Source organism: Prunus persica, chromosome G1 (assembly GCF_000346465.2).
Source record: "Prunus persica cultivar Lovell chromosome G1, Prunus_persica_NCBIv2, whole genome shotgun sequence".
NCBI lineage: Eukaryota > Viridiplantae > Streptophyta > Magnoliopsida > Rosales > Rosaceae > Prunus > Prunus persica.
In genome coordinates this window covers 38,727,675-38,798,362 of record NC_034009.1, presented here as the reverse complement: position 1 = coordinate 38,798,362, position 70,688 = coordinate 38,727,675, and the positions used below count along the sequence as shown (strand labels likewise).

At 35.2% G+C, this 70,688-nt stretch overlaps 6 protein-coding genes, 1 long non-coding RNA gene and 1 pseudogene across 19 annotated transcripts in view; 4 read left to right on the top strand and 4 right to left on the bottom strand.

The window, feature by feature from the left end:
* Window positions 1–2,893, top strand: part of LOC18790563 (E3 ubiquitin-protein ligase MIEL1) — a 6,242-nt gene extending 3,349 nt beyond the window's left edge. For 5 of the 7 annotated variants that reach the window (XM_007223242.2, XM_020567422.1, XM_020567406.1 and 2 more), the window contains 10 exons: window positions 1–40; window positions 168–227; window positions 340–372; window positions 641–718; window positions 857–900; window positions 1,167–1,207; window positions 1,298–1,380; window positions 1,484–1,575; window positions 1,669–1,780; window positions 1,868–2,893. The exon at window positions 1–40 is cut by the window's left edge and continues 48 nt beyond it. In XM_007223242.2, the coding sequence (XP_007223304.1) occupies window positions 1–40; window positions 168–227; window positions 340–372; window positions 641–718; window positions 857–900; window positions 1,167–1,207; window positions 1,298–1,380; window positions 1,484–1,575; window positions 1,669–1,780; window positions 1,868–1,978 (694 nt within the window). In that variant the 3' untranslated portion in view covers window positions 1,979–2,893. The remainder of the gene's footprint in view (window positions 41–167; window positions 228–339; window positions 373–640; window positions 719–856; window positions 901–1,166; window positions 1,208–1,297; window positions 1,381–1,483; window positions 1,576–1,668; window positions 1,781–1,867) is intronic. The other 2 variants (XM_020567435.1, XM_020567430.1) reach the window with 2 other exon arrangements.
* Window positions 2,952–5,598, top strand: LOC18794048 (pentatricopeptide repeat-containing protein At3g62890). The gene has a single exon (XM_007224092.2). It carries the CDS (start codon window positions 3,007–3,009, stop codon window positions 5,563–5,565), a length of 2,559 nt encoding a protein of 852 aa, XP_007224154.2. The 5' UTR covers window positions 2,952–3,006; the 3' UTR covers window positions 5,566–5,598.
* On the bottom strand, window positions 5,680–8,366 carry LOC18793291. Its single transcript, XM_007227656.2, has 3 exons — window positions 8,086–8,366; window positions 6,303–7,382; window positions 5,680–6,202 (listed from the first exon to the last, which is right to left on the bottom strand). The coding sequence occupies exons 2-3, from the start codon at window positions 7,337–7,339 to the stop codon at window positions 6,055–6,057; spliced, it is 1,185 nt and encodes a 394-aa protein (XP_007227718.1). The 5' UTR covers window positions 7,340–7,382; window positions 8,086–8,366; the 3' UTR covers window positions 5,680–6,054.
* LOC18788379 lies at window positions 17,113–20,066 on the top strand. 5 transcript variants are annotated; one of them, XM_007226882.2, is made up of 4 exons: window positions 17,113–17,287; window positions 17,422–17,473; window positions 17,582–17,735; window positions 19,725–20,066. In XM_007226882.2, exons 1-3 carry the CDS (start codon window positions 17,203–17,205, stop codon window positions 17,730–17,732), a joined length of 288 nt encoding a protein of 95 aa, XP_007226944.1. In that variant the 5' UTR covers window positions 17,113–17,202; the 3' UTR covers window positions 17,733–17,735; window positions 19,725–20,066. The 5 variants fall into 5 exon arrangements, with proteins under 5 accessions (XP_007226944.1, XP_020410066.1, XP_020410067.1 ...); XM_020554477.1 differs by having other exon boundaries at window positions 17,582–17,739; XM_020554478.1 differs by lacking the exon at window positions 19,725–20,066 and adding an exon at window positions 17,864–17,955 and having other exon boundaries at window positions 17,582–17,744.
* Window positions 17,764–23,777, bottom strand: LOC18792041 (potassium channel KAT3). The gene is made up of 13 exons (XM_007221791.2): window positions 23,299–23,777; window positions 22,976–23,191; window positions 21,721–21,882; window positions 21,568–21,625; window positions 21,000–21,317; window positions 20,571–20,810; window positions 20,390–20,488; window positions 20,219–20,251; window positions 19,129–19,314; window positions 18,822–18,899; window positions 18,558–18,627; window positions 18,343–18,477; window positions 17,764–17,960 (listed from the first exon to the last, which is right to left on the bottom strand). The coding sequence occupies exons 1-13, from the start codon at window positions 23,478–23,480 to the stop codon at window positions 17,857–17,859; spliced, it is 1,881 nt and encodes a 626-aa protein (XP_007221853.1). The 5' UTR covers window positions 23,481–23,777; the 3' UTR covers window positions 17,764–17,856.
* On the bottom strand, window positions 24,573–48,473 carry LOC18793494. Of its 3 annotated transcripts, none has more exons than XM_020555987.1 (36): window positions 47,217–48,473; window positions 46,486–46,630; window positions 45,538–45,804; window positions 45,233–45,400; window positions 44,921–45,136; window positions 43,789–43,883; window positions 43,230–43,404; window positions 42,380–42,801; window positions 41,947–42,070; window positions 41,624–41,722; window positions 41,444–41,515; window positions 40,350–40,487; window positions 39,929–40,082; window positions 39,373–39,740; window positions 38,004–38,467; window positions 37,580–37,921; window positions 36,780–37,004; window positions 36,258–36,348; window positions 36,034–36,111; window positions 35,582–35,872; window positions 35,254–35,451; window positions 34,545–35,033; window positions 34,004–34,165; window positions 33,500–33,829; window positions 33,300–33,382; window positions 32,976–33,080; window positions 31,901–32,129; window positions 30,590–30,955; window positions 29,636–29,737; window positions 28,956–29,099; window positions 28,155–28,243; window positions 27,583–27,665; window positions 27,370–27,485; window positions 26,483–26,568; window positions 25,830–25,929; window positions 24,573–25,474 (listed from the first exon to the last, which is right to left on the bottom strand). In XM_020555987.1, exons 1-36 carry the CDS (start codon window positions 48,155–48,157, stop codon window positions 25,409–25,411), a joined length of 7,623 nt encoding a protein of 2,540 aa, XP_020411576.1. In that variant the 5' UTR covers window positions 48,158–48,473; the 3' UTR covers window positions 24,573–25,408. The 3 variants fall into 3 exon arrangements, with proteins under 3 accessions (XP_020411576.1, XP_020411578.1, XP_020411577.1); XM_020555989.1 differs by having other exon boundaries at window positions 45,505–45,804; window positions 47,217–47,867; XM_020555988.1 differs by lacking the exons at window positions 24,573–25,474; window positions 25,830–25,929; window positions 26,483–26,568; ... (3 more) ...; window positions 28,956–29,099; window positions 29,636–29,737 and having other exon boundaries at window positions 30,823–30,989.
* LOC18790709 lies at window positions 49,914–50,422 on the top strand (annotated as a pseudogene).
* LOC109946835 lies at window positions 54,041–56,625 on the bottom strand. The gene is made up of 3 exons (XR_002269921.1): window positions 55,426–56,625; window positions 55,279–55,352; window positions 54,041–54,332 (listed from the first exon to the last, which is right to left on the bottom strand). It is a non-coding gene; the product is annotated as an uncharacterized LOC109946835 (long non-coding RNA).

The window sequence follows — 70,688 nt, the reverse complement described above, 5'->3', positions numbered from 1 at the left end:
TGAGATTTTTGATTGTCGCCATTGTCATAATGAAGCAAAGGTGAGTATTCACTTTGTACAATTTGAGAGAATATTCCAGTAGGAATAATTCTTCCTTTCTTATGTTTTTATTGATAATTCTTTTTTGAGTTGTGCCAACTTGTATTGAATTTCATATTGGTGTACAGAACAATATCAATGTCGATCAGAAGCATAGGCATGACATACCACGTCATCAAGTCAAACAGGTAATCCATGTATGAGTTGGTGTATATCTTCTCCTGTCGTTGTTTGAATTTTAATAGTTAATTTATATTGTTCTGCTTCGTAAGCTGACAAAATACCTGCATTTTACTTCAGGTGATATGTTCACTTTGTGGCACTGAGCAAGAGGTGAGTTTTGTTTTATTGACAGATTTATTTACTTATTTATTTATTTGGATTTTGTATTAAGTCATTAAACTTGTGAGATAGGGTTGTGTTTGACGTCAGTATTCTAGTAATTAATTTGTTAATAATTAGGATATAGTGGATATTGTTGATGCATTATGCATTAGCTGAACTTAAGATGTTTTCTCGATTCTATAATTAAGACAAATCTTTAATTCTAAGACATGCTTGCAAGTTTCTGTAGTATCATGTTGGTTGCTTTCATTACCAGGTTGGACAAGTTTGTGTTAACTGTGGTGTATGCATGGGGAAATATTTCTGTGGAACTTGCAAGCTATTTGATGATGATGTGAGTGCTCGACTTTCTTTAATTCTGTTCTACGTTATATGTCAGGATTTTTATGTGAGTTTGCCATGGAAGTTCATGATACTTTCTTTCAAGTAATCAGCTTGTGTAACAAGCTAATCCTATTTGCCTTCTTTTCAGACATCTAAGAGACAGTACCACTGCAATGGATGTGGAATTTGCAGGTAAGATTCTCTTGTCCTTGTTAAGGCTGTGTGCAAAGATGTTTTGGTAATCTCCTTTTGGTATTATTTGTTTAGCACTGAACAAGATAGGGGACATCCATCTTTCTATTCACTAGAGAAAATATTCTTCCATGTTTCAGTTTTTTTCTGGCTCAGCTGCACTTTCTGCTTGTCTGCCTTCACTTCTTTCTTTGTTGTGTTGTGTTTATGTCTTGTTGAGCTTTAATTCTTTAGTGTTTGACTCGATAGTGCACTATTTGTGACAGAATTGGAGGGCGTGAGAATTTCTTCCACTGCTACAAGTGTGGTAAGCAATGTGTGCTTGTTTTTCTCCAAAGAAACTAAGCATCCTGTGTATTATATTGTACCATGACTGATGTTATTATCTTCTTGTTAGGCTGCTGCTACTCAATTATGTTAAAAAACAGCCACCCTTGTGTGGAGGGAGCAATGCATCACGACTGCCCTGTTTGCTTTGAGGTAAGACTAGCAGTTACAAATTCTTACAACAAATATTTAGTTTGTTGTTTTGGGGTTATTGATGCCTGCCTTACTGGTGTATAACATACCTGGTGATCTGCAGTTCTTATTTGAATCAACAAATGATGTTACGGTGATGCTGTGTGGACACACTATTCACAAGGATTGCTTAAAAGAGATGAGGGAGCATTATCAGTAAGTGCCTGGCCGCTATGTGATTTTGATTCCTTTTATTTGGCTAGTTGAGTAGAATTATCTAATTCGCCGGTTGATCATACTTTATGACAGATATGCGTGCCCTCTTTGCTCCAAATCAGTTTGTGATATGTCCAAGGTATGGGAGAAATATGACATGGAGATTGCAGCTACACCAATGCCTGAACCATATAAAAACAAATTGGTACTCTCTCTCTCCTCTCTCTACACACTTTCCAAGTGTACAATGTGTGGTTAGAAGTCATTCTTATTTCGTGATTCGCTTCAACAGGTCTGGATCCTCTGCAACGACTGCGGGAAAAGCTCACAAGTGCAGTACCATGTTGTGGCCCAGAAATGCCTGAACTGTAAATCCTACAACACTCGCCAAACGAGAGGCTGAGCTAGTTGGCTATGGTTGCATCAGAATTGATTTTGGCTTTGGCTATTATTGTGCAGCTACGTGTGTCACAAGACTCGCAACAAAGGGCTCCGTACACTCTTGACCACCTGGCTGTATCAGTGACAGAGGGAATTGTGGTCCTGCGATTGTCCTCTGTTGGAAACCTGTGGCCGAATGCACCGTTGCGATTCGCTTTTTGTTTCTGCGTTTCTTTTCCTCATCTATTTATTTATTTACTTCTGTATGTGTGGTTTCACCTTGTAATTAAGCCAAGAGTAGCCATGATGATTTCTCGATTTATCATCTGGTTGGATGATCTCTTGTTTTCCTCTGTAATCCTCTCTTCATTCTCAATTGCGTTTGGTTATTCGAACAGTATCCCCCACTCCGGCAAATGCATTCAAATGGTATCTACTCCTGCAAAGGCACCGCCCCTGAGCTTCGGTTCACCTGTCTCTGTGGATGGAGGAGTGGGTGGGTATTAAGAACGTTGACATGCTTGAGACAAAGTGGAGGGAGTTGATTTGGAAGAGGCACGAGTTCATGGGGAAAAAGACAATCGTACCCCTTTTAAGGCTCAGTTTTATGCATTCAACTCGTACAGCTGGGTCATTGACCATGGTTTTCCTATAAACTAATCTGATTCGTGTAGTGGTTATAGAATTTGGAAATTGATGAGGGCGTTGGCCTGCAGGTTTTCCTCACTATGAAGAAGATGATTGTTATTTGAATTAAAGAAGATGAAAAGACAAGAAAAGAGGTGCCTGACAGTACAGCATTTTCAGAGGAATTCTGATGAACATTTTCTACTGTAAGATTAGGACAAAGCATTTCTGCTGGTGCTTGTCTCACTGCTATTGCTGTCTAGCTCAGTTGCTAACTTGAACAAAATAATTCGAAGTCCTAATTAATAAATATCATCCAAATGAAGAGCTTGAAACGAATTATGGAAAATAAAATCTTATCCATAAAGTTACCAGTTGCTACAAAATGAAATTTGGAGGGAACCAAGTGCCAAATATTCCAAAATGGCCGCAGCCCTTCCTGCCATTCTCTCAAGCCTGTCTCTCTCCACACAAAAACCAACCAAAAATAAAGTCTATAATCGAGTTCCAAGAACAAACTGCATCATCTCCTTGTTGAAATCCTGTTCAAACCTCAGAGAATTTGCACCGATCCATGCCCGTTTGGTCACCACAAACCTCATCCACGACCCCTTCACCGCCAGCCAGGTTCTCTGGTTCTTCATCACCATCAAAGACTTTGATTATGCTCGACTAGTTTTCAGTCAAACCCATCAGCCAGAGACCATTATTTGGAACACCCTTATGGAAAACAGACTCAAAAATGGTTCTTTTGGAGATGTGCTTTCAACTTACTATAACATGGTCACTCAAGGTGTGCCTCTGGATGCATCTACTTTCCACTTCTTGATTCATGCTTGTTCTAGACTTTTGGCCATTCAACAGGGGACTGAGATCCAAGGCCGGATTTTGAAAATTGGGTTGGGGGATAATATGTCTTTGATTAACAATTTGATGGGTTTGTATTCGAAATGTGGGAAATTGGATGAAGTGCGCAAAATGTTTGAGATATTACCTCAGAGAGATGTGATTAGTTGGAACACCATGATATCATGCAATGTCCATAAGGGAATGCTTTACGAGGCTTTGAATCTATTTCTGGAAATGCAGACTAATGAAGAAGTTGAACCAGATGAAATTACCATGCTGAGCTTAGTTTCGGCTTGTACGAAGCTCAGGGATTTGGAAATGGGGGAGAAGTTGCACCAGTATATTGAGGAAAATGAATTGGAGATTGGTGGGAATCTGTTGAATTGTGTGGTGGATATGTATGTTAAGTGTGGGAAAATGGATAAGGCACTTGAGCTTGTGGGTAGATGCAAGCCTGATATTGATGTTGTTTTGGGGACTATTATGGTTGGTGGGTATGTAAAATCTAATGAGATACATGCCGCTAGGTGCCTGTTTGACCAGATGACAGAGAGGAACTTGATTTCATGGATGACGATGATTTCAGGTTATGTTCAAGGAGGTTACTGTTATGAAAGTCTGGAGTTATTCAGGCAAATGAGAAAAACATATTTGAGCCTTGATGAGGTTCTTTTGGTTACGGTACTTTCAGCATGTGCTCATGTGGGAGATTGCAAGTTAGGCAAATCCGTTCACAGTCTGATTTTCAAATATGGAATGAATGTTGAAGGGTTTCTTGGGAATGCTCTGATAGACTTGTATGCCAAATGTGAAAAACTGGCTGAGGCTTGCTTAGTTTTTGAGCAGTTGCCTTGCAAGAGTGTTGTGTCTTGGAATTCGATGTTGGATGGGTTCTGCAGAAGTGGAGATATTAAGAAGGCTAGACTCTTCTTCAATGAGATTCCTGAGAAGGATGTGATTTCTTGGAACACCATGATCAACTGTTATTCCATATCTCATCGATTCGGAGAAGTGTTTGAGTTATTTCGTGCAATGCAGAGTTCAAATGTTCAGCCGAACAAGATCACATTAGTCAGTGTTCTGTCTTCCTGTGCTAGTGTTGCAGCCCTGAATTATGGCATTTGGGTGCATGTTTACATAAAAAAGAATCATATTGAGTTGGATATTATGTTGGGAACTGCTTTGATTGACATGTATGGAAAGTGTGGAAGCATTGAACAAGCCTATGAGATATTCTCGGATATGACTGAAAAAAATGTGTTTGTGTGGACCGCTATGATAGCAGCACGTGCCATGGAAGGGCAAGCCCAGAAAGCTATTGATCTCTACTCAGAAATGGAAGCTCTAGCAATAAAGCCAGATCATGTCACTTTCGTAGCTCTTCTATCTGCTTGTAGCCATGGAGGCTTAGTCAATGAAGGGTACACATACTTCAACAAGATGAGTAGTGTCTACAGTATTGTTCCTAAGATCCAGCACTATGGGTGTATGGTTGATCTCCTAGGTCGAGCCGGACGCTTAGACCAGGCAGTGAGGTTTATTGAAAGCATGCCTATCAAACCAGATATCTCTATATGGAGTTCCTTGTTGAGAGCATGTGGAAGCCATCAGAATCTAGAATTGGCAGAAAAAGTATTTCAAGAGCTCATAAAGATAGACCCCCTAAACGATGCTGCTTATGCTCTTATTTCAAATATATATGCAAAAGCTGGTAGGTGGGATGATGTGAGCTGGGCAAGAAAGAAGTTGCATGAACTAGGAGTGAGGAAGCAACCAGGATGTAGTCTAATAGAACAAAATGGAGCTGTGCATGAATTTACTGCTTGGGATTTCTCAAACCCTCAATCTGCTGAAATTTATGCTATGTTGGATGAGATAAAGCGTAGATTGCAAAAACAGGACCTAGTAGAAACATCATCTCATCATAGTGAAAGATTGGCTGTTGCTTTTGGTCTTTTAAACAACCCCCCAAGAACTCCTATCCGTGTAGTTAATAATCTGCAGATTTGTAGAGATTGCCATTCAGCCATGAAACTAATATCTCAGGCCTACAACAGAGAAATTGTTATCAGGGATAATTACAGATACCATCGGTTTGTAGATGGAAATTGCTCTTGTAAAGATTATTGGTGAATTCAGATCATAATTTGCAACCTATGTTCAATAGTTTTTCATCTTCATCCAAACTCTAAAAATTTACAAAATTAATCAAAATGTTAAAGATGAAGGGAAAGACAAGAAGTTGTATATGTAATAGTACTTTATATTCAGTCAAAAACTGGTTCAAGATTACACAGCAACTCCGGTCGCAACAGAGACTTGAAGTAGGGAGCCAAAAAAGTCGGCTTATCACCCTTCTACATGAATTACAAAGAAATAGCACTTTGATGGCATACATCATCAATGTCTGATTTTATGGAAAGCAAAACTAGTTGAGCTGAAACCAACATTCACCAAGACCATGAAAGCTGAAACACAGTTAACAAACGAGTGAATTTACAAAACGATCATCCATGGCTGCCAAGCGATGCACACAAACAGCTCTTTGTTAACAGATGATCAGCTGCGTCTGCGACGGGCTCATCAATCATGGGCACGGTGGCTGCAGAAGAGAAGTGTCTCTTACTTATCAGCAATGATGCCAGTTTCAAAAAGTTCCTCATCTGACTCAAGAGGTTTCTCAGAAGACTGGTCATTGCATTTTTCCAATTCCTCATCAATTAAAATCTCCTCAGAGCGGCAACTCAAACTGCAAAATGCTTTCTCACCCCTGAAAGAAATCAAATGTTATTAAGTATTTCCAATTCCTCTACAAAATGCTTTGCAGATCATAACATGGCCAGTAGATATGTCTGTTTCATAAACTGTACCTGTATATGTAGATGTCTTTCCCCTCTTCCAATTTCTTGTTACAATAGTAGCAAAAGCTCAAGAAATTGTTTGAGGGGTACTGGACAAAATTCCCCAAGCTCGTGCCCGGGCGGGCAAATCCAATTTCCTTTCCCTCATTCTTACCAAAATTGCTCAAGTCATTAGAGTGACATCCCAAAATGCAGTCACCAAAGATATGAGTTTTTTTGGGATTGGCACCATGAGAAATTACACAAGTATAATCCTCAGAAAGCTCAATCTCACTAGCTGAGAGAGACCCAACTAACCCATTGCTAGACCCAATAGATCCAGTATTCATTTGGGTGGCTAAATTTGGGCTCCCTCCAATAAATGGTTGGGTGGTTAAACTTCCCATACAAAAATTTCCAGAAGTGGAGTTAGGGTTAAGGTTGCTTAAACCTGATAGGGTTGAAAATGCCCTACCAGAATCCAGTGAACAGGACCGGATTTTTCCAAATGACTCAGGCTCTGTTGGGGATTCTCCAATTTCAAAAAGAACATCAGAACTACCCTTCTCTAGAGGAGATTTGATTTTGGAATGAGGGAAAACTGCATAGTTCTTAGGTAGAGATTTAGGTGAAGCAAAAGAATTGGTATTGGACTGAGAATCTGGGGTTTTAATCCTCATTCCAGGTCCAAAAAGAATGTTCTTACTCTCTGATGAACGAGGGACTTTCCCAGAAAACTTCACATCATCATCAAAAGAATCTATGATGCTCAAGCCTACTTTACTGCTACCCCAGCTCCTCTGCTGCCCATCACTGTTGGACCGTGGGGACCTAAAGGGGTTGCCCAAATTTGAAAACACCCTAAAATCTAGAGGAGAAGTTGGGCTCCTAACTGAATCAGAATCTATTAAACCCTTAGAACTCAACCCCACAAACAGACCAGGAACACTGAAAAAAGAGTTGCTTTTGGGATTGTGTCCCAAAACATCAGACCCAGCATCAGCAATTGGCAAATGACCCATTTGGTGTTGATCCTTCTGAATTGACCTGCTTCTCTTCCTCAGCATTATCTCAACTATCCCAATTTTGGGAACCAAAAGCCCCCCTTTTCTGTACCAAAAATCAACAAGGTTTAAATCAATAACTATTTTACCATATTCAGAAGTTAATACAGTTGATAGTCATCAAGAAAAGAGTATCATCGGCGTAATCCATGAGCTGCATTGGGCAAAAGAAAATATATGAAATATGATTAAACCTCTCAGATACACAGAGAACCTGATGCTTTAAAAGATTGAGATGAATAATTTTTTGCCTAGTGGTTTTGGATCATCCAAAAAAACATATTATAAGATTTTTTTTTCCTATTTTGGGTCGATTAGAGCATTAAAGGAAGTCTGAAATGACAGAGAAATGTCTAATCAAATGTAAGGTCGAGGAAAATAGCCTCCTTGGTAAAACTAAAATGTAGAGGCAAAGAGGGGTTCAATCCCTGAATATCATTAAAGCATTAGCAAATAATAAATAAATAAATCAACTTAATAATATACAACAGATAAAACCCAGATAAAAAAAAATCCCAAGAAAGTACAGAGAAAACCCTTAAAAGCCGATTAAACATGCATAAGAAGACGATCAATGCCCAAGAACACTAAAAGCTTGAATCTTTTAGCTCAATCGCGCAAAACCCAGAAAAAAAAAAAAAAGAAGAAGAGAAAAATATAACAAAAGGATGATCCTTGAAGAACCCAACATTGGATTGTAAAAGAATGAGTCACACAGATAACAATGACATAAAAGAAGAAAAACCCACCTGGGTTCTAGCTCTCTCCTTTCAGCTCTGGAAATTTCAGAGAGATATATGGTTTTCTGAGGGAAAGAAGCCCAAATGTAGTAAAAATAAGAAAGTTTTTTTGTTTGTCACAAGCGGTGTCTCTATGTGAAACTTGTTCTGCACTCCTTTCTCTCTCTCTATTTGGTGCCTCAAAATCAGCGAAGCAATGAGCTTCTGAAATACTCCTCAGTCTCTCTCTCTCTATGACCTCTATTTCTCTCTCTAGAACAAAACAATGTATGTATGCAATAATGTATTTTGCCCACAGATATGCATTTGTACGTATTTTACCAACTTTTGCCACTACATACATCCTTTCCTCCTCTTCTATTGCCACCTCATCACCAAGTGGTTTTGGGTTTGGACCACATTCTTTATCAATTTTTGACAGAACCCTCAAATGCATGTCACTGACTTATTGAATTATTTGGAACTCAAAATGCCTCTCAAATCTCAATCTAACCAATAATCAACTTGCATTAAATTTTTGTTAAATTTGCAGCTTTCGTGATTAAGAGCATTTATTATTCCGTTCAAAGTCTTAATTCGTATCTCGTCTCTTAATATTGTTTTATTAAAGATGTATCTACATTAGATCCTTAATAATGCGCTAGCTGCAAAAACGATTTCCTAAGAGCTTACCTTTTTTGGTAAAATAACAATTACTGACAAAGTTTAATTCTCGTAGTTTTTCTTTTTTTATGTTATAAAAAGACGATTGAATATTATTAGATTAATAAAAATAACATAACGAAGGACATATTCTGTAAAGGAAGCCATTTCAATAACAATATGACAAACATGGGTAAAATTTCTCCAATTACTTGAGTCATTTGAAAAGCTGAAACGATCTGTGGAGAATAACTCTCGAAAATAACATTTCTATAACCCCTCTCAACTACCATAATTTCTTTAAATCTAGTCCAATGACATTAAGAACAAAAACTAACTGATAACCAGTATGACTCTTCTAACTAACAGACAATTTAGATATATTAATTACATCTTAATTGATTTTTTTATATACAAACGAGGAAATTTTATGAGAAGAAGATTGCGGGCTCATTGCCTTAATTAACTGGTTTAATCCATGACTACAATCAAAGTTTACATGCGTAATAATTTAAAATTAATTTTAAAAAATATGATAAAACAAAAGTTAAAATATTTGTTATTTTTTTGAAGGAGGTGGGTAAGATTTACATCAGTACATGTTTCAGAGAGTTACTGAGGTGGTGAAAGTAAGTGGGAGTGGGAGTGGGAGTGGGAGTGGGTGGGGGTGGGGGTGACTTGGCATAATTGGAGGGTAAAGTAGTGGAGAGAGGAGGGTGAAATGGGTCAAAGGGCAATTAAAAAAAGAAGAAATGGTTCAGTACTTTCTTCTTTACCCTTTCTTGCTGAGTCACACGAGACGACAAAAATGACTTGTGACTCGTGGTGCCTTTCTATTATGACTGACTGACAGACCACCACGGCTGTTAACGGGGGGCAGTTTGGCTGATTTGACGGGGTAGTTTTTTATATTTGATAAAATAAATTACAAAAATTTAAGAGCTATAAAATATGGGGAGGGCCAATCTCTATTTACAAAAATTTACACCCTCCTTTCCCTTTTCACAAACATTTTGTTCGTACCTTTCATGCTTTGTGTTTATAGTTGCACTATCGGGCACTCATAGCATGAACGTCTCAATCATGATATATATTATTCTTGTACAATCTGGATTTGTGTTATAAATTGGCATACCAAGGTTTTAAATTTTTTGCCATGTCATGTGTACTTGTGTACCGATATAAATTATGGAAAAAGTTATATGCCCGGTTGATGTAATAATTTTTATATTCACAACACTTGTTAGGTGATTAGACTATTACGTAATGAATAGTGTATATACAAGAGTCGCATCACCGGAGTATGTAAGGTTTTTTGTTGTTGTAATTATGGAGAAAAAAAATGATATAAAGGATATGTCATATACAAAATATTAAATTTAAATTTAATAGACTATATAGAAATTTGATACTTTGAAAAAAAAAGATATAGAGCACGTGAGGATTAAAACTTTAAAAGAAAGTAAATACTTGTGAGATTCACCATGAGAAAATATTAAAATAACACTTGACATCCAAATTTTATATGATGTCAATTTTAATGTCTTTGTTGCATGTTGAAACAAATTTCTCCTTTAATGCTTAGCATTTTATGTTCACATGATAATTTGATATGTCAGTTAAAGATACTTTGGATGTGAAATTTACTTTAACTAATGGGGTGTTTTATTTTTGGGTAAAAAGTGGGGTTTTTTTTTTTTTTTCAGAGCATCTCCCTTGGAGATGTTAAATCCTATATGGGACTTTTAGAGTATCTCCAACCAATGTGTCAAATTGTCACATGGACACAAAATGGCAAAAATTGAATATTAAAGCTACTCCAACCGAGTAGTCAAATCATACATGGATTTAAAGGCTGGAAGAGATATGTCAAAAATAACATATCAAAAAGCTTGATGTCAAATATTATTTTAAGATTTTTTTAGTCATAGACCCCACTATCATTTACTCTCTTTTAAAACTTTATGCATTATATGAGCCCTATTTGCTTTTAAAAAATAAAATAATATGATATTTGGCATTTCAAGTGGAATTAAATTTTTTTTCAAAGTGTCAAATTGCCACATAAGCCATCAAATTTAAATTTAACATTTTGCATTTGACATTTCTCTGGGAGATACTCTTAGAGCATCTTCAAGGGAGATGTCAAATACCAAACATCAAATTTAAATTTGATGACTGATGTGGCAATTTGACATCTTACACAGCTTTACACTTCACCCGATATGTCAAATTAAATTATTATTTTATTACATTTTAGTGTTGATTTATTTTTAATTAAAAAGAAAAGAAAAGACAAAATAATAAAATATTCATTTGACATCAGGCTTTTGGGATGTCAAAAATAACATCTCAACTTTCAGCCTTCATTCCACATCAGCGTTGACACATCGGTTGGAGTGATGTGAGATGTTATTTCTAGCTGTTGAATGTCTGTGTGGCACGTTTGACACATCGGTTTGACTTATTATTTTTTCTTTTCTTTTTTTTTTAATTAAAAATGAATCAACACTAAAATGTAATAAAATAATACTTTAATTTGACATATCGGGTGGAGTGTAAAGCTGTGTAAGATGTCAAATTACCACATCATCCATCAAATTTAAATTTGATGTTTAGTATTTAACATCTCCCATGGAGATGCTCTTAGTAGGTAAAAAAATAATTAAGACTCGCTCCAACCGAAATGTTAAATCATATGTGGAATAACATTTCTTTCTATTGCTGTTACTTTTTGTTGTTTGACATTGTGATGCTATTTTATTATTTTATTATTATTTTTCAATAATGTGCCTCAATTAAAGTAAATCAATAAACAATATGTAATGAAATAATATTTTATTTTGACATATCGGGTGGAATGTAAAACTCTATAATATGTCAAATTTCCACGTTAGTCATTAAATTTAAAATAATAGCAAGAGAGAGAAATATTATTCCACGTAGGAACATTTCGGTTGGAGTGAGTATCATCTAATTTTTCTACCTGCTAAAAGTGCAACGTTGGATTTAACATCTCCCTTAGAGATGCTCTTAGTTGAATTGACCTAGACCTTTGGTGTGCTTCCAAATTGAAGCTCACATGATACACGTATGTGTGAGTTTCATGCCACCCTTTCATAAAGTTGGCTAAAAAGAAAATTATACTTTAAAAAGCAGGCTTCATTTCAATCGTCTTTAAAGAAAACTAATAGAACAATTATTAATGATTTGGTTATTTATTGAAACGATCACTTTTCATTTTATTTGTATTATTGATGCATGTATATGGAAGACAAACTGCAATAAACATTGTTAGTTTGCATTTTCGTGTCTTGTTTCCATTGGCTTTGTAATTAGTATCTTATAACCCCCATAATTCATATCCCCTTAAATTAATGACATGGGTAAACATTGAATGATTTTGAGAGTTGTTTGTTAATTTACTAATAATTAATGCGTCTTGTGCATTATTATTGCAATGTGTTGAAGAGGATAAAGACATTTAGTAAATTTAAGTTTTAGCCACAAAAAAACTTTCACTTTTAGAAAAAGTCAAAATTTTTATCAAAAAGACAAAAAAAACCCCTCAACTTTTAAACCAAAGACATGTAAATAAGGGTATTTTTATCCATCTTGACTTTTTTAAAAAATATTTCTCTCATCTTTGGCATTTTCCAAAATGTACAACATGTCCTTTGGCCTTTATTTAATTTGACACGTGGTGGTATGTATCAATGTAATGTGACATGACATCTCTTGCACTCTTTCTCTAGTACTTCATTGGAAGTTAACGGCGGGTTTATAACTTTAGATGCAACCAAACGAATGAAACCAAACAAATATAATGGAAAAATAAGTAGGACCATTTCCATTCCAAAAGATTATGACATGCCTTTAAAACTAGGGGTGGGATATTAACCAGAAAACCAGGTTACGGGACCCAATTGGTCGTTTGTTCTGTTTATATTAAGAAAAGTCAAATATTCTCACAAACCGATCCAAACTGGTTCATACCAAATTATAACCTCACTTTTGAGTTTCTCTCAAAATCTCATGAAAGTGACATTTCCTTCATTTTATTGTTTTTGTGTAAGTTCTATTGGCTGTTTTTGTGTAAATCACATGATCTCTCTCACAGCTCAATGGCCCAGCTTTTAATAACATAATACTAATTATAGTTAGTAAAGTAGCTTAAATTGTTAAAGGCTGTGACTTAATTATTTTCTACCAAAAGCATGTCATATATTAATGCAAAAGGGTTGATTTGGACATTGTACATTGCTTAACTATTTACAACTTGGTCTTTGTTTTCCTTACCATGTTTATTTCATGTGCTAAATTCACCTTTTTTTTAAATCTTTTGCTCGATGGGGGAACACGTGGGGTAGTTAGGGTAATAATTACATGCATTTGGTCTTTGCTTTTCCTATACCCTTTTGAATTTGATCCGAGGTGGAATTCATTTTTTTACCCTTTTAACTCTGTCAAGTGCATTTTACCGTCAAAATGATTAAACAAGAAAAAAAATTGAGACTTTTTTTAGTTTGCCTTTAATTTCTCGTAGTCTAATAAAAATCTCAAATTCAATTTTGATAAAAAAATTGAAATTTTTTTATTAAATTAATTTTAAATAAATAAAAAGTATAAAAGATATATACTTACTGTAAAGGAAGTCATCCCAATAATAATATCTCAAATTCATTTAAATCATGATGAACAATAGTTAATTTTATCAACCCTACTACCCCCTTCGAGAAGTAAGAAATTGTCGGATTTATTAGAGCATACGTTAATGTTGGTATTTCTCAATAGTCAAGAGTGATTTGTAATTAGAGTAAACGTTTTTACTGGACGGAAAGTGCTATGCGACCTACCACCCAAACCCCAAACGAGATAAACAATACGGCAAAATGACCAATTAAATGCCTTGGACCAATATTTTTTTAAAGTTAAATCAGCTAACCCATTCAAGTGGTTTAGAGCTCTTCAATACCGAGTAATTTTTGGACAAGACCATTGCACTATCATGTGGTGTTTTTTATTTATAAAAATGAGATATAATTTTATTAAATTAATAAAAAAAAAGAGAGTATAAATAACATAGACGGTAAAAAGAATCATCTCAATAGTAATATAGTATACACGTGGTGTTATATCCACTAGTGTTATAATATATATTTCATATCTTATGTTATAAAGTATGAATCGACCACCCTCATATTATAACAAATGAAATAATTACATTTTTAATAATATTTTAGTAACATACAATAATTTCATTTCTTCGTAAATTATGCACGTTTGAAAATGATATGGTGGGCTCCACATATACATTTGAGATTTGTTGAGTGTTTATAAATTCCATGTTATGATAAAAGGTTACTAATATTGCGATGACTTATAAAAGTCCAACATCAAATTACAAATCCACATGTGGTACAATTTTTATCCATACATAAATGTTTTGGATTGAAGCCAAGCTTAGCAGTGCCTAGACAATGACTAATTTTTCACATGTTTTTTAAGGTTTTTATGTATCAATAGTGTAATCCAATAGTTTTCATGTTGTGTGTGTGCATATGAGTGAGTTTAAGCTCTTTTTTTCTTTCTGAGATTTGAGAAACATGCCAATAAATACATGGGACCACAAAAAAATGCAAAATTATTGTAAATTGGATTATTCACAACCCCCATGAAATAAAACCAAAGCACCTTTGAGTGTTTGGTGGAGCCAGTACCTTTGCCCTTTCCCCTCCCTACTCATGCTATGCTATACATTGATTGTAAAAATGTCTTTATCTTATCTAATATTTTCCCAATCAAACTTATTTTCGAACACGAAAAAAAAAAAAAAAAACAGGATTGGGAGCTTAAATAGCGAGGAAGGGTGAGGTAGTGGGGAAATTTTTATATGTTCCGGGTACACCACATGCATGATGTACTATCTAATACATATAGATCATGTGGAATTGTTCTCCAACTTATTGCATTGCTTTTTATGATATGTGGCTGACTGCATTGGAAATATTCCACTTGTTCTACGTCTATTGAAACGATGATAATAAATTGATGATTCGGTTTACTCCAATGTTAAAAAAAGAAAAAAGAAAAAGAGGATTGAGAGATGATAGATATTAAAATAGTTGTGAAAATTTATAAGGCTAATTAGGAATTGCATAGACTTTTCCTTCAATCAAAAGTTTTGAATCTTTATTTATTTATTTGTTATTTAAAAAAAAAACATGTTACTTTATACGACAATAAATTTAATATTTTATGTTTGTTTTTGGTCAAGCATAAATTATTAGTACCAAACTTTCGTGGACATTATACTTTATGATGATTTTCATGACTTTTTATTTAGACCTTTTTTTTTTCGTTTATGAGTTTTATTTCGGAAATATATCACAATAGGTTGGAAGAATAATTCTACACCTTTGCTAGATTTAAGCCCACAACCCAATGCGAACCCAAGGCCCATATTTAATCTACGCCGTATGAGTATATACGATGAAATTGTATTTATACGTATAGAGAAAAAAATACGAACAGGAAAACGTATCTGAACCGTCCACCGACTCCTGGGATGGGATGGATGGACCTTGGATGGGGATCTGTGTAAAATCATGCGGGTCCCACGTGAATAAAAGGACTGCAATGAATGTACGTTTCACTTTTTTCTGTGGTGCTTTTACTGCTGCTTCTTCTTATTTTATTTTCCAAACAAAACATAGTAAATGACGTAATACTAAATTACTTAAACAACAAATAAATAATAATAATAAAAGCATACGTGTGTTTTAATAAGGGCTAATTGTATGTAATTACAAAGCCTTATATCCTCGAAGTTTCCTACTTACCCAACAAAAAAAAAAAAAGAGATTATATATCACGCTAGCTACCTCCACAAGTTCCAAAAAATTCCAAGTGTAAGGAATAAACAAATATATGAGAGGTTTTTCAAAAATATATTTATTATAATAATATGTTTTTAAATTACCTTTTTCTTCTCCTCGGTAAACGCTACACGTAGATATGTTCACGTGGACACAGTGTTGGCCTGTTGGGGGTATTTGCGTCCCTCTCCGAAATTTTATATTCAATTGTTCGGTGAATTTTAAATTTTTTTTTTTTAAAGGAAAGTTAATTCCAATATTCAATATCTAGTTGCTTCAATTAAGGAAGGCAATGAAGTGAAGTGCATGCTAATTTTGATGTGCTTCCTATTTAGCCTCAAAATAAAAAATATAATAAATAAAAAATAAAAAAAATCTCCCGACTGATCCTTTAAGTATCATATATGATGTTAAAAATTTTAAAAAAATCTTAACAAAATTCGCATGGAATGTCAATAGACTAAAGGATGAAAGGCAGAGCTAAAAATATAAAAATAGAGGGGTCAAAGTAGAAAATACAAGTATATAAAACATTTAAGTATTCAATACTTACATGTTTAGAGCTAAATATTTTTAATGGGGTCATGTCTAATTTATTTGAAAGGAAATTTTAACTTAAATTTTAAGTTGTTTATTACAAATTCTATATATTATATATAATATAATAGAGAAGTGATAAAAATATGAGGGGGCCAAGGCCACTCCAGGTCTAGGAGTGGCTTTGCCACTATTTGAATAAGCACAATTTCAAACTCAATAGGTTTTTAGTTCCCTCCATTTTCCTGGTGTATCAATTAGCAATTAGCCCGATTTAGGCTATAAATCCACATCTATATAAATAGTTGGCTAACCACTTTTCAATTAAGCCAAACAGCGCACATGGTTAAATATTTTTTCTAATTCTATGTCCCAAACATTTGGGACAAGGAAAAAACAAAAACATAAAGAAGAAGCCTTGCCCACAATCTAGAAGAAATGTTGATAAGGTGCAAAGTGTTTTTTTCACTCCACAGTTTTGGTCTAAGCTTTGACAAAAACTAGTAGTCATGGGGTTGGGCTAGGAGTTTTCAGTATGTTTCTTTATTTTGTATTTCTAGTGCTATATGTTTTGCATTAGGTGTTTGTGGTTTTGGATGTAGCTTCTAGCTTTTGCTTATGTTTTTGTATTTCTATTGTTGGTTTCTCAGTTGTGTTGTGTTTCTTTAACGTATTCATTCTTGCCATGTGTGGCTATGTTGGGAGTTACATTGTTGATGTCGATGTAGTCTCCTTGGACTAACCTTTGATGGTTAATGTGCCTTCATCTTTGTATTAACCCTAAAAATTGGATATCTATATCCTAAAAATTGGGTATATTCCTTCAAAATCATGTAATTACAATCTATTAAAATTATAAATAAAACCATAAGTGAATTAAAATCATAAATAAAATCATGTAATTATAATTTATTAAAATTATAAATAAAATCATATAATTATAAATACGGCGGAAATCCATTACATTAAAATCATGTAATTACAATCTATTAAAATCTCAATTGGATACGCCGCCTTATCCTTTGCAAAGCTTAAAATTACACACACAAATCCACTCATCTACTGCTCAATGGCGTCTTCTTCACCATCGCAGCCGGATCTTCAGCTCCAACTTCAACCGGAGACCGAGTCTCAGATGTCATCTATCGTCTACGGTCAGTTCATTTCTCCCTCGCACAATTTCATTGTCATTTGCGATTTCTTAGCGCGGTTTGGTTTGAGGTTTTGAGATTTTTGAGCGCCGATGAAATCTATTTGATTTGTAAAAAATTTGAATCAAATCGTGCAGAGATTTCACAAGAAGTCCAGGGCGCAATGGAGAACATGTTGAAGATGATGAGGTTAGTTTTCAAAGGCTTTTCAATTTTGATTTTAATTTCAAGGAGCTGTTTGATCGCTCTGCATATTATGAAGTTCTGATTGCGATCTGTTTTTTTTTTTTTTGGTAGCGAAATTGATGAGAACTCTGCCGGAATAACCGAAGAGATAGAGAAGTGCAAAGAGCAGAGTCTTGAGAAGAAGAGAGGCTTGGAGGAAGCCAAAGAACAAGTTGAGAAAGCTGCTTATGCCGTTCTAGAGATGCTCAATAACAGAGCATAGCATGTAGGTGCTGTAAGTTCTTCTTCCAATCTTCATCTTTGACATGAGTTACGCTATATAATTTCATTGATAAGGTGACTGAAACTGATTAGTGATCATTCATACATCATTTTCATGTTCATGTTCAAAAGATGAACAAGTGATCGTTGTCTCTTAATGCGTCTAATTCTTCGACCTGTGAGCCGTCCCCCATCACAACTGTGCTTCCTCTTTTTCCCAACTTTTTCTCTGCATTCACAAAAACAAAAAACAAAATGCTGTCATTGATGTGAATTTATGAATTTGAATTTATCTTCTTTTATGTATGAATTTGAATGGCAGCCCAATAACTCAATTCTGAGATGATTCTGATATTTTTTTTATATATATATATATATATTCTATATTGTTTGGCAATGTGTGAAATCATTGAACTCTCTGGCCTTCTAGGGGCTGATTTTAGATTCTCATTCGTTCAAATTTGTAATAGCCACGTATCATCCAAGACCATCTTACAGTATTTTGGAATTGGTTAGCTTAGTCTTCAATAAATATCTTGGTATTGTTTTAGAAAAGAAGCATTAGTAAAAGAAGAGGTTTTTAGAGGTAGGGGTATCGGATTTGGTATTACCTGCTAATCTCAGAAGGTCTTCCATTGATTCAGGCAAATGAATCAGTTTTCCATTCGTGTCACCTTCATCTGGATGATGTCCATGAATTATCACTCTTAGGGTGATTGCCCCTGGAGTAGAAGTTTCGTTTGTCTCTGTACAAATGATAGCAAACCTATTAATACATACAAAGATTGAATTTAATAGTAAGTGAACATGGCACAAATGCTATTACCTTCCATATTTGTATCTCCATGGAAATTCACCAGCTCATTATATTGTGTATTCTCATTTGCTTGTATATGCTGCAATGAAAATGTAGTCATCATCATTAGCATGAAATGAAACTACTCACTACTGGCTTTTACGTTGGTGAGAATTCATAATATTTTCTTCGATAAACAAATACCTTGTGAAATACAATGCAAGCTAAGGAAAAGCTAGATAAGTAGACTTAGATTTACAGTCTAGGTATTCTGTTAAAAAGGGAGATGTGTACCTCTATATTCAGCTCATCCAGCGATTCTGTTAGAAATGGGATTTCTTGTAGCATCTCTTGTTTTAAGTCTTTCAAGTGCTGAGTAGAAAAGAGTCAGTGTAAACAAATGCCTATGCATTAGGGTTAGTTATATATCTTAAAAGAAGGAAATGAGAGCAATGGATATTCAGGTTACAGTACAAAGCTAAATTTGCTAGCTGATAATACTCAAGTTATAAGGTGGTATTGTTTAAGAAATTTCTAAATGGTTGAATAACAATGTTATGATAATTATGAGGGGACAAATGAGATAAATAATGTTACGAACCTGAATGAAGTTTTTGATCATTATCATACCGTCTTCATTCTGTGGCTGTACCATTTCCTTGAAATGATGATGGCTGATCCGGATAACCTGAGAAAGCTTTTTTGTTCTCACTGTAAAAGGTTGGGGGGTATTGAAAAATACTCCAATCTCCCCTACCAAGTCTGCAGATCCTAGTTTTGACAAAAACTGAAAAATACAAGCTAGTTTAATCAGGAAAATATATATAAGATAAGGGTTCAGATAATTAATTCTGCCCATCTGCTTCTCACTGTCAACATTGTTGTAGTAGCTTGTCTCTATGATAGAATCCTTAAATCTTCCGAGAGTTGATTCATACGTCACCAGCTAGTTTGTTTTACATGTTAGGAATCTCCCAATTGACATTCTTTTTTCCTTTAAAGGTGGGAGAAGAGATAGATATTTCATGGTTTCTGCTTTACCATACCTGTGATTCTGTATTTCAACTCCATATGTATAGCATCCTTTAAATTGTAGAGGAAGTCTGATATGAACCATTTTTAAATGACAACGATCTCCTTTCCTGAATATGGTTTAAAGTTGATATTTCGATAATCGTTGTTCATTTGCCTCTGCAGGTTATTGGAAGCTTAACAGACATAACTCAATTTGTGTATAGAGAGACACATTAGGAGCTGTTAGCAGTCTCAGATACTACTTAAGTGAATTTAGTTCAAAATACATGCTTAAGTCATCTGACTATCGGTTTTTTCTTAATTTGATTCTTGGTTTTGACATCCTACAATGCCAAGAGGTGCCCCTTGTTCATAGCTAGCCACTCTATCGCTGCGTTATAACATAGCCCTTATTTTGTTTTGCTACATTACAATAAGTTCTTAAACTCTTCGGTCTTTTGTGTTTACCTGGAGATTACTTCTTCATGTTGAGAAATTACAGTTAAAATACCACGTAGGAACATAGACCCAGTTTCTGTATGACAGAGGCAACTTACCATCCCCACCGTTTGTTATCGGGGACCTTGAGAGCCGGTAAATTGCATCTTCCATACAGGAGAGGTTATAGACCCCGAAATAGTGTATTGAATAGATCATAATGAAGTGTTTAAAGATACCTGTTCTGTGCCGTTCTTGTATTGCAGCACGTCCTGCAGTTTCAAATATGATGTGCAATTAAATTACGTTTCTTGTGTGTGTATATATATATATATATATATATAGAGAGAGAGAGAGAGAGAGAGAGAGAGAGAGAGAGAGAGAGAGAGAGAGAGAGAGAGAGAGTATACCAATGCTCCAAATACTAAAATGTAAAAATCTGTTGGAATTTCGTTTTGTAAGATAATATCAAATTTGGGTGGAAAATATTCTGCTTTCATCTCCGACGCCTGCAATAACAATGTCTCTGGTAAATTGGCAAAACAAAATCCTATTCTGGGTTAAGATTCAGAGGGAAGAAAATGGTTATACCAATTGAACAGTGAGGTGCTCAGAGACTCCTTTGAATAGGTACGTTTTCTCGACGGTTCTGCGGAAGAGATGCTGGGAAATGCTGGATCTGATTGCTTTCGGAAGGTCTTCTAGCACTTCTTCTTGCTGTAACTCTGCTGTCTTGAACTTGAGTTGCATGTGTGCCAGCATTTGCTCTTTCAAGCCTTCTGGGAGCCTGTTCTTCCTTGCGTATCTGAATATTTCATTGATTGCATCCCTCTATATATAAACCATAATTCAACAGAATATACAATTAGTCACCCAAGTTAGTCTTGACTATTGAATCTCATTTATCTAAGTGAAATGCTAGCGTTAATCATTTACGTATAGGTAATTTGGAGAGTTGATGGTTGTGGATTTCATGGTGAGTTTTACACACATCAACAGTTCAGCATGAGTAAAATTTACCATGAATAAGGTTCGGACTGCGCTATGGACGACGAGATTGGTCATGTTTCCAACCAAATAGGCAAAGAGGCCAATGTTGAATAGCATATAGAAGATGCTGAAGATCTTCTCCCCAGAGTTGACTGCATGCAAGTCGCCATATCCAACGGTGGTGAGGGTGACAGTGGCCCAGTAGATGGAATAGGTGTAACACAACCAGATGCTTTTGTGCTCAAAGTCATTGACTTGCGTTCCAATCCATGTATTCGATAATGTTTTGTGATGGGTGGCCATCCAAAAGTAGAAGCAACCTGCTGAGTGCACCGCAAATAGTGTAACCTGTGCTCATGCATGGGAAAAGAGAGGTTAAGTATGAAACCTGTTGCAATTGATCTAACATGCTATGTTGTCAAACTATTAATCAAGACTGTTGATTATTTAGAATCCGGTCTAAATGTGTGATCAACTTAACATATTGGATATCAAATTGTATCAAATAAAGCGAAATGTGTGGTGAACGAAACAAAGCTCAAAGTAGTAAAATTTGGTGAGTGGAATGATGGGGGAATGGTGAAGGGAAACTACTTACACAAATTAGTTTGATGTATCTTATCCAAAAGTAACTAAAGCGTGTGTCCTTCTCTAGCCTGCAGGAAATTAATTAAGAGATTAATTCTTGATTAGGATCTAAAATCAAATGTGAATTATGTGTGATTAATACATTATGTAGCTAGTTAGGTACCTTTTGAAGAGTTCACTGACGCGCCTAAGACGCCAGAGACGAAGCAAATTGAGGAAGCCAAAGACCTGGGCATAGTGTGAATTGCCAGTAAACATTCTGTATATGAGCTGAATTGGTAGAGTTGAGACTACATCCATTGCAAAATATATGCTTATCACATACCTGTACCCAACAAAGAGGAGATTGTATTACCATCATCATCATTTCAAATTGTCTTTGGTAATTGTTAATTCCTCGTTACATCTTTTTCAGTATCAAGATCACATAGTGTTATCAATTCATTAATATTATAATGTATATATATATTTTATTAATACTATATCACTATAGGTCCATCAAATATCAACTATATCGTTTATTAATTTAATAAAATATATATTAGTAATACCACGTAACGATGTGACTGTCTTATCTAAAAAATTTCAAATGTGGTAGAAAATCGGCTAAGCCCGATTTTGGACAAAAATAAAAAATATATAACAAAAAGTGCTGGGCCAAATGGTGCTTTGGATTTTGTTGACTCAAGTGTCCCCAGATGCTAACCGAATCTTATCACGGGCCGCAAGGCTATGGTCTATAATGGGGTATAGGGCTAGGCTACCCGAGGGACAATTTTTTTTCTTTCTTTTCTTGTAAAAGCATAAAACGGGGCTCAAAGTAAAACGTATTAGGTTGGGGACGGTAATTGTTACTATGGCAATCATTAATTAACACAAACATAAAAACGGCACGACTTTCTAATATTAAGTAAACCAATTTTATGTTTGTTCTATAAACTTGTCTTAATCTCATATGTTTTGAAACCATTATTTACATTAATTTGTTTCAACTTTTTTAGAATATAATTTTCCTTCCAAATCTCTCATTAATTTGGATTAGTGAATTTAAGCTCAAATTTTTTAAAAACTTTGCATATTAGTTTCCACTTAAATCCAAAATCAAATCTTCTTCTATATCATGTTATAAATGGTATCCAATTTTTTTTGTTGATTCTTTCCTTAAACTTTAATTTCTGTTTGAGTAAAATGCAATTTTGGTCATTGAGTTTTACCCTTAAATGTCTCACCTGTTATAACATATATTTTTTTTGAAAAGCCTATGGGACAACGCCAAGAACAGTTTAAAAGAGATTATAAAAAAAAAAACTGCCTTTATGACCATGAATCGCTCCTAAACGTTTCACGTTTATATGTTTTTCTAGCAATCAATTTGGAGACGAATGGGAGCAAATTCAGGAGAGATATATGCATCATACCTCAAAGCAATTTTCTTGTGATCAAGCACCAAAAGGTAAGTTGACTTGTCCAAGTAAGCCACGAAGAACGTTAGGACTATATCAACGGCGAAGAACGCATCCACCACCAAATCAACGGGCATGAGAGACCCCGTTGCCACTTTCTTGAAGGCTAGCTCAAACGGCGACGCCCATGCTGAGTATATCACCAGCAACACCAAGAACGCCTGCCACCACCTGCGACGTCACATTCAAACATACACATCGAATGATCTTTTGCCAGTTTGTGAATATATGTCTCAAGATGTGTTGTCAGACAGTGAATATATATCTTGATACTTTACCGGTATCTCCTGTCGTAGGGAGCAATAACAAATTTCTTGAGCTGCAAGTGCCCTTCATCGACCACAGTTCCAAAAGCCGGTAAGATGCTGCTTGAGACTGAGGCCAAATTTCTGATTTCCCCACTGGACCGCCTTCGGAACAGCAAAGGGAGCGGCGAGGTTGTTTCCGTCCACGACGTCATTGTTGAGAGAGAGAGAGAGAGAGAGAGAGAGCTCTTTTTGCCCCTTGTTTATGCAAGTCTACGATCTCGTTGAATTAGAATAATAATATAGCCATGTATAGGTTCTACTATTTTGTGCAAGTATTAGGGCTAATTATTATATAATAAGGGTAAGGCGGTAGAGAGCTATCAAACCATCTTATAGTATTCATTGTTGTAACATAATTCGCGTGAAGATGGCAGATTTAGGGAATTAATTGTATCATATTCCTTTGCTTAAGGCAAATCCTATAAACTACTAGTGTCATCTTAATGTCTTGCCTTATTTGGTCAATTCGCACCGTCATATTGGATTTTTTCTTTTTCTTTTTCATATCAATAATATTTTGTCAATTCGTAAAAATTATGATAAAGTATTGAGATATTGAAGAAAGAAGTTTCTTCATATTGAATATTCGAAGGTGTTAGCCTAAGATTTTCATTTTTTGTTAGACTAGCGAGGCTGACTTTGTTTGTATGCACTTATATTACAATACGTGAACATCATCATCTAGATTATAATACGTGAACGTCATCATCTGTTAATTCTTTGACTGAATGAACGCGGATGTCATGCCCGTGGCCAAATCGTCAATATATACATATATATAAAATTCGATATTATTCATTGAGCTTAATCTGAAAACCTGTTGTCCCACGTCAGCATCACATGTTTTCGTCCTTTCACACCTAATTTTTGACTTGAGTAAACTAAAGTAGGACGTTTTATAGGCGGCCTTAGGCTAGGCCTATTGACATTTTGCCTTGCTTTAAGGAAAAAATAAATATTAAAAATTAAAAAATACCTTATGTGTAATCATAAATGGTAGGTTCTAGTGATTTAAATAAAAAGTCGAGTGGTTTTATTTTTGTTGAAAATGCCAATGTGGTCTTCACATTTTACCAATTTCAGTCAGATTTCCAATTTTCATTGATTTTGTGAAGGGGTATTCTAGTCAAAATAGCCACAACAGCTCAGCACGTGACAAGCACGTGAATGTGCTTCTTGAAAAAGATAGTCGAACTTCAATGGTCAAATACAATGTCCGAGTCTCACTGCTAAATTTTGGATATAAGTAATGGCGTATTATTCATAAATCGATCATAGCGTCTATAAATTATTTTTTATGAACAGTAAAATATAATCTTCATTCTGCATAGCGATAGAAAATAAGAAAAATATGGAATTAAAGATCCAAGATTTTACAAAACATCAAACTCTGACAAATAAAATGAAAAAATAAAAAAACACGGGGCAAAATTTAAAACGAAAACAGAAACATATACAAAGATAAGGCTATTCTTCTTTCCCATCTATCTATAATCTATCTACAGCCGCAGGCACTCCTCTATAATCTATCTATCTACAGCCGCAGGCACTCCTCCCAACTTGACTCAACTAACTGAAATCAATGATGAAGCAAAGAAACACCGTATCAAGCTAGTTTCAACTCAATTCTACACCACTCTTTCCAATTAGACTAACTTTCATGCCGCATGCGAGAAACTTGTGCACTCATACTTGCACAAATTATTTTCGATATCCGTTCGGCCTTTTCATATGATGTTCCCTATGCATGTTTTCAAACTTGAGCAAAGTTGCCGAACATTCACAATAAGACAGAGCTAACTCAATGCGTCAATAGCAGCTTCGGCAATGCCGGTGGGACAATACAAAACAAAAATTTGTGGCAGGAGCAAACGCCAAGGAAGACAAATGCCTTATGTGTTCAAAGTTCATGTATCACCAGTTATCAGATTCAGCACCACGCCGTTCTAGTAGCAACTGGTTCCACTATCTTTGACCAGGCTCCATGGCTTTCAACCTTTCTGAGTGCAGCAAAGTTTGAAAACTAACTAAACAAGGCCAACCCTAATTTGTATTGGTCGTAATTTCCTCAAGCAACATTTCACATGTACTGGGCCAACCATTGTTTACACATATCGAGCACAGGAAGTGCATTAGCATGTAATGCCTGCAAAAAAAGTTGGCATAACTATATGAATAAATATAGTATAGGAGCGGGTGAGCTGATTTCACAAGAATCATAGACGTAAAACTGGGTTTCAATTTTTAGGCCAAATATCTATATTATATTAAAAAAAAAACTCAAACTGTAATCCAAATGTAATTGTTTTTGGATTCCAAACCAAAACAGCCCTAAACAAGTAAAAAACATAAACACCTATAATGTCCTTTTTCCATGGATTCTTTTGTGATAGGCGCATTATCATCTTCTCTAATCTCCTATGTCTGCCACATCACAGTTTTAATAGATGAAAAGGATAGTGTGGGAGATATGGGAGATTTTCTGAGGAAAGAAAGGTAACCTGATGAGCTACATATTGGACATCAGCTACACTTCCACTACGAGAAGCAATTTGGAATGCACTTTTTAGACGACCACAAACCACACAAGCCAGAACCTTCCTGCATATACAAGTCAAATACAAAAAAAGCACGGAACAAATTTCTCAGCACCAAAGTTCAACTAATCAAAGTTAACAGTATCCCAGTGCCGTAAAACTAAAGCGGCTAACTCAAGAATGACATTGTTAATTGCTTGGAAAAATTGACCAAAAGAAAACATTATTTCAGCATTCATCCAAAGACTTGTTCTATACAGTAATTATTGAGTGCCGTAAAAAGAGACCACATACGGAAGTATGCAAGTAGAAGCCAACAAAGGATGGGGCAGGCATATATGGTCATAAATGTTGAGGTCTGGGTCCATTAATTATTAACTTGATCAATAACCACAATGGTAAAGTGATACTTTTGAACAATAATGGGAACCTAAAGCAGGTCTCAAGCAGCAATGGGTTAATGACACTGACAGATCACCACCAATACTATGAAATGCCTTAAAAAGTAAAAACACATAAAAGTTAATAATTTAATGTCCTCAAAATCTACTTAAAATCAAAGATCTTCTGTACAGTTATGAATAATGACAACAAGGAGTACTGAAAGAAACCATTACCTGTGGCTACTGGTCAACATGTCAATGAGACGGTCAGGGCGTTCTTTGTGCTTGTTAGCATATACGTTAATTGCAGCACCCAGGACCTACATCAATTCAAAAATACACTTTTTATTAAATTTAGAAACAAAGAACAGAAATTGAACTAGTTTCCAGCTTCCACAAAGAGTAGGCTGATTGGGAGACACAGAAAACCAGTTTTACAAAAAAATTACAGTTTAGAAGTATGCAAGATATAAACCTTAGGCTGAAAACATGTTGCCAGCTAAAATTTTATTTCAAGAATCAGTTTATTATTAATCGACCAATGATCAGAATAATTTAGAGGTATTTCAGCTATCTTTGAATTGTTCCTCTTCCGTTCGTAGAAAGTTTGAAATAATACTGAGGATGACGAAATTCTCACCATTTTCCTCATTTATTGTGGTGATTAGTAGTCACAAGCTACCTTTGAATTGGGATGTCTTATAAGTGAGTTAATCGATAATTGCACCAGATATAGCCAGATAAAACACACACAAATACATATTGCAATACTTGAGTGACAATAAAATTTTCTTTTCCTTTTGGTCTTACAATACAATAAGAAGTACGTGACCAACAACTCCACATCTAGTTTACTTCAAACTAAATCTACTGAAGAGCATCAATGAATGATGATTCAAACTATATAAACTCTTTCAATTTCAAGACGTTTTTCAGTTCTCCAATTTCCATGCTCTCTTTGTATGTTTAGAAAAATTTTGATTAGTCAAAAACCATATATGTTATAATCATTTCAACTCTTAAGCCAACTAAAACTAACCCAAGAAACTAATAAACTGTAAGTTTTCTAGTCATTTTACAAACAGTACATACAATCTACTAAGAGATGTAGATCACATTACCTGGTCCCAATCATCATCATCAATGGTCCCTTTTATGTTTCTAAAGAATTCAGTCAGTTGACTACCTCTTTTTCTCTCGGCGAGAGATGCAGCTACCCCAGCATATATATCCACAGCTGAAATTTATGAGAAGATGCATTAATCCTAGAAGCTAATCAATTACTTCATGAGAGAAAGGCGGGATTGAAAATGAAATCATTATGCAATGGCTACCTGGAAGATTGAATTCATAAATCACTTGGAAAGCCAAATCAAAGTTCTTTTCCACAAGAGACTCAGCAATTTTGCACCTTCTCCTGCAAAAAGGAGGTGGAGAAGGTGTGACTTTCCTCACCATCATATCAAAATATTTCACAAGTACCATATACCATGGCAGAAGAACATTTTTAAAGAACATGACACCAACAATCGTAATAGAAACCCCAACAGGCCTAAGGTCAACTTTGTGACACATTCGCATTATGGAAGACAAACTAAAAGACAAATGCATATTAACTACCGACGACACGCTGCTCAACAGTTTTTTTCTTTAACTCGCTAACATGAATTGATATTAATTAACTATTTCAGAAAACAAAACTGTTTAAAAGCCCTTGTAGAAACAAAAGACATAATGTCTTTATAACTTGGAATTCTAGTCATGCTTGTTGCTTGTGCAATATATACAAATATATGAAAATACAACGCAAAAGAAACAGCTTGGGACAGTGAAGTGATTGGTTTCTTCACTATCATAAAAAACTAAAGAGATCAATAAGCCCAGCAGTAAGTAAAATGACTCGAACCTGAATGTTTCAGGATCATTTGGATTTCCGAAAAGTGAATGTTTCCAATGAGGTCCATCTGAATCGTTATAGGATCTCACAACTTCGACCTGCCATACAATAAACCCACAGGAAACATGAGAGACTAATACCAAACAAGCTGTTTACTGAATTAACTAGATTCTGGATATCAGTTCCAACCAAATAGATACATATTCATAAGTCAGATATTCATTTGATCCATACAGATTACAATGTACTAAACTACCATGGATTTTTTTTCTTTTTTCTTTTCTTCATAAAATTAGATACCTTAGGCAGGGCCAAATCATCAACACAGTTCACAGTATTTTAAATTGCCACAGAAAATGTAGTTTCTTCATAACTTATTAAGAAGCAGATAACGTTGCTCTAAGTTTTCTGGTAGTGTGCATGTCTTGGTCAAATGTGCATATATGTGAGCAGTTCCTCAAGCATAGGTCAATGAATCTCGTGATGGATTAATTCTCATGCGTACTCTTCTCTTCTCCAAATCTAACTTTAGACTGTTTCCATCTCTGCTTTTGAGATTACACATGGCAATTAGATACCCGCTTGTCTGTGCATTTTCACTCGCAAAATAATGTGCATACAAGTAACTTTAAGAATGCCAGCTGTCTCTGTTTTTCAAAATTACGGGAACCGTCTATCTTTAGAAAAAGGCACAATCTACTTGCCAGTGGATTAATCAACATAGAGTCAAGAAGGGCAGGCCCTGACCTATCAAGAAAAAACTAAGCTTACAGTGTTTAAGAGAGTATAGTATTTGAATCATGTAATCACCTGAATTGCTACCCGAGCCGAAAACTTGACAAGTCCTTCTTCAGTGAGCTTTTCAGAGGCACTTTTTCCTCTAACACCCTTCGTCACAAGCTTAGTAGAATCTCCACCTTTGTATCGTGCTGATAACGCTTCATCAAAGTGCATCTACAACCAACAAAAGATAAATGAACAACATGACAAACATATACAGGCAACTACTACAAATTCAGTACATTTGAAACACTAACATGTTTAGGTAACTAATACGCACACACAAAGGTAATATCATTTTTATACAATGATTGCATCACCAGGCTCTTCAGAAGTGAAACATAATCTGGACGTATTCAACAATTGTTATTATGAACAATTCTAAATTTGTAAGCCAAAGGTGCTATCAGGGTCAAAGCTTTCCTGTGAAACATATACATTTTATCAGCAATTCTCTAAAATGTAATTTACCTGTCAAGCATTAATCGAATGAATTAGGTAAATGTCATCACACTTTGGGAAGCTTGATTGGATAATAAAACTGAATAAAAAACTTCTAACCTACACTTGCCCAATCTACTGCAAACTTAGACCTAATCCCAAACGATGGGGTTGAAATTCCCCTGCCATTATACATCCAAATGCATAGGAACAATCCTGCAAATAGTTCAACAATTAAGGTGGTCCAAAAGCAATAAATAAAAGCATACCTTGGCATTTTCCAAGTGTTTTATAGCTTCCTCTTGCAAAGATGAGTTCATAAACAATTGGATGCAGCAAAGTCCAGCAGCAACGTGGTCCTTCTTAATAACCTGAAAGATGGAATAAATTTCTGAATTCAACTAAAAGAAAATAAAAATACAAAATGATGAACCTTCAAGCAATAAATTCTAACAGGACATTTATAAGATCAAAACTTCCCCAAGTTAAATGTATACTGCAAACAAATAAACAATTAAGTGAATAAATAGTGAAAAAAAAAAAGATGGAACACTGATCAATATGGTTCGTCCTGAAATTTTAGGTAATAAAACCATGCCTTGTTCCTTTTTCCATTAACTATTTTGATGAAGTCTTATGCGGGGTGGTAGACATAGAAGCTTGCCCTCTTTATTCAGCAAGACCATGGTGTTTTACAACAAGACTGTCCGCCTTGGAGAAAACATCTTTATCTTTTATAACGGTGGATTTAAAAAGGTTCTTGACCCAATTAAGGATGAAGACTTTTCTCAAATCCAAGGAGGGAGACACTTGGGTGCTCAAGAGTTTTTAAAAACTCCGTAGTTAATGGGTTGCAAATTAACCCCACTGTCCATTGCTATAGCACCATGGAAGGATACAAGCATGGACTTTGTGTTGGGATAGTTTACAAGTGGAAGAAAAAATGGACCAGAAGATTGGAATAAATGCTTATGAAGAATTCTTGATAAAACACATGAACAAGCCACGTTTAGTGGGGTTGCACTGAAGAAATATAGGCGCCGATAGTATTTGGGTATCATCAGCCCTCTACTTACTGTGTAAGAGGGGTCGCACTGCTTACTATTTGTGTCATGCAACGAATATTATTAATATGTTGAAGACACAACAAGAAACATCTTTAGTTAAATTGTTATACTATCCTCATTTCAGTACAAGTAAAACCCATTAAGTGAAAACTTTACCTGAAACTTGTATAAATAATTGAAATGCCTATGAGTTTCACAATAGATGCAAATACGGGCAAGGGCTGCAGCAGTATACTGGTTTACTGCTACATCTTTCGGGTTTGCAGATGTCATTCTTTCTGAAATCACTTCTTCCAAAATAGGCATTGCGCCATAACCAATACACAAATCACACAAATCGTCAATAGTCCCATAATCAGTTCCCAAAGGGTCTGGCCTTTGAGGGGATGAGGACGAAGATGCCACCCCCACTGTTGATGGCTGAGGAGGTGGGGCAACAGTATTTGGAGGAAAGAACAGCATGCAAGCATCATTGTAATGGCCATGCCTAAACATGAAATTGAGCAAATGCTGTCGTGCATACTGCAAAGGGTTGCAAAAAGTTACATACAAGAACCTGATTATATGAACAAAAACATAAAGTTTATAATTGGCAATAGAACTGGAGAAGGAAGTAGCAAGAACACTACCATTCATAACACTAAGATACAAACAAATAAAGAAAGAACCACCTAAATATGTAATATCAATTGTGTTACCAAACAAAAACAAATAAAACAGAACTTCTTATGATATGTGTGTGGGGCAAGATCAACTGATATTAGTAAAAAAATCCAAAAAGCAGTTAAGTTCGCACCATTTAAATAAATTTTCAAGATTTTGTTTTTGGTCAATCCTAGTGTTGGATTGAATGCTCTAATCATGAACATAATATTAACCAAATTTAAGCTCAATCCAATACAGGCAACCATCCAATCACGAAGGTTCAACATTGACCTAAAGAGACTCATTCAAATGCAATAATTTTTTTTAAAAGAAAATAGGATTTTAGTGAAGTAGGAAAGCTAATTACAAAGAGTAATCCACAATCTCAAGAGAAAATATAAAAAACAATAAAGAACAACTCAAAATGGTAAGCTAAAAAAAGCTCAAAATTCGAAATATCTAGTCTCACTTCACAGCTGCTAACAAATCCAACATTATAGTCTCACATTCAAATGCAGTATCACCTAAATATTTAGAGATATCAGATAAATCTGAAATTTGGTAATGTGCAGTACATCATTAAACGCAATGGTAAGATAGGCAAAAAGGAAATACTACAAAAATTAGCAAGTAATATAAGTAGCTCATGATGAGATTCCTTAGTCATACTGTTGTTGATGCATGTGACTGAAAACAAAACGTCAAAATGCAAAGTTTAAACATTCAGATGCTTGTCATTTAGAATCTGTAAACTGGGATGCTAGACATAAATGTATCAAACTTGAAACTCTAGCTTCAGCATAGAAGGAAGTTGCAACTTACTTCTTGTAAATAGTTGACACACTCAACATACCGAACGCTGTCTAAGTTGCTGCGTGGTCCATCTTCAAAGTCTGAAATATATGTGGAATTATTATTTGCAGATTCATGAGAACGCCTGGATCTCTCTGAACGAGGAAATGTGGAAGGCAAGTACAACACATTGAGATATGAATCAGCAGAAAGCGAATCATCCAAGATTGTTGGTGCACTTTTAGCCAAATGTTCATACCTGCAGTATAAGTTGCATTTTCAGTTTATACATAATGACTAGCTTCAGAAAAGTGTTTCTTCTCCTGTCCTTTTGTTCATTACATGAGAAAAATTCAAGCATAGATTTACTTATTCAGAATCAAAATTCCAGTGCACAGAATACATAAGGTACCTGAGACATAAGCAAAATTCTATTGGAAATGTCATACAGGGTCATGTTCAGAAACTCAATTAAAAAAACCAAGACCTGATACATGAGCAACACTACAGTGCCTCTCATCCCAGGCCCAGGGCCACACAAATAGATGTCAATCTTAAAATATATATATATATTAAATTAAAGAAAAAATGCCTTTCCCATTCCAGGAAAAGGGCTGCTACATACATCATGCACGCGCAATGGATAAACTCAACTCTTCTTGAACATTACCTCATCTCAAATTTAACAACTTCAGATTGGCAAACAGGCTCAATAGCCAGTAAAGAATCTTGAAGCTTATTACTTTCAGTTTAGTTTAGGACTTTCTGCATAGAGTTGAGTTTCTTCTTTCTCATGCTTATTGTAAACCTTCACATCTACAAAGATCGGATTCTAAAACCTTCAATGATAATGTGTTCTTCTAAGTTGTTATTAAGACAAAATAGCCTAGTGATAATGTGAACAGCATTTTTTTTAAAACAAAGTCGCAGCACATGCTCAGCAATACTGCCATTAGGAAATAGAAGGAGCTATCAAACTCCTATAGAAACCTTCTAAAACCTAGCCTAGCTTGAAAAAAAACCTGTCTCAAACTCCGGCTCACACAGCATCCCGTTCACAAGTTAAAAATTTAATTTCTGATTTCAAAGCTGTATTGCATCTTACATGGAACGAACAGCTGAAACATCAACCGGCGGACCTCCCTCGATTGTATTGATGATCTCGAGAATGACAGGCGCAGGATCGGCCTTGTATAGCTGAAGAGCTTGCCTAAAAATCAGAAGGGGGAAAATGACATTAATAAGCAACTGTACCATATATATATATATATATAGAGAGAGAGAGAGAGAGAGAGAGAGAGAGAGAGAGAGAGAGAGAAGGGGAAACATAGTTCATTTCTATCGATCAATAAAGCCATAGCATTTTTATGCCAAATTCAAAAAAATAAAAATCCTTAGCCTTTTTATGCCAAATATGAACTAAACATACTTGAACTTCACACGAGCTTGTGCATAGTGCTCCATCCGAATCAAAGCATGTCCCCATGCATTCCAAACAGGGACAACATCAATCTGACAGAAGCCCCACATATTCATAAGCTCAACATGCCTTAAATAATCACGCCAAAGGAAAAACATACTCTAAACAAAACAGAAGAATTAACAGCAACTTCCAGCTACGATACTTACCTTGCACTTTTTGCATGTATATACAGCCATGCTGTATCGTTCATCTACAATCAACCTATCACGGAGACAGGCAGATGACTCTTTATCGGCAATATCATCTAGAGAAGCAGCAATTCCGGATCCCAGAAGGCTCTGGAGCAGCTCAGCACGTCCTAGCCAAATGTCTGCCTGCAAGAGAACTTCAGATAGCTCATCTGTGGACTGACTGCCCACACTGGAGCTACCAGCATCAGAGGATGCATCATCAGCGTCCCTACTTCTTTCAGAATTACTCGACAAATCACTACCACCCACAAGCTTTCTCAGCAGGGATTTAGCATAAAGTAGCCCCTGTAAAAGCATGCGGTGAGAACTAGCATTGCAATCTGCATTACCAACTAAACTGCACATAAAGGTGATTGCATAACAAAACCATAACCCTGTCTTTACAAGGCAAAGATACATGATCTGCCTTTGTTGGTTATGGAATTTTAACCATGTTGTAAGAGCTTACTGAAGGTATACCTGTACAAACGTCTCAGTGGCATGATATGCTCGACCAATTATTTCCATAGATGCATTCTCTGGCAATTGTTGGGAGCTCAGCACATTCTTCATCTGATTAACACACAAATCCAATGCACTCTTTGCAGAGACAGAGTCATCAGAACATAGAGAAAGCAGTGCCTACAAAAATAAATACCAAACTGTCAGCCGAGCAGCATGCCTAAACAAGATCCCAGCATGCTGAAGAACCCACTACTTTAACTGGATATACAAGCATAAAATGTTACAAATCAGAGGAAAACTTCATACAGGGAAAGTGTATAATTAAGCTTGCGTGCCCTTATGAAATTGGCAATCCTCAGAAGTTAGAATACCGATGTAAGATTAACCCATGGATTCTCCCATAATATCTACATATGAAATGGAGCAAATGGCAGTATGAAACATTATTAGCTTTATGGACAGCAAGGAACATATTTAGCTTTACTGTCTTTATTATGTATCTAGGGGTGCTTTGCAAATTAAAATGCAAAAGGTATAGCCTATTTCACTAGAATACCTTGAAAAGGGTAATGTCAGGGGCACTTTCATATCGGTGAGATGCACGAACAGCTTCATCCTTCGTTGAATCACCAGTTAGCATCCATTCTTCAGAAATTGAAATAGCAGGAAGCCGTTCTTGCCCATCAACAGAATATGATGAAGCACGATCCTCCTGGATACCAGCCATGGCCTCCCAAGCTACTTTTTCCGATGATGTCAATCCAGAACTCTTTCTTTTACGGTAAACATCTTTTGGGGCGGCCCTGTCTCCAGTATTTCGTGGAGCCCAAGAGAAAGCTCGACGAGCCTCTTTTTGCAAGTTATTTAGACTGCTAGTGAAAGAAGACCTCACAGGAGCACCTGTTCTTGTTTTCTGCTTTAATCTAGTCCCCGAAACAGATACTCGATATTCTCTTGGAGGTGAGCTAATACTGATAGCAATAGCTTTAGCAGCGTAGGCAATAATGACATTATTGTCTCTCAACAAAGGAAATTCTTTGAGAATCTGTTAAGCAAAAAAATGTTGATTAAGTAACAGCATCAGAGAACTACAAACACAGAAAAACATGCAAAACACCAAACCGGATAAGGAATCGCAATCCAAATTTTATGCCTTTCATGCAGTAAGTAGTGACAAATGATCTTATGGTATTCAAATCTTTCTAAATACAAAATATGCTAGACATTCGTGTGTGACTGAAGGAACTTAAGAAGTGATATCTAACCAATGCAGCAGACTGTAGCTGTTTCCTCATCAGAAGAACCTCAAGTATCAAATGCGGGTGCTCGTGCAAGGAAGAACATCTTTGCTGCCATGGCAACGGCAAGGCAGCCAGAACACGAAGACCTAAGGCCCATGAGTTAAGCCGAGAAACCTCAACATCTGAAAGATTCCCTTCTCTTCGCTTCAGGAAGAAATGAACCTTTACAAAAGTAAAAAATAAAAATAAAAATCACAACTAAGAGGTATATGAAATTCAAAACTCAAATACTATACTTTATGAGATCAAAATAAATTTCCAGCAGAATATTGCCAAAAAGAAAACTAATTACAAGCAGCTGCTTTGACCGCAAATCAGGTAAAAGCTGCATTGCACCCATGGCAACTGGTAGAGCATCATCTGAGTCACGTAGGGAAGAAAGAAATCGTGAAGCTTCTGCTGGACCTCCACCACTGAGAGGATCTGCAGTCAAAAGTTTTACAAGTTGCCGGCCCTGCAGTTCCCTCCTCAATTCTATGGATAATCCTGCACTTTCAGCCACTTCTAAAGCAGCAGAAACAGCTCCTTTTCCAGCTAATCTAAGTGCTAACCCCTCAGGATCTTCCTTACACTCTGCTTCAACCTGACATTGGACAAAGAAAAACAAAAAGAGAGAATAAAACCCAAATTAATACGATATCCATGCTACCATGAAATAAATAAATAAAAACTAGCAGAACTATGCTCTTAATATCTCTATCATTTTCACTTCTCATTTTAGTCCACAGAGTCCAGAATTTTAACCTCTTGCCAGCTGCTAAAGTGCTCATCTGCATTTAGAATGTGGCTGTACCTCTGCAAAGCTTGTCTCATATGCATGACCTATGCATCCAAAAGGAGTACATCATCAACCAAAAATAGATGAAAAATTAATGCAAAATAGAGAACCCTTATCAAGCTTCAGGTAATTGAGACAGAGATTTAGCAGTAATAGAATATAAGCAACTTATCAAATCAAAAAGCAGTACCTCCTTCCTAATGGGATCATTTTGAGGTAGGTGGCAGCTGCACATTGTGAGAACATCCAAAGCAGCATCCAACTCCCATCTATGCATATACCTGGAATAAAACTTGTAAGATTCTAGAAATTCTATGGAAAGAAGCACGTAATTGTTCCTACATACCATCAGTGCAACAATGGGAAAAGTGTTTAGCTGATTTACAACATGTAATGCTAGGAACCAAGCCGAACCAAAAAAAGAGACTCAGAGGGAACGAGTGGGGAATTGACTCTTTCCAACTAACAGGAACAAGACATTTTCATTAAAGACCGCAATAGATTCATAAACTTCCTGCATCACTTAAAAATTAATAAAAGGCCATGTATATAAATCTGAAATATCAAATAGGAACATTTTTATTACTAGAACCAAGCACTGCTCCACAAATGTAAAAAATAAAGATGATAGATGCCAAAGGAAAATATCTTAATATATTTCTTATCAGCTAGCATTCACCAAGGGAACTTATAAACCCATGACATTACATACTTGAGAGCAAGTCTAGCAGCCACTTGTTTATCTTTCAACCGCAGGCAATACTGCCAATTATTGCTCCAGATACTATTGCCTCCATAACCCTGAGAGAGTCCAGCGACTGAATGATTTTCTTCCCCACATTCAATGATTAGCTGAAGTAATTGATCTGAAGCTCCATTACGTAGAAAGCGATCAGAAAGTGCAAGAGCATCCATGAGTTTTCCTTCATCTATCAATCTGTTAATTGACAGCAATCAGTGACTGGAAAGAGTAATGCCACCTTCAATTGTCAGCATGATGACAAAATTATCCTAAAAGCAAACAAAAGAAGAACAGAATTGACACCAATAACACACCCTCCCTCCAAAAAATAAAGGCAATTCCCGATAAATATGCTCTCCAAAACCAGATAATTTATACATGAAACTCCATAGAAACTAAAGACGCTAATCCAACATATGCATGCATATATTTCTCATAAAATTCCTTATGTCTGAAAAGTCTTCTTTCACTCTGCTTTTTCAGCACTAGAACCAGTCATACGATCATGCTTTCTGTCTAGTGGAAGATTTCTGAGTATGTATCTTAGTAGGTCATACAATTCGAAAAATTGACTTAGCAATGTGAGTCCCACCTTAGAATTCAAAGTAAACATGCCAGAATGTTAGCAAACATTTATAGAGAACACCAGCAGAAGATAACAATAAAATCAGCTGAAGAAGTGAACAAGTATTGAGACCCAAAAAGGAAAAAGAAGTGAACGAGTAACTGTTTATTTGAATGAATGTTGAAACAAGACAGAACTACAATACCGCTGTACAGCTTTCTCATATGGTTCTTCATTTTCCCAATCAAAAGAAAGGAAAACTGAAGTGTCAAGCTCAGCAACGTCAGATTTTGAAGAACCATCCCAAGGTTCAGTAGCTGCACCATCTTGGCCACTGGCGTCTGGTAAAGCTGTTGAAACACTACTGCTACCAACAATGTCATCAACTTCTGACTCAGTATCACTATCAATCTCACGTAGTCTCTTGATAGCTCTTGCTTCAGCTCTAGCCTCACCACCATCGGCAGTTTGCTTAATGGTTACAGCAAACTCCGAAACTCGATGAAGGTTAGTTTGCATTTGTATCCATCGGTTTAAAGTTGGGAACCTGCACGTCAAAATAACAAGTAAAAACTAGGAAACCATAATGTAAATGACAAAGGAAAATAATTTACAGGCATGAAAGTAACCTCTCAGATTGATCAAGAGCAAACTCATAAAACAACCGGTCAACATCAGGTGCCTGCAGCAATCCTCCGTCCAAGGAGCTCGATATAGAAGAATCACTGCCATTGTACAAAATGGTACTCCCAAAAACACATGCTAAGACCGCCCTCACTGGGGATAGTTTAACCAAATGTTTTACTATATCTAACTCTAAAGGGTATAGAGGGATTCCAGGCAATGATGAGGAACGGCAGTAACTATTAGGCTTCGCTTCTTTGAAAGAGGGGGACAATACTTTATTTTCTGAGCCACTTTTAGGGAAGGTGGGAGTGACCGGAATGCAAGCCCACCCATGACCAGATCGTGGGGGATAAACTGGAGGTACACATGCTGAAATTACTTCATGGACAAAATCTGCACACATAATCTCAGCTACCTTACCAGCTGCATCAGTGCTGCCTCGATCAAAGACAAGACGGGTTAAAAGCTGCAAAATACAGTAGCCATACACGAGCATATCAATAATACAGCAGAAACAGAAATTTGCCAACTCCTAACATAAAGAACTTGTCAGCTTTCAAGTTAGTCCAAGTCAAATAGATCATGACACATAATTAAGAACTAAGAGACCTTCAACAATCAGATTTCATTGGTATCAAATTAAACAATAAAAACAGACTGGCAAGTCCTGCATCAAACAGAGCTAGTAATAACCCTTTATATATCATTGCTACCATTACATTAACGATCCATAAAAACCATGTATTTCTGAAAATTAAAATTATTACACATATCTATCTAATCAGTTTTTCATGAGACGAGTATTATATTTGAATAGGTTCTAACAGAAAAACCATAGTTTTCAACTTGTACAAATATGAGTAACATGGAAAATATAGTTTGCATTGCATTTCTTTTTCCTCATTTTCATTAATTATACATTCTCTTCTTCTTTTTTTGTATAAGAAAAAACAATCGTATTCAAGAAAAAGATACTTTTGACAACCAAACTGCAGCTTGGGATAAAGTTAAAACTTTTTGTCTTCATCCAGTATACGTTTACTGTTTCAGCAAGTGGGACATTCCTGGTAAACAACATGAAATGCTACATACAAAAACTAGCACAACTACTCATCAGTTCCACATTTACTTCCATTATAGTTGGGCCTAAAAGTCAATATAACATAGTACTTCATGTCGCATCTACAATAGTTGTAATTGTATAGTTTGAGGTTCTCTTTTGAAATTAAACCTAAGTATCTACGCAGTTCCTGAAATTAAGATGCTTCCAAAAATATCCGATTGTTTGAACCAAATCTCAATTCCAAAATTTTATTGAAAACAAAACGCAGAAAGCAAAGAATTCTTCAATAACACAGAAAATAATCTTACATCTTTGGGCCACTCATACACGAGTGAAAAAAAGTTGAAATCATGAGTTGTATCAGTTCCATCAACTATGTCACCAATTGCAGCAATATGGAGAATAAACTGTGAAAGATATGTCATGGGTTTGGTACTTAATGAACCAAAAAATCTCTTCCCACTGTCCTTTACATCATAACCAACAGGCTGCACACTTGTTTCTCCAATTGCAGAACTTGAAGGTATCTGCTTGGCAACTCTTAGCCCAAGTCCAAAAACTCCATCCTTGTCAAGATCAGAAAGAACCTTCTGTTCAGCAGATGGGCCTTCTCCTTTATAGAAATTTAGCTCTGTTTCTTCATCAGCCACAGCTCTTGCAAGATTATGGAGCTTACCTGTGTGAAATTAAAGACATGTTTAAGCCATATGAAGCAGAGCAGCCATAGAGCATATTTATGTTTAAGCCATATGAAGCAGAGCAGCCATAGAGCAGATTTCTGTTTAAGCCATATGAAGCAGAGCAGCCATAGAGCATATTTCCCCTTCCTTCCACACTACGAAAAAGGGGAACTATAAAATGTACCACTGAGAAACTGCCGCTTGCCCTTGTGAGCATCCTCAATCATATGATGTAGCATATCAAGAACACGTTCCCGTTGTCCTAGTCGGAGGGATTCCTTTGGTGAGGCAATAATAATCTCGCCAGACAAAGTGACCTGAAGGGCTGGAGGATTATCCTAGATGAGCAGATCAAGAAGCCAGGATCAATAACTAACAGTAAGAAGTAAACACCAAGAATGTTTTAATGCAGTAAGCATTCTAAACAGTGAAGCTATTAGGGACAGATAGTAAACACCAAGAAGTAAACAAAAATGGAAGAACCATAGGATGGCAACGAATTATTGTGTTTAAATCCTGATTAAACAACCTTCATAATTAGATAGTGCAGTCTTTAATGGCCAATAAGAACTCTTTATCCCCCAAAAAAAAATTCAAGATCTCACCTGATCCAAGAACTCATGTAAACGCTTAAGGATTCGTTTTAAAACAGAAATAACTGCCACTTCAAGGATCTGATCCCAGTAAGTGGAGCCTATCTTTGGAGAAACTCCTGGATATATCTCAGACAGCAGAACTTGAGCCTGCACATATAACAAATCATAGCTTTCCGTAAAACCAAACCACTGGAGACCATATGACTCTTGAATTAAACACCCTAACACAAAAACCGATCTACTGGAAACCATATGGAGGAAAATAAGGGTCCATTTGAATGGAGTAATTTCAAATCTAGGGATTTAGATGACATTATAAGGTTAAATTGTTTTTTTAGACTACTACAATCCATGTATGCCAAAATATTAATTAGAAGGAAATGAGGAAAACAAATGGATTCCAGATGGCTCCTTCCATAAAGTCATTTCAAATATACTACATCTAGTTATTCTAAATACATCCAACATGATGTTTTCTAGTTTTTTTGAACATAGCCTTGTTAAATCCAAATCCTATCTTTCAATTACCTTCATCTAAATGGAGCCTAAGAGAATTTCAAATTAGGGGGAACATGAAATTTCTAGATGTTGTGACACATGGAGAGAGTTTTCTCCAGGAGTGAATAATCAGTACCAGTGGAAAGCCAAAGTAGCAATTGAGGCAAAATTTACTTTCTTCCAAACTCATAATATTTCTCACACATGGCATCAAGTTTTACAACTAATACTTCGAACAGGGAAAAAGACCATGAAATGACATTTGTTTAGGAGGACGATAATAACAAAAATGTTGGTTTGGTAAAAGTATTTACTGACTGCTTAGGGGTGGAAAAGTAAAATAGTAACTGACAGTGAAACTTTCAGATTATCCTCCTCACATCGATTTCTCATAAATGTTGGTTTGGTAAAAGTATTTACTGACCACTTAGAGGTGGCTTGGGCAATTTCTATATCATCAAGAAAACATTAAAAATTTTAATTGGATTTTTTAACACCACTTATCTTCTGGAAATTAGAAAATTTGAAAACAAAATAATCTAAGACAAGTATATATGAAGACAAAATATCAGTATCTTCATCTTCCGAGTTTATTTGAGCATTGCCTGATCCAAAAGCTGCTGGGATATCTTTGCAGACCGAGCAGAAGTAGCAGCAACGTCAATACAAAGAAGAATCTGGAAGGTTATATTGAGAATATCAGCCTAAACCTTAGAGAATTGATTAAATATTCAACCTCACTTGAAGACAAAGGGGAATAGAGACTTAACACTCTAAGCACTTACTGCAGCCAAAGGACCTAACTGGGAGCGCAATGAAGAAAAATCCAGATCATGTATTGTAGAAGTCCCACCATCAGTAGCACGAGAGACTACATCTTCTACCTAGAAAAGCCAGAAAAGTGAGGCCATTTTATGAGAGAATACTGATGAAGGCACCGCAATACAAAACAAAACCACAAAAAAAGTCCACATAGAAAGGAAAGTAAAGTAAATTTGGAACCAAAGACAACAAAGATTCAGCAATATTATTTAAGCAAGACGGTTATAGATAGTTAAAGCTGACAAGCATAAAATAAGCAGTTCAAGGAATTTGATCTGAATCATACAGATTGTCTTCTGACGGCACTATCCACCCACTCAGCTAATTCGAGGGTAGCTTTATCTTCTGCAGACAATGAAAACCGATGCACTGCTTCTTCCCCAATGTCATACTTTGCTCTTTGCATGCAACTGAGATATATAAGAACAACTATAATATTTACCTTCAGAAAATAAGATGTCATCAACTTCATATTAACTGATGATGTACTATCATCTTCAAATATCAGCATCTATTTCTATCATTTGGCAAATGAGGTCATCACATTTTGTTTGGCCTGGGTGGTCAATATAGTTTATAATCGTTATAAACTACCATTTTCTTATAGGATAAACCCCCATTTGCAAACCCTATAACCAATATCCGAAAAGTAATTCATGCACAAGAACCAATTGATCATCATATAAATTCCCAAAGAAGAAAAGGCTTGTAGAACTCACAGGTTAAGTAGTTTAGATGGTGCGGCACGTAATACAGTTAATGCCTCCTTCCACCGCCACTGGCGTTCAGATAAAGGAAGAAGACGCTGCAAAATTGACAACCGCCATTCCCACTCTTCAATGAAATGTTTAGCAATTGATGCTCTCCACTCCAATGCTTGTCTTCCACCCCTACTTACGCCATCACTTAGAGCATGATCTAGTTCAGTTATAGTTGAAGGAAGACAGTGATGTAATATATCAAGTAGTTTCCCCGTGAAAGATACAACCAATTTGTTTCCCTCTTCACGTGTTAGATCAGTTTGTTCTGAAGAACATGTGTAATGTGATTCAGAATAGCTCCCTGGTGAGGCACAATGAGCCAAATTGAGAGAAAGATCATCCATATGTAAAAGCGAAATTATGACATTCGCCATCATGATCTGCATCATTACAGAGGCATTATAAAATAATTACAATGAACAACAGGAAAAAGATGCAGCAAACTAATAAAACTGATGACATCACGAACAAATTGAGAGCATTTAGATTTCAAAGGAAAACATGAAACTTCAAAATAAACTTGAACAAAATACCAAAATGCAATCCCTTTAGCAGTTGCTAATTCTCTAGCATCAGAACATGAATGATAAATAATTTCTTTTTCATGCATTTTTCGGCGATTATATTTTACACAAAACAACTTTCAAAGACAAAATGCAACAGATTTGCCCGAGGAAACATGTTAGACATGTAATTGCAAGTTGTACTTATCAAGCATAAACATGAGAAAATAACAGTTTTAACAACCACAAAAAGGAGTTAGGATTGAAAATGTTGGGCTAAAAAAAACATATTCACAATAGACTACCTTGCGAGGGATGTCATTGACAGCCTCCAAATGGTTCTGCAGATCTTTCAAATGGTCAAATGCAACTTGATGAAGACTTTCTCTTTCACCAGTCATAGTCCTTTCCATCACTCCAACCGCAAGAACAGCTGAATCTAGAGCATACCGCATGTGCATAAGTTCAATATCCTGCATCCTACCATATAATAAAATAGAATAGAGAAACGCGAAAACATCAACATGTTAAGAAAAGCATGTCAAATCCCAAAATGACAAAAATATGAAATACATAGAGTGCACAATTGGTCCCACATCCCCAGCCCCAGCTTCATATACAGATATCTCTATTATCACCACAAAGAAGAAGAAAAAAGGAAAACCAACTAATTTTAGATATCCAAATATATGAGTAAATAAATAAAGTAGCATAAAAGGATGGCAGCATTGTCAACCCCAGCTCACTTCCCACACAAGATGATTTCTTTTCATCCTTGAGTAATACATGATGACAAAATAAATCGTGCACAACAAAGTAACACTAGTTCTAGTACCCACTTAGCTATGATACAAGAATACACACCTCTTCCAGGCTTCTAAAGTTGAAGAAATTGGCTGCATGCTGATCAATTCAATAGCCTCCTGAAACTTTATGCCTGGAACAACATCAAACAATACCTACAGAAAATGCACCCGTCACATTCCAACATTCAATACAAAAGTGTTAAAAATAAAAAGAAAAAAGGGTACACTACAATGCTAACTATATCTTTAGCATTTCTAAAGAAATATAATTCGGGGGAAAGTGGTAAATGATTGTTCAGTGAAGCTTTCTGAAATAGCAATCATTAGGCATGTCCACAATAAGAATTTGTGATAAATTATTTTTCCTTTTTAGTAAAAATAATTTGTTTAGAATGCAACCTTATTGTGCCTGACATGCCAATAATTCTTCAGAGTTCAGATACAGACAATATTTGGAGTTTCATTTTATAATGTCAACACCATCATCAAGGAACCATGGGTTATTTTTGAAAGTTGAATTTCTCTTTAACAAGCACTGAGTCAATGTTTTTGCATTTTTCATGTGAAGGCAATGATTCATTACTAACTGGCATAGAAAAAGAAAATACCCAGCAAACCCCTTAACATATGAAGGTAAGGTGAAAACTGCAACGGGAATTGAACATGTTCAGAGATCAAAAGACAATTTTTATGCAGAGAAAGATTGCTACAAACTTACGAGTTACAACACAATATAATAGTATTATTATATTAATGTATAACATAATTGTAATGCAAATGCACATAAAAATCAAAAAATAATTTAAAAAAGATGCTAGCATAGACATTTACATAAATCATCACATGGTATTGGCTTCTATGTGGATTGTTTAATTTGAAAGAAATAATACGTTTTTCATGATATGGTGGAGGAAGTGGATTTACATTGGGATATAATAGAATTACAATTTTAGCTTTTCTTGGAGTGTATTTGTTGAAGCATTTCAAAGACTCACTCATGTCGATCGGACAGAGTTTTGGGTTGAATGTAAACTGATTTTATATGTCATGCCATGATTGTTGGTCTGATTTTGATGGGATCTAGCCCATCTTTCTTGTAGTTTTTCTTTCTCAGTTTTTAATAAGATATAGTTTTCCTTCTAAAAAGAACAAAGAACTAGGCCACAATAAGATTATTTTTGAGGACTTACCCGAAGTGGACTTTGAACCGAAAGCCTTTCCAGTACGAAATTCTCAACAAAAGGGTCTAACTGCTGATCTTCACTACTGAATGCTATTTGTTCTTTAGCAGACAACATCAATGATAATTTTGAATTCCATGATTGACCAGAATTGACGCAGGCAACAAAAGAGGCAAGATCAAGCTGATAACATAAAGAATCACAAAGATACTCCACACACGATACCTGCCAATGAATAACACATACAGTCACATATTTCCTTTGAATAATAACAATGATATCATGCCACGAATATCACAAGGAAGACTTTAAGGGCAGTACCTCATCAGATAGATTACTATAAAGAGAAGATTCTTCCAGCCGAAAAACTTGTGATTTACTTCTCCACAGCAGTTGCATTAATTTCCTTCGTGCTGTAGTTTTTCCAGATAATAAATCCCAACCCATGGTGGCTACCAGGGGCTGAAGGCGGGGAAACAATAAAAGAATCTGCACATATATGGACAAGAAAGGCTTGTAACTATACTAGCAATCCACCATCAAATAATGCAATAACTGATCCCAAATAATAATTAGAATACCATTTTACTCACATATTCAATTTAAACATAAAACTGGGCACATACATTGCTAGCTTCTTGAAGCTGCTCTCTCTTTACAGCAGACAAAGCAGTGTCCATGACACATTCAAGGACATGTAAACCCGAAACACGAGCATAATGATACATGTCTCTCATGCAAAATCCAACTACAGTGTTGAGGGTAGAAGTTTCTGTATCGGGATTCAATTCTACATGATATCTTTGAAGACGTTCCAGAGGTGGTGGAATCTGGTTGTTATCAAGAGATCTGTACACCTCAATCTCTTTTGAGAGTAAGTCATCTTGAAGAGCCTGCAGGAAGCCACCTGCCAAGTCAATATTACCCTCCAAGAATGCATGGCTCAAAAGTAATACAAATACATATTGAATGGGACCCAATGAATGATAAAAAATACAAGATGACTGATTGTTAATGTTCAAATACATCTCAACACAGGTTAAATAATTTATATTATATAAAAAAATCCCGGCGACCATGATATGTATTAAAAAGAAGAAGAAGAAAAACTGCCATTTATTATAACCATTAGCTTCTTACATCAGAATAACCACCTAATAGATTCGAACAATCTACAGAACTTATGAAACTGGCTGAACTAATCTACCTAGTTCAGGCTTAACCAGTTTTCTACATACATATCCATGAATTTATGTGGTTTTGAGATGTGTTTGCTGCAAAACTTCAACAAGGGAAAGCATTCCAACTTCGACCATGCACACAAAAATAAATTTAAAAAAGAAAAAAAGAAAAGGAGATAACTATCCTTTCCAACTAGGTATTGTAGCTTTCCAAACATCCTCAGCTTAGCTTTAACAAGTTATGGTATGCATCGTGTAAGGACCTAACCAGGATCCTTCAGCAAAATCATCTCACAGAAAATTAATTGCAAGACTACTGGCATATTTTAAACAATTTGCTGACAAAGACTTGTACCATGCAAAATCCATTATAAGCAAAATGGCAAACATTACTTGTATCATTTTGACAAGATGTCCACAATTTGATGCAATAGCCGTGCTATAAATCCACAGTAATTTTTCTCGCATGTTACGCCAAGAATCTCCATATCCCTCCTTTCCTGATGACACCATCTTGAGGAGATCTTGCAAAACCATGCTGCAAGGAACATCAAGAGTGAATGGAAAAAAAATTCTAGAAGAAAGTAAGCAGTACATCCTAAGGCCACTTTTGGTATTTCAAGGAGAAGATACCCTAATAATAACTACTTCCTTTTCTGATATTGCCATTCTCAAAATTCATCCAAGATGCAGTAACACATAAATCTAATCTCACATCTGAACACCACAGACACCACTCCTAAGATGGCCCACAATTCATGAAGCATCTTCAAAGTAACATGTATAAAAGCTTTCTTAAACTGACCAATCCTCCTCATACCTATCTATCACATTTATGACAAACCAAACAACTAGGCCCAGAAGCTAAAAACATAAAATATGTGTCAATCTTCATATTTGCCTACCAACTGTAGAAGACTATTGAACAGAACCACAAACCTTTAATCTTGGTATCAATGGTTTCTTCTTTGAAAAGGTTTAGCGCAGGTTTAAATTCTAACTAGTTAATGAAACAATTGTGCAAGATAGAGCGTAAGTGGCACTGAGATAAGTACAAACCATAATCTATAAAAACACTACACATATTGTACAAATAATAATCCGTTCAAATTTTATAAACATACCGATACTCAGTCTCCTCCACTCCATAATCAAGGTGAAGAAAATGAATACGCGAAACCACTCCATCCACATCACCATCCTTCATGCACTCTTTCATAGCATCCAAGTGAGCTAACTGAACACTCCTTTGTATCAAACCAAGAACCTTCAAATCCTCCTTGGACATTTCCCCTGCATTTTCATCCCTCCTCAACGTTATTGCTAAACCCGAAGAATCATATCCCTCCCATCCCCTCACTTGGCTCTGTATATTCCAACACAACGCGTCAAAAACATCACGGTTGTCCCAAACTACGCTCCTCAAACACATCAATTCGCCTTCCTCAATAGATACAACGCCTGCAGCCTCATTTTCACTCCCACCATCAGTATCAGCAGCACCTACTACTACGGAGTCTGGCTTCAATCTATTTACGCCCAATTCCAAAACCCTATCCAAAATTCTCACACAGCTATCCAATTCACCACTGGCATCTCTCAAATCCTTGCCAGTATCCTCACTCTTACCCAAAAACTCTGCTCGCTCTTCGAAACTCTCGCTCTCGCCTAATCCTTCTTTCTCCTTCTCTTTCTCTATGCTCTCCAAATCAAAATTCTTCCGCATACTCTCCGAGACGCGGTCGATCAAATTCTGAACTAACAACAAGAACTCGGCGCGCAATCGCAGGGTTTCGGGATCGAAGCTCCATACCGACGAAGCGTTATCGAATTGCAACAGTTCAAGGGTCGATAAGTAAGTGAGCAGAGCTGGTGATGGGCATGATTTTGACCAGAGAATGTTCTCGAAGCGACCCGAGTGAGCGACGATGGTTTGGAGCACGGCAAGAGCGAGGTCGGGGTTTCGAGCTCGGAGAGCAACGACAATCGCTCGAAGAGGCTCAAATTGGGCGAGATAGAGATGGTTCGCGGCTAAGCGCGAGAGGATTTCGGTTTCCTTGTCCATTGCAACGCCGAGCCGAGAACCGAGCCCTAGGGTTTTGGATTTCAGTTCATGAGGGTGATTTGGGATTCGGTGTGGTTGTGGCTTGTCGGAGTGTTTGGTTCCCGGAAAGTGGTCGAAAATTGTGGTTTTTGTGGATTGGATGAAGTCGACTGTGGACGTGAAAGAGAAAATTTTTGTATTGAGAGTTGAGAGGGAGTTTTCGGTCAGGGATTGCGCGTGTGGAAGACGCTAAATCTGTATATGGTTGTTTGGTTCTTGGGAAAGTAGATCCGAGGAATGACGGAAAAGCGACGTCGAGGTAATGTGTTTCAAAGCACGTCACTGGAACTGAAGAAGAACCGTGAAGAAAATGCAACGAGGATGACAAACCGCCAGTGCAACTGTCAGACGGCGTCGTCTTGCATATTATGTTACCGTTAGGTGAAAGTGAAACATAAAAGGGTAAATCTCGGAGTGCAGGACGATTAACAGCTCTCTTTGAAAAGCCTTTTTATCCCAAAAAGTCTATGACATTTGAGAAATTATCAGATTGTATCACTAATGGTCCCTAATGTCAATATAAGTGCTCTTAAATAGTTCTTTTATTAAAAAAAATTATTAAATCCAGAGATATAACTGTCAAATCAATTCAAAATTATAAAATATATATCTTTTATTTCCTTCCCTTCACTCTTTATTGCTTCTTCTTCTTTCTCTCCCTGTGAATATAATATAACCTAGGGGTGGCATTTTAGACCCAAAAACCACAAAAATCGTAAAAATCAACCGATAATTTACCGCAATGGAACCGTAATCACGGGAAACCGAACCGTATTTGCAGTATGAAGAACCGAACCGCATTTGCGGTTGCGATTGTGGTATTTGATTTTCAAAACTTGCGGTTACCTCAAACCGCAACTATATTTTTTAAAAAAAAAAAAATTTGCATTTTGTAAATAGCAATTTGTGCTCAAACAACACAACAGGGTCCTTCAAATCCACTCACCACCACCAACACTTGAGTTTGTAACTTTAATTTGTAACATTGGTGCATTGTATTTTCCTTTTAGTTTGTAACTTTAATTAACTTTGAATTTGATTTTTCCTTTGGGTTGTAACTTTAATTCATTTTGCATTGCATTTTCCTTTTTGTTTGTAACTTTAAAGGATTTGGAATTGGAATGCTTGAGAAGTTGAGGTTGTGAATGTTTGAGAAGTATAACTTTAATTGGAATGCTTAGAATTGTAACTTTAATTTTCTTTAGGTTGTGAATGCTTGAGAAGTTGAGGAGGTTGTGAATTTATATATGCTGAGAAGTTGAGGTTGTGAATTTATATTTTTTGGTTAAAGTATGCTTGAAATCAAAAGGCTTCAAAAGAAGCATCAAAATTAGGCCTAAAATGTGGAAGATTGGATATTTATGACACAAAAAGAACTAGCGATTTTAAACTGCTAATTCACAGTAACTGATCGCTTTTTGCGGTTTACCGCATTGGTAAACCACAAAAAGCGGTCGGTTTGCGGTTTTAAAATCATCATACCTCAAATAGTCGGTCGGTTCGCGATTTGGGCAAAAATTCGCAGTTACCGAACCTTAACCACCCCTAATATAACCTTTGCTCTCAGGAATTGCAAGTGTTTTCTAATTATTTTCATTTGGGTTTTTTCGTTTTGTGTTTTGGGATTATTTAGTTTCTAAAGCAACCACAACAACAAGAACAACAGCAGATTAAAAGGGTTTTGATTAATATTAGGTAGCTTCTAACTTTTCTCAGGATGGAAGGAGAGTATGGTTGTTCTCCATCTTCATCGTCTTTAACAACAAGCATAGAGAAGCGCAAGCAGAGGCAAAACCAGCAGCAACAGCAACAAGTAGGAGGCAACCATGATCATCGTCATCAAGAAAAGCAATACAGAGGGATAAGGATGAGGAAGTGGGTGGCTGAGATTAAAGAACCTAACAAAAGGTCTCGAATCTGGCTTGGTTCTTACACGACGCTGGTTGCTACCGCCAGAGCATATGACACCGCCGTTTTCTACCTCAGATGCCCTTCTGCGCGCCTCAACTTCCCAGAACTTGTGTTCTAAGAAGACGGCAGCAGCTACACGACATGTCGGCCGCTTCGATATGAAAGAAGGCTACGGAGGTTGGGGAAAAGGTCGACGCCGTCGAAACTGCTCACCGCTCACCAATATCACAGTCAAAAACAACGTCGAGCCTGGTGAATTTCCATAAGCTTGATTTAAATAAGTATCTCGACCCAGAAAACTCTAATGAAAATTAATTGAAAAAAAAAAGTGGAAGAAATAAAGAAGGGAAGGAAATTATATATATATTATAATTTTGGATTGATTTTGACAATTATATCTCTGGATTTAACAGTTTTTTTGACAGATGAACTATTTAAGAGCACCTACATTAACGTTAGGGACTATAAGTGATACAAAAAAACTTTAAGGATGCAATCTGATAGTTTCGCAAACATTAGGGATGTTTTGTGATTAAAAAAAGCCCTTTTAAAAATAAACTCTCCCTTTTGCTCTCTATATATACATAAAGATGTGGAGTTTGGTTTTATATCCCTCTAAAATGAAGGGACAGTGTGTTAGGAAATTTTATTCAACGCGGACAAATCTATCTCGGCAAAAATTCGTCGGTAGATGTCTATTCCGGCAACAATTCATCGGCACATGTCGACAAAAGAATTTAAAAGAATTAAATGCTATTAATTAAGTAAATTCTGATATTAATTAAAATATTTAAATACTAATTAATATCTTAGCCTCATTTAATTACTAATTAAAGAAATTAAATAACGCTAAGGTATTTCTTAATTACAAACATTACTTAATTAGCTTTCCCGACAAAATTCCAAGTCCTAATTGCCCTATAATAGGTTTAGGGCTAGAGTTCGAGGATTGCGAACAATTTTGGAACAAGTTCGGATAAGTTCTAGAGTGGTGTTTGGTTCGATACTTGAATTTAGGGTTTGGAAATTCATTTTGGGAATACTTTTTTTTTTTTTTCCTTTAGTCTTTTAGCTAACTTTTTAAGTGTAATTATGAAGAAAATTTGGATACCAATTTATTTGCCAATTCTTAGTTTTGTACCGCTCAAATGCAAGTATATCAAATTTTTGTTCTGAAAATGCAATGAGAGGATAGAAGTCGGAGTTCAAGGAAATATTAGCCACAATTGGTAAGGACCAGAATGTGGACTTCAGATTTAAATTATAATCATGTGTACAATTTAGCAAATTGGAAGTTCAGTTGAGATTAGATTTTTGCATTGATTTGAAGTGATATCTGAGCTTTACGAAACACGTAATACCAAATATGTGGAGATTAAGATCTTGAGATGGGAAGTGATATTTGTACAAGAGTTGAGAATTTGGTAGGAACTGTATTTGATTGGTACACTTTCCCTTTATACTGCATTTTGATATTTGTCGTATAGTTTTGGTGGTGGACCCATAAAATTATAGTTGATGAATTAAGCTGTACCTCTCCGAGTATATGTAAATTATGAACACTAATATAAATACATGATAAACACCCATCGACATAGCAAGTCGATGAAACTATGATGCTTCTGCCATGGCATTGGCAGCCCTCTAGCCTTTATTTATTTATTTTTTTGTTGAGAAAGACACACTATATAGTTTACTAATTTGAAAAATAGGAATTCAATTTCACCTGATTAGGATAAAGCCAAAGACAAAAAAGTAGTACCTAATTTTACAACAATGTAATTAAAAAACAACAAAATTACACACACTGTCACTCCATATAAGTCAAGCACACTATGCCACATGTCCACTCCGGCAATCTCTCTATTGTCACGCGGCTTTACTGGGGTTTTTTTATAAAAAAAACAATAGTCGAGAGGCTATAATGAGTATAGCCGTGTGGCTATAATGGGTATAGCCGATCGACTATACACTTTAAGTGTATTAAAATTACAAGGCGCATAGCCGTGCGGCTGTGCGGCTATTCTATTTATTAACAAAAATTAAAAGAAAAGGACCCTTCTAGTTGCATTAGTTTATATTTTATGGATATTAATTTTCAATCAATAATATGTGAAAATTTTGTGTATACATAGCGTGACTTTTGTGTGTATTGTTGAAAATTTGGTAAAAATAATTATATTAAACATGAAAAATACCTTCATCCATATACAATACGAGTATTAAACATAAAAATATGTACATGTACAAAACAAGTATTAAACAATATGTATGTATACTCATCATAGCTGTGAACCACTTGGCGCAAGGCGGTCCTCTTTTTTTGTATAAATTGTGTAGCCGTGCGGCTATACTGGGATTTTTTTTAAAAATACCGTATATATTAAAAAAATCGTATAGCCGCACGGCTATACGCTTTTTACACTTGGGAACGAATAGGGAGGCGCTAGACAGTCTTTTTTATATATAAATAGTATAGCCGGGCGGCTATACATGGGATTTTTAAAAAAAATAAACAAGCGTATAGCAGGAAGGCCATACTGCTTTTTATGATTATTTTAAAAACGTATAGCTACTTTTTTTTGCCACGTAGGAGCTAATCGATAGGCGCTACAGGGCTAGGCAGTGGCTATACTCATAATTTTTTTATAACATAAACACCAGTATAGCCGAACGGCTATACCACTTTTTTCTTTTTTACCCTTTTAAAATATAAATAGTATAGCCGTCCGGCTATACTGCTTTTTTTTAATTATTAAACAAGAGTATAGCGGCTCGGCTATACTGGGTTCCTTTTAAAAAAAAATTTTATTATAAATAGTATAGCCAAAATGGCTATACTCTTTACTTTTTTTTTTTTTTAATAACGTCGTGCACTACCCCTCCCCAACCCCTGATTGAGCTATCCAGCTTCGTTTTGTTCCACGAAGGCTGCCTTCCTCTCTAATCTTTTTTTGAATTGTTTTTTCCCGATTTTTGTTTATTGATAAGAGTAGTTTCGAATATTATCCATTAGTATTAGTATTTATACAAGATAGGTGCATTATTTACCTATGTACACCTATATTTTTATATTTAACTGTCATTTAGGTCGTCTAGCAACTTCACACAATGTTTGTCTGCAACGCTAAGAGTATCTCCAACCGATGTGTCAAAAGTGCCACATAGACATTTAACAGCTAGAAATAACATCTCACATCACTCCAACCGATGTGTCCAAACTGATGTGGAATGAAGGCTGGAAGTTGAGATGTTATTTTTGACATCCCAAAAGCAAGATGTTAAATGAATATTTTATTATTTTTTAAAGACAACTGATTGTTACTTTCATTTATTATTATTATTATTTTCTTCTTTATCTTAAATGATTTGACTGTTACAATAATTATTTATTTGACATATCGAGTGGAGTGTAAAACTGTGTAAATTTGATGTTTGGTATTTGATATCTCCCTTGGAGATACTCTAATACACCATAAAGCGATGTGCCCATAATCGGATTCTAATCCAATTACAGATTAACAAGCATGCTCAATTTGATTCCTCGAGACCATAAACCAAACTCCTTCCAGATCCTCAGTATTATTTAATTGAACCCTGCATTGAGAGAGAAAGATACCGGGTCGACCATGGCAATTATTAGGCCTCCTAGATGATGATTCTCAAGCGTCCTTTAAATGTTCAAGGTTGTGTGTTGACAAATTGTAAAGTGAAGAGATATGAAAGATGATGAAAAAAGAAAGATCGGTGACAGGCATGGCAGGCTGTGGGGGTGGGGGGCTTCGTCGGCGAGGAATGGTTGTGGCTGCTTTTTTTCTCCTGTAATTTCTCCACTACGTATATCAATCAATCAAGCCAAACTGGATACGAATAATGAACCGATTTGGTTAATATTGAGTCCTACAAGTAATTAATTAATGGTGGACTAATATATGACCTGAAAACGAATGTCATGATTTCAATGCATGAAAATTTTGAGCAACCAGAAACAAGTAGCATAAAAAGGTTTGACATCATTAACTTGCTTTTGTCATTAAAAATGACAATTAATTCACCAATGCTCTTCTTAGAGTAATTAAAATTACACAACTCAACATAAGATCTTCTCAGAAATCATATGAAGTCCTTGTGACAAACCGGCTTAATTCAACCAGAAGATCTTCGTTCGAAGTGCTTTCATAAAACATTACACCCCGAAAAACAGCATAGTCAATGTCATCACCCCCTGCAATTCCAGAGCAGAAGAGAAACCATGTAAGAAAATCATGTCCAACAAAAATCACCAAATTAAACGAACAAAAACACTTTCCCATGAAACCCATTTCCAGGAAACTCAGTTCTCAGCAAACTATACAGTGGTCAGGGAAAACACCACCAAATTAACTCTGTATCCTTCCCACATAAAAGAAATTTATCTGCCCTGCCTCTATTTTGATGTCTACGTTTTTTTATCATAATTCTTGAACACCCATATATCAAATTTGTTAGCTTTTGATATTGAAGAAACATATATAAATTGATAGTAGCAGTATTTTGTAAATGCACGTCAGCAAGAGATGGACAGTGAGTCCAACTGGAACCCCAAATCATGTTACACAAGGTGAACCTAAAATTTGACCAAACGATCAGCTCTATAGCGGACCTGCTCAAATGCAAGGCAATGCAGACAATAGTGGTGAACACAGTCAATTTATTCATCAATTGGCAGATGGAAACAAAGAATCTGTATCTTGAAAAGAAGTTATGCATTCATGTGAAACTTCATCAGTTGAAGAGCACCAGCAGAAATGCGTCACTAGGCTACACAAGGTTTTAGAGACACAATGCAAACACAAAATTGATTTTGTTGGCACTTCCGATGTAGACAATTATGGTTAGACTATTTTGTTGTTGGCAATCTTAGTATGAGTCAATTAAAAAATCAAGAACAATTAGTGGGTATGAAACTGGATCGTCAGGCTACTAGACCGACCTCTATCTAACAAATAGTTTAACTGTTACTGCTCAACTTTACTTAGACATTTGATCGAACACTTGGTGGGTATTTTATAAGTGAAAACACAACCCAACTTTATTTAGGCATTTGATCGAACACTTGGTGGGCATGCGAGCAAAACCATAATTCACTTTTCATCAAATATTATCGAGAGAGAGAGAGCAAGAAACGATACCGATGAATATTGCTCATGATCCGCGCCGGCCGTTTTGATGATTTGCTCAAACACATGCTAAGAACCTAACCGGCCTGCAATTCACCACACTCATGACAAAATTGATATTGCAAATACATCAGCAAGAGCCAGAGAGAGATGATTTACCTCATGCGGCGGATTCCGGACATCTCTTCGGGCTCAACCACCAGTTGTTGGTCGTGAAGCCGAAAGACGACCCGTCCGTAGGCAGCGAAATACTGCGCTGGAAAGATCAACGTGGTGGAACCAGCAGCAAGTATCGCAGTGACATGAATGCTTCTGGGGCCCAAATCAGCCATTCGATCCAAAAACTTCATCCCTCTGATCACTGTGCGATCCCCAATTTGCAGCGTAGCAAATGGTTCGCCTTCCCCATCATCATCTCCCTCGACCTCTCGTATCTGAACAACTACTCCCGTATTGTTTACGAGATCAGTCATTCGAGCAAACAAACACGCCATTAATCAGACAGGCAGATGCCCAAGGGCTCTGGAAGCGGTATCTACAGTCTTCTTTATAGGGTTTTAGTACTTTTAGCCATGGATCAAAATAAAAAATAAAAATAATAATCTTTCTAGATCCCCAGATGAAGAAAAATTCAACGCCCATCACAACCGCTCACATAGAAAAATTTACATCCCTCCGAAGATGTCAACCGCGGCGGCGAAGACCTTTCAAACCCTTGGGCTTTCTTCAACCACTCCCCTTTTAATTTCTTTAAAATAATGCTCAGTCAAAAGACTCAGTCCCGTTTCACATTCAAAAAAAACTTGATGAATATTTTCAGAAAAGAAAACAAGGAATTGCAGATCAATCCCACTACGGCAACGATTGCTGTAATGTCATGAATGTACAATGTTATATTTAACTCTCACACCAAATAAATGCATACGGATATCAAAGCAACAGCAATTGCCACAAGGCCCACAACAGTGAGAATGACAGTCCGATATCAAATTCTGGAGCTGAACTTTCAAATTGAAGTTCCAGGATTAACACAACCAAAATCTCAAGGTAGAATTAGAATACATGACAGAGTTTCTCCAAATTGAAATCAAATGTAGCCCAGATGACCAATTCACATCTTTTATTCTTCATACACGCATCTTCGTACCTTGAAAACAATGGTTACTGGGCAAATCTGGCGTGCTCTGAGCAAGTCCATGTATCGTTTGATTCAAATTCGAAACGTTTGAGCTTCTTGCTGCATGCTTTCTAAGTTACTTGAGTAACGTAGCATGCATTTTTCTTCGTAGAAAAGGGCTGCTCATGAGTTTCAGAATGAAAAAAGGAACAACAGAAATCTTGGCGAAAGCATTGTATTGTTTGCAATATGCACTCTGTAATATATAGGAACATTTGTCTCGACGAATGAGCCCTCGTGCTGTGACCACAATTTTGTCGTTTATTGTAATTATCGATTTATAATGTGTTGGTCAAAAAAAATGAAGGGAATAAACATATAGTACTACTGCTTTGAAGTTTGTGTTTAAAAAATACAACATGTTTGACATTCCTTGATCAACCTACATGAACATGGCATTAACAAATGAAATTGCTTGTAAAGACACCATTAATTTCAACCTTCGTTTTCCCTGTTTTGCTTTTGCTTTGGACCAAATATCATGTGTTCACTACACACGCAACAACTTGGACATGATCAACCGCAGCTGGCAAACCTCAACTATTTGAAGAAACAAATGGTGGATTTGGAGCTGACTAGCGTTTTTCCTTTCTCTTCCTCACTCCAAGGGTGGCTTTGGACATAAGCAGGCAAGACGGCCACTTAGAGCCTCTAAATGAAGAGGACCACTGGGTTGATCTACAGAGGTGCAAAGAAATGCAGCTGCACCTCTCTTTGCCTGAAAAAACTTTGGAGGTGCCTGAAAATGCACTCTGCTAGTGCAAACAGCAACTATGGTTGCCATGCGATGTAAGCTCTGTGAGGCGCCGTCAATGGCTTATTCCTCGCGAAGAGGAAGACCCAACCCTGACTCAACTTTTGTTTTCCTCTAGGTTTTAAGTGAACGACGTCGGATTGAGTAATCCATCTCACGCCCATGGGTTAGATTTTGTTCTTCAACCATCTCTTCTCCTATAGTAACTCCCGCCCCACCAGAGGGAAGTAGCTCATCATCATCATCATACAGTTGGAATTCTTGATCTATCATTGAATGACATCTTATAAAGTTGTGAAGAGCCATTGAAGCAACAACTATTTGTATTTGTTTTTCCATAGAAAAGTTATGCATCTGTCGTATCATTCTCCAACAATTTATCTGGAACTCTCCTAAATTGCGGGTCTTGTGGACTTATAATATCACTAGCCATGCGACATTATGTTGTTAAATCATAATCCTTCACAAGGTCCACTTCAGTTGAACTCTGTAATTTTCCCCATGCTTAACCCCTCCGTAGGTTTGAACGTATTATTTCATTAGTAAGTGGGTTCAAAGCAAGGTCTAAAATATCGGTGATATCGGAAATATCGGTAGTCCAAAAACATTGAAATTTCGATGGAAATATCGGGATATTATCGATATCGATAAAAATTGAATAAAAATCATGGAAATTGTAAGAAAAACTTGGAAATTTTTATTGAAACTTTGGAGGATGCTTATTTAGTCAATTATCGATTAGTTTATCACAAAAAATTGGAAGGAAATGCATTGCATGATGGATTTAACTAATTTAATTTGATTATATAGCGAGCTGACAAACACCGTGAGTATAGAAAATATGTAGTAATTAATGAAAAATGATTAAACACACCACAATCATTTATATATAATGATTTACTACATTATTTTACATTTTATACGTTGCATAGTAAGATACATAAGTGACTTAGTACCACATAGAGTTCCTATGAAAAGTTGAAACTTGAAAAGCAGCTTGCAAGTAATATATATACTAGATTCCATAGTTTATAATCACAAAATTATGAGCAGCGTGGTGGTGAAGTGGCTGCAAATTCCAGAGTGGAGAGGGGTACAAACCCCATTGTGTGCGAGAGCGTGAGTGAGTTTAAATTGTTTAATTTTTGAAAGTCTCGCAAGTATTATATATACTAGATTCCATAATTTATAATCACAAAGTTAGCATGGTGGTGAAATGGCTGCAAATTCTGGAGTGGAGAGGGGTTCGAACCCCATTGTGTGTGAGAGCGTGAGAGTTTAAATTGTTTAATTTTTGAAAGTCTCGCAAGTATTATATATACTATATTCCATAATTTATAAACACAAAGTCATCAGCAGTGTGGTGGTTAAGTGGCTGCAAAAATTCTCTCTTTTATTAATTTTATGCCAAGAAGAGGGGTTTGGAAAAGAAGCAAAATCATCAAGAATAACTTAGGAGGTTGTAAATCAAAAAATTAGGAGCAAAATCATCATCCACAAAATTAACTTCTCTAAGGATATGCTGAAAAAAAAAAATACTCACAAACGATAAGGCTCGATGATGAATATCCTTGATAATAGTAAGAATATTCCATGATATAGAACATGGACCAGCAATGCAGTCTATAAAGAGCTAAAATTGCCTTTAATCCGGATTTGGCTGTATCCAACCCGCAAAGATTTTATTATAGATCAGAGTAATTAAATAATGTTAAGATATTATTTATTTACTAAAAAGATAATTTAAAATAAAAATTTATTGGACCTAAAAATACTAAATTTATATTTATTTATTTTTAAATTTTATCCCGACGAAATTTCGTCAGCACAGGTCTATCTCTACAAACTTTACCGAATTAGATCTCTTCCGACGACATTTCGTCATCATGAGAAAATTTCGTCGGAAAAGGTCTAATCCAGCAAAGTTCGCCGGAATAGACTTGTGCCGACGAAATGCTATCGGGAGAGGTTTTCTCACTTTATTAAAAATAATAATAATAATTTTAAACATATAAAATTAGTTTCTTTACTCTCTTTTTTGGGCCAACTTCCATTGTTTAATATATGTAATTACGTAATATCTTAGCCTTTCTTAATTACTTTAATTAGTCATTATATTTTTATTATTATTATTTTAGTGAATATTTAAATATTTTACACATTTCATAAATTACTTAATAAATAGTAATTAATTATTTTAAATTATTTTGTTTACATTTTTTTAATACAAAATTAGTTTGATTAAATTCAAGTATAGAACAAAAAACTCTAACTTCAGAACTTGTTCCAAACTCTTTCTCGAACCTCGAACCCTAAACATACTAAGGAGTAGATACTTTCTCTTATTTTCCAATGTGGGACTCAAGTTCATGTATTTCAATCAAACTCCAATGAGTAGTTGATATTGTCGAATCACGTTATGACTTGGATTTAAGTTTCGAGACTAAAATCCATTTTTGGAATACTAAAATATTTGGGTACCAAAACCAAATTTCTAGGATTTTTATTAAAATATTTAATACTAATTATTCACTAAAGAAATAATAATTAAAACACAATTACAAATGAAAGTATTTAAATAAGGCTAAGATATTATTTAATTAATAAAAAATGAAATTTTAAAAAGGAGGTTTTAATCGTATAGCCGCCGGGCTATACTTTCCTATTTAAGGAGTATAGCCGTACGGCTGTACTAGATAAATAGAATATTCAAGCAGTTTAGCCGGGCGGCAATACACCATAAACAGAATTTTAATAGAACCGCCGCACGGCTATACTCTTATATTTTAACCCCATTGACTATTTTGACAGTATAGCCACGCGGCTATACCCTTTTAAATAGCATAATCTTGATTTATCTTTTTTAAATACTTTATTTAGTATTTATGTTTTAATTATTATTTACTTACTGAATAATTATTATTTAAATATTTGATTAATTATTATTTTTAAAAACCATTTATTAAGTAATATAATTTAGGAAGTTAATTAAAATATTTAATTATTCAGTAAATAAATAATAATTAAAACTTAATAACATATGAAAGTAATTAAATAAGGCTAAGATATTATTTAATTACTAAAAAGAAAATGTATTGGACCTAAAGATATGAAATTGCATTGGCCCATTTCTATCTCGGTGAAATGTGCCAGATTAGATCTCTCCCGAAGACATTTCGTTGGCAGAGGTGAATTTGGTAAGGAGAGGTTTCTCGCTTTTTATTTATTTAAAGAAAATAATTTTGTTTTTAAACATATAAAATATTTGGGTACCAAACCTAAATTTCTAGGATTTTATTGATATATTTAACACTAATTATTCATTAAAGAAATAATAATTAAAACATAATTTATAATGAGAGTATTTAAATAAGGTTAATATATTATTTAATTAATAAAAAAGAAAATTAAAAAAAAAGATATTTTAAGCATATAGTTGAGCGTCTATACTCTATAAATACAATATTCTAGTAGTATACGATCTTGCATGCATAAGATCTGCTAGATATGTGATGGTGGCTTGATGGTGAAATAAATTGAGAGAAAAAAAAGATAGGAAGAGACATAAAGTGAGAGAGACAAACAACACAAAGAAAAGAGAGAGAAATGTGGAAGAAAATAGGAGAAGTCGAAGAAGAAAGAGAGAAAAGTTATCATATTTTAATAAATTTTGATATAAAAATATCATTTTGTCTCTGCATTTAAAAGAAAAGTTAACAAAATTGACGACACGACCATTTGTCATAACGAAACTAAAGTTAAAGGACCACGGGAACCATTTTAGAAATTGAGGTACTCAAATGCAAATCGGGTCTAAATTCAGGAACTAATAAAATGATTAACCCTAAAAAAATATTAAGACAACCGGTCTGGTTTGGCATAGTTTGATTTTTTTCATTGCAAAAATTGGAATCGAAACTGTACCAAATGAGTTTGGTTTGGTTTTTAGTCAACTTGGTCCTTTTTTGGTCAATTCGGTTTTTTCGGGCTCAATTCAACTCAGTTTTTCAGTTTGAATGCCCACATTTACTTTAAATCACATAAAGTAATTATATGGAGAAGTGATTCTCCATAGAAATGATTATTGGTCTATCCATAATCACTCCTAAACAAATCTTTAATCAACTAAGGCATTTTGAAATATTTTAAATGTTTCACTATTCTTTGTCTATACCTTTATATATAAATAAATGAAAAAAATGTTAAATAAGTAAATAAATTAACGGGTCATATTTGTGTTTAAAATAATTTCACATGATTACTTTAAAACGCAACACATGGTCAAATATGACTTTATATGACAATACATGCATTCATATCAAATTAAATATTTTACAACCAAAAAAATAAAACCAACATTAGTATAATATATTATTGGATTGGTATCCGATCCTCGACTTGACTATTCTTTCTCATATAGTACCTTATTTATATTTTATCTAATAAACTATAAGTATTCTCCCAAAAAACACTCGTGAGTCATTTTTATTTTGAGGAGGAGAAAGTCAATGTTCTTCCTCCCCTCTCTCCTTCTCCATTCCCCTCTTTTCTTTTCTTCTCTCATTTTCAGAGATAGAAGGTTTTCCCTATTTGTTTTCGTTTTGTTATGATTTTTCTCCACCTATTACAGGCGGTTGTGTCTAAATGTCAGATCTTTACTTGTGTTTCAGTGCCGTATCTCTACCACCATCCTTTTTTGAGGTTTTTTTACGTTTGGAATAAGTCGTAGAGATTCTTTGGGTTTTCTGTGTAGTTTTCATCTCTCATTTTGTGAGAGTTTTTCACCTCTCCTTTTGTGAGAGTTTTCAACCTCTATTTTATGAGAGTTTTATTTATATTGTTATGGTTTGATTTTTTCAAGCGTTGTCTCTATTTGGTTGTTCTGAGTTTGCAATCTTAGTTGAGAGGCGCACCAGATTGTCTTAATTTTTATGTTGAATCGCTCCGTTATTGTAATGGCCTTTTATGGCTAGTTTGTATTGGCCTTTTGTGGCTATTGGCTTTTTTTTTGTTGAATAATGAATGCAATTCCAGAATTTATCAACAACAAAAAAAAAAAAAACTAACTAAAAGTATGTTTATTGACACACAGATATTGGAATGATTTTAATTCTTGACTTCTCATACGTTTACTAACACATAAGGAATAAAATTTATATGAGTTTCATGTAAAATCCATAATTAATAAATACTCAAAATCATGAATTAGTTTTCATGTAAAATCCATAATTAAATACTCAAAATCATGAATTAGATCAACTAAGAGAGAGCAGTTGATCTGATTTCCATACCTTAATTACCCTATCTAAGTAAACAAATTAACACCACTCACATCTAAATAAATAAATAATAAATAATAACCACGCACCTAAATATAAAACATAAAAGCCAACCACAATGACTAAACGTTAAATTTGACGTCTGGCACCATTTGTTCTTACCTTCTTTTGGTTTTCAAAGTTTTTCTAAGTACACGTCTCCAAAAATCTCATTATTTCTCCCACTTTAACTATCACGTACAATATAATACCAAATTACTACTTTGTAACAAAAGTACAGATATGTAGCATATAAAGCAGTCTCATTTTTGAGAATTTTATGTGTTTTGAAGAAAACTGAGGTTGTATAACCCCATCTTGATCTTAAGGAAGTATGATGGCTACAATTTTGAAAAATCATACCGAAATTCTTAAAAAAACTATTATATGCCAATATTTAGATGTTATTCTTTATAAACTAATTCGTCTATGTCTATGTGGTCAATAAGTTATATTAATTTCAACATAAAATTGGGATACCAATTTGAAATAATCCTCAAAATTTGGAGGATTACATGTAGTTGATCTTGTTTATTTCAAACATTTATAAGCATCGTTCGGACATTTTTTTGGGGTAACATGTTTAGACATTTGTTTGTTAAATAGACTAGCTAGATATGAATTTGTATTGTATTATCAAATTGTAGCTTATATTGTTTGTAACGTTTTATATTCTACACACAAACATATATATATATATATATTTGGATATAATAGGTTAATGGGTCAGATTTGTGTTTGAAATAATTTCACATGATATATATATTTTTTAATATAAACGATATTCTGAAACAATAGAAATTAATTTAATTTACAAAGACATGAATTCAAATTTGGGTATAAGGGTCCGGAGTCACTGTCCTGCTAATTTGCCTAACCCATGTAATTACACTTGCTTTAAAACACAAGTGGTTAAATCTGACTTTATATGAAAATACATGAATTCATATCAAATTAAATAATTTACAAGAAGAAAAAAATAATAATAATTTACAAGCGAACCCCAAAGGATGAACTTCAGAATACTCAAATGACGAGGGTTTTTTTCATATCAAATTAGCACAATGTATCTTTCTTTTTTTTTTCTTCCTTTTAAGTTTGACGGGGCGTTAAGCCCAAATTAACCACAAAGCAAAGTAACTTTGTAAGGGTTAATATTACATCAGCAACGAAGCACCAAGGAAAGTTTCGGGAACAGCCTTGCCGCCGTTGCTTTATTTGGTACCGTCCAGCGCGTTCTCAGTCACACTAAAGAATGCATAAAGCAAGTGGTAATTAGTATAACAATATTATTTGGTATCTCATCCTCTAATTTAACTTTTCTTCTTCACATAGCACCTTATGTATATTTCATCCAATAAACTAAAAAGTTAACACGTCACACTTAAATAAATAAATAAAAGATAATACCCCACGCAACTAAAAATAAATAAAACTTTAAAAAATAAATAAAAGATAATACCCCACGCAACTAAAAAATAAATAAAACTTAAAAGGCAAGGACCAAACGTTATATTTGACGTCTGGCACCATTTGTTCTTACCTCCTTTCGTTTTTCAAAGCATCTATCTCCAAATTCCCATTCTTTCTCCCACTTTAACTGTATTATTGGTGATTTATATTTCTTTTGTAACAAAAGTTTAGATATGTAGGAGATAAAGGGTTGGTAAGCATTTAGGCCACAAACACCTACAAAGATCGGTTATCGACTTTTATTAATTTTCGTTAACCATTTGCGATAAAAAGCCTTTCCAATAAACAGTTCCATATTTGAGAATTTTATGTTGTCTTAAAGATTTCTTAATCTTAAGATAAAGTGCATGGGTTTAAAGGGGGAAACTGTGAGATGAAAGCTAACATAGTTGTTGTAGTTCGGGGGAATTGGCAAGGGCTAGTTTTCATAGGGAAAGAGGATAGATTGTGAGTTGGGAAGAGAGGTGTTTACACAAGTTTTAGGGAAAAGGGAGATGCGGAGATTGAAACAAGAGAGAAGAGAGACTGACGGCTACAACAATGCTTTGAGGTTAGATCGATAAGGTAAATTTTTTTTTTTTTGTTCTTCCTTAATTAAAGTAAAATTTCCATGCAACATACATATTTCTCTCGGGCCAGAGAAAGACTTTTATGAAACGGTAATAATACTATTTTGTTATTTCAATCAATAACGCTATGACACATATGATAACTCTTTCATGTGACATAACATTATTAACCGGGATAGCAAAACATGATATCTCCATTGCATCTGAGTTTTCTCCTCAAGCAGGACCTAAGAGAAGCAAACTTTACTACAAATATAGGCCATCATGAATTCACCTCACGTTTGGGTATATGGTGTACCTCGAGAAGCCCTCCAGGCATTGAACTCTGTCTGATGTTACTGGTGGGGCTGTGCTCGTGGTTTTGACCTGTAACTCTTGTGTCTTACCCCAAAAAGAAAAAATAAATTTTCTTTAGGCTTACCCTAAAATAAAACTGTGAAGTGCCATGTGGTGTGGAGAATAGAAGGTAGCAGAGAAAAGCTAAACAGAGGATCCGCATCTATGAATAATACAGCTTTACATGTCAAATGAATGGATTAGTGGGAGAAGTTACCGTATGTATATATGTCTAGGGTGTAGCATCTCCGTGGCAGGGAATGGATCCGCATGCCTTCAAAATAAGTATGGTGTAGGCCAGAAGGGCTAAAGAAACCAGGTATATGAATGCGTTTCTCTGGTAAACTTGTGCCCTATCGCTCTTCAATATTCCCTGCAGCTGCGGCGGCGACTGCGACTGCGGCTGATCATACATCCTGGTTTCGACTGAGGAGGAAGTGACCATCTTGTGGTTAAGCAAATCTTGCTTTAGAAAGGCCGAGGAGTGATGATGTTTTGTTCGCTCCCAATTTGCGACATAAGACTGAAATGGGATGGCGAAGATAACGCAAATCAGACAGGAGAGGGAGAAAGGAATCCACCAATACTCGCACGACATGTTGCTGGGATTGTGGAAAACAGACGCGAATATGGCGCCTTGGAAGAAAATATAACCCATGACCAGCAGCATCATAGCTGTTTCCAGATCCGTCACTGTTTTGCCTAGTTTTTCGATCCTCTCTTTCAGCTTATTCGATTCACTCTCTTGTTCTTTTGATTGAAAATCCATTTTCGGTTTTCTGAAGCTTTGGTGTTGATGAAATCTGGCCTTCCTGCAGATGAGATACCAGTAATATAACTAAGCGGTGGTGGTTGGGTTTCTCGAAGGAAAAAGGCCTACTGCATTTCGTCCAAAGTGATTGAATAATTTTTTAATTTTAATGGATTTAGAATTCAAAACTTGTTTCCTTTTTTTAATACCACTAGCTTTCAATCTTCTTAAATATCTTTCAAACGTGTTATTATTTAATGGCGACAGCGTTAGCTGTACTACTAGAACCCCACAAATCACCGCCCGTTAGGTCAACTCTTAGCGGCCCACGTCGAGCTTTTTGTCGGGTAACAAGTGTTTGAACCCGCCTCGGCCATTTCATTTGTTTCCGTTGAAAATATAACAAACAAAAGGCCATTTCCAATGATGACGAAGAATAAACCAAAGGCCATTTCAGGGCACGTCCGGCAACGCATCTCAACCCTAAACAAACATCCCCTCATTGTCGTAACTTCCCTTCTTCTTTTTCACTGTGTGCAAAACTGACCACTAATTACCACCAACGCCTATCATCCTTATACTACCATCAGCTTCACACACACACACAAACTCTATCTCTCTCTCTCTCTCTCTCTCTCTCTCTCGCCTCCGCGGTGGTACCAAGCCTCTCTCTGATCTCAGATATCTACCTCTCTCAAACTCTCTCTAAGTCTCCCGGGGAAAGTCAAATGGTGGCGGTGGCAGTGGTGGCTGAGAGTTTGATGGTGGAGGCTGTTTCAGGTTTGCAGGTGGTGGTGGTGGGTTTGATTATGGCGTGGGGTTTTGATGGTGGAGGCTGTGTCATGTTTGACGGTGGTGATGGGTTTTACAGGGAGCAGCTACTTTTCTTGGTAAAGTGGCGGGCCATAAAACCAAATTTCTATCAAACTTTGGACTCTGCCTAATTATTTTAAGGATTTTCTGGATCAGGATTCAGGATGGCCTTCTTTGACACGACAAATGGCGTGCAAAGTGGAACTTTTATATAATGCGTTAATTTTTTATTGTAAGAAATATTATAATAAGGTGAAGGAAATATGATTGACGTTGGATAATTTCAAACTTCGCATGTGAACGTTGTCACGTTCTCAATTTTAAATATATAGTATGCTTTAGTTAAAATTGTACCCAACAAATAATTAATTAATTAAAATTGCACGTCTTTATCTTCAGAAACTAAACAGTTTAATTTATTACTAGTTTCTCCATACGCTGTGCTTGCAAGAGGTTTTTTTTAAAAAAATTTAAAAATTATTTTAGAATTAAAAAAATAATGGGTAATTGTGTTCTATAAAATATGATCAATTATTTAATTTTTCTTCTAATTTTAATTTTTTTAATATGAAAAAGTGTGAGTTTACCATGTTATTCTCATTTAATTAATAATTTCAATTCTTAAACCAATGACATTTTTCTGGTATTTTGAATGTTTCACTATTCTCTGCCTTTTGCTTTATATATATAGATTAAAAATATACAAATTTTGTATCGCCCAACTTAATTTTTTATTTTTAAATTGTATATTATGTTTTTAAAGTTCAATATTTTAAAATGTGAAGTGAATTGTCTGATTTATCCCTAATACTAACAACAACAACAAAATTAACAAAATTGACAGTAAGTAAGAACAAAAGTGATGCATAAATAAAAGTAGAAACATGAAAATTTAAAAACTAAATTAGATTACTAAAACAAAACTCATCTAAACCTTACTATAATTTGAAAATATTTTTGCTCACCTTTTTAACCCAAGGTGTATCTTTATCATATTTCTCAACACTTGATATGTATTCATAGGAATAACCATAGTTAACTCTTTGCTTTTGTATTTGTGGAACCGTAGTTATGATCATGAACACGTGTCAAGTGTTGAGAAGGATAGTGATGATACCGATGATGCATCTTAAGTTAAAGTGGTGAGCAAAAATAATCATCTATATTTTAACCCTTATGTTATATATATCTTTCTTTGTTAAAAGTGAAAGTTAAATTTGAAAGAGATGGGCCAGTGGTCCACTACTAGCAACACGGATATTGTTCATAACTTAACCACCTATAAAGCCCAATAGATATAGAGTTTTATCACAAAAGGTATCGGTGCTTTTAGAAATTGAACCATTCATATAAATTTATATTTTATTTAGTCAAATTTTCGATGTGATATCATACTTATATTCTTTACCAAGTACAAGTAAACTTAGTAAACAAACTCTTTTGTAGTTTTTCGTAAATACATGATATTTCATAAAATAAAGAAAAATTAGAAATTAAATGTGTATTTTTTTCTTCTTAATAATAATAAAAAATGATTTCAAATGGAATTAAAAGCCACAGAATACCCATAATTACAAGAAATGGTGGTTGGCCCAGGTGGTGGCGTAGACGTGGGCCTTCTACCAGATACGCCATGGAATCTAAAACAGCTGTAGGTGATTTATATGAAGAAAAAAAAAACTTGTCCAAGCTGTATGTCTAAAGAAAATATTAAGTATTTGTGGGTTTACTTAAGCACCTATTTATAAATAGATTATTTTGTAATTAAAAAAGACTGTTAAATATATGGTTATTCTTTACGCAATGTCAAATTTGATATTTTTCTTTTGTTGTTCTACCTACTAGTTTTTTTAAGTTGGACACAATACCATGCCTGCCATTTTTTATTTGTTTCATTAAATATGAACAAGAGGAGCATTTTTTATTAATTATAAAATTATAAATTTGTCTTGTCTAACTCAGAGACGGAGACAATAATTTAGACAATAATTTAGATATCCCTAAGAATCCTATAAAACTATGGCCTTTTTTTTTCTTCGGGTCCAAAAGTATTTTTCTGTATTCAAGAACTTCAAGTTAATAGAATCAGTACATGTATCGATGGATACAAAAAACCTTAGGCCATTGCACTCCAAAGTATAACAATAATATTCACTTGAATGAAAAACAAAGAGAGGGGGCAGGGCATGTACCACCGTCGCCATTGGTCTATCTCATTAGGGTAACGAGAGACATAGACACAAATTGATTGTATGCAAGAATATCTACAGAATACGAACGTTTAGAACAAACAAAAAGAAAACTTTTATTATGACGTGTATTTTGATGGTCAAAATCTTCTAAAATGCAGGGAAAGGAGAAAAGGTAGATTAATTTAAATAATGCAGATGATGAAGAACAAGACTCGTATATGTAGTCACTCTGGTACATAATGATAGGTATAAAATTCACTAGCAATTTCCAATTTCACAAATGTGCGGAAGGAAAAATTAAAACCATACAAAGCATTAATTATAAGCTTTATTTTGATCCCAAACAAAAAATCGACGAAAAGCTGAAAGGAAACACTAGCTAGCATATATATATATATATGTATATATATATCTATCATTCAGCTTTGTTAGTGCTTACATTTAGTCCCTGGTTTGCGAAGAGTCTTCATGCAAACCAAAACCACGACGACGAAAACGCCCAGAAAACAAGCCATGCAAATGACGAAGCAGAATATACGTACATGCCTTCTCAAACTATCAACACGTTTTCCAACGGTAACCTTTTGAGGGTTTCCTGTCTTGAGAATGGCTAATTCGTTATTGTCCGTATCGCACCGAATCGAGATATCGTCTCGCTGGGTGATGATTTTTATATATTCCTCTCCAATTAAATACAATGCAAACAAATTAGGGAGGGTTGCTAATGCAGAAACGCTGATGAGCAGGCTACGGTCTAAACATCTGAACACTGAGTCACCACTTGCAATTGCCGTCAGAATAACTCCTTGAAACACCAAGTAGAAGTTTCCAAGTTCGAAGCCTTTTGATTGAAGATAACTGAGACGACTATCATGTTCCTTAAGTAAAATTTTTCTCTCTTTTATTTTATTCTCTAGGGCTTCCATTTGTTGTTGTTCACGTTCAGGAGTCGTAGCCAGCAAAAATGTTTGTGTGTAATCAATCACAGCCGAGAGAGCCCGCAAAATTGTTTGTGCATCGTAACAGCCAGAGAAAGAGAGAGAGAGAGAGAGAGATAGCCAATACTAAGCGATAGTGATCTTCTGATATACACAACTTTATATATATAGCAGTTTTTCTATGTTCAGGATGTCTTAAATTAAATATATGTATTAGTTTGGCATTGTTGTGCTATGAAAATAATCGCTGTTAGATTTGCAATGAGAGAAAGTAATTTGGCATTTGATAAATTTTTGTTAAAAGTGTTGTTGGTACTGATTCCCGCATAATTATAAAATGATTGCGGTATAATCATTAAACCCAACGCCCCTTCAAAATTGTTCCTGCATAATCAGAAAATAAAAGCACCTCATTAGCTCTCACAACAATTTTTAACAATAAGTGATTTTCTCATAGTTTACCAAATAGATTGAGCTTCCCAAAAATTTTCACTTATCATCCTAAATAAGCAATGTCAAACGGACACTAAATGTACACATCTTTTTTTAAAGGTTATCCAACAATGCATATTTCAACAATTGGAATCTTTTATACCTTTTTATCCTGCTTTTTTAAGGGTCATCCCTTCTAAAAAAATCCAAATTATAAATTGTTTAGTTATTTAAAATATTTTTTAAAAAAAAACACACAATTTGTTAGATAAAACGGAAAAGATCATTTAAGCTTCTCACATTCACCAAGTTGATGAAGTTTTCTTGTCTATTCAGAAAAATTGAAATACTTACTATATGTCGTTTTGTTTATATATATATAAAGAGTAAGCAAAGGAAAAAACTTTAGCTTCTTACATATAATGACGTTCCTCCTTACAGACAAATCACAGTCATACATGCGAGGACTTAAAATTGAACCATTCAAGTAGCATAAATTTTAATCTAGTCGTATATTAATCGTTTATGATATGAACCATTCAATTTTAAGTCCTCAATGCATAAATTTTTATTTTATTTTTATAAAGGTAACTCGTTTGACCATTTTACTATCTTTGCTATTATTTTCATTATTTATCGAAAATATTGTGCTTTTCTATTTATTTAATC

What these genes read in the sequence shown, in the direction of transcription:
- LOC18794048 (XM_007224092.2), top strand. Translation starts at nt 3,007, where the DNA reads ATGGCCGCAGCCCTTCCTGCCATTCTCTCAAGCCTGTCTCTCTCCACA.
- LOC18793291 (XM_007227656.2), bottom strand. Translation starts at nt 7,339, where the DNA reads ATGCTGAGGAAGAGAAGCAGGTCAATTCAGAAGGATCAACACCAAATG. An exon ending in AAAGACATCTACATATACAG is followed by an intron (nt 6,203 to 6,302) that starts GTACAGTTTATG and finishes GATTTCTTTCAG; the next exon opens with GGGTGAGAAAGCATTTTGCA.
- LOC18788379 (XM_007226882.2), top strand. Translation starts at nt 17,203, where the DNA reads ATGGCGTCTTCTTCACCATCGCAGCCGGATCTTCAGCTCCAACTTCAA. An exon ending in GATGTCATCTATCGTCTACG is followed by an intron (nt 17,288 to 17,421) that starts GTCAGTTCATTT and finishes CAAATCGTGCAG; the next exon opens with AGATTTCACAAGAAGTCCAG. An exon ending in AACATGTTGAAGATGATGAG is followed by an intron (nt 17,474 to 17,581) that starts GTTAGTTTTCAA and finishes TTTTTTTGGTAG; the next exon opens with CGAAATTGATGAGAACTCTG.
- LOC18792041 (XM_007221791.2), bottom strand. Translation starts at nt 23,480, where the DNA reads ATGACGTCGTGGACGGAAACAACCTCGCCGCTCCCTTTGCTGTTCCGA. An exon ending in CACAAGAAAATTGCTTTGAG is followed by an intron (nt 21,883 to 22,975) that starts GTATGATGCATA and finishes TGTTGGGTACAG; the next exon opens with GTATGTGATAAGCATATATT. An exon ending in TTTTAGTATTTGGAGCATTG is followed by an intron (nt 20,252 to 20,389) that starts GTATACTCTCTC and finishes TTGAAACTGCAG; the next exon opens with GACGTGCTGCAATACAAGAA.
- LOC18793494 (XM_020555987.1), bottom strand. Translation starts at nt 48,157, where the DNA reads ATGGACAAGGAAACCGAAATCCTCTCGCGCTTAGCCGCGAACCATCTC. An exon ending in AATGATCCTGAAACATTCAG is followed by an intron (nt 27,666 to 28,154) that starts GTTCGAGTCATT and finishes TCCTTTTTGCAG; the next exon opens with GAGAAGGTGCAAAATTGCTG. An exon ending in ATGATGATGATTGGGACCAG is followed by an intron (nt 26,569 to 27,369) that starts GTAATGTGATCT and finishes GAATTGATGTAG; the next exon opens with GTCCTGGGTGCTGCAATTAA.